Source organism: Apium graveolens, chromosome 10 (genome assembly GCF_009905375.1).
Source record: "Apium graveolens cultivar Ventura chromosome 10, ASM990537v1, whole genome shotgun sequence".
Taxonomy (NCBI): domain Eukaryota; kingdom Viridiplantae; phylum Streptophyta; class Magnoliopsida; order Apiales; family Apiaceae; genus Apium; species Apium graveolens.
The window spans coordinates 194,783,205-194,855,293 of record NC_133656.1 but is presented as its reverse complement, the minus strand read 5'-3'; the positions used below and the strand labels follow the sequence as shown (position 1 = coordinate 194,855,293).

The 72,089-nt window shown below is 35.5% G+C and overlaps 2 protein-coding genes and 2 long non-coding RNA genes across 7 annotated transcripts; 3 read left to right on the top strand and 1 right to left on the bottom strand.

The window, feature by feature from the left end:
- Positions 1-27,143: 27,143 nt before the first annotated feature.
- On the top strand, positions 27,144-30,715 carry LOC141693222 (ubiquitin-conjugating enzyme E2 variant 1C-like). Its single transcript, XM_074498239.1, has 4 exons — positions 27,144-27,321; positions 29,455-29,594; positions 29,794-29,919; positions 30,433-30,715. The coding sequence occupies exons 1-4, from the start codon at positions 27,288-27,290 to the stop codon at positions 30,574-30,576; spliced, it is 444 nt and encodes a 147-aa protein (XP_074354340.1). The 5' UTR covers positions 27,144-27,287; the 3' UTR covers positions 30,577-30,715.
- Positions 30,716-32,182: 1,467 nt separating this feature from the next.
- Positions 32,183-34,539, bottom strand: LOC141692740 (cytochrome P450 CYP736A12-like). Its single transcript, XM_074497673.1, has 2 exons — positions 33,864-34,539; positions 32,183-33,202 (listed from the first exon to the last, which is right to left on the bottom strand). The coding sequence occupies exons 1-2, from the start codon at positions 34,530-34,532 to the stop codon at positions 32,375-32,377; spliced, it is 1,497 nt and encodes a 498-aa protein (XP_074353774.1). The 5' UTR covers positions 34,533-34,539; the 3' UTR covers positions 32,183-32,374.
- A 1,180-nt stretch (positions 34,540-35,719) lies between these two features.
- LOC141693710 (uncharacterized) lies at positions 35,720-37,906 on the top strand. 2 transcript variants are annotated; one of them, XR_012563221.1, is made up of 3 exons: positions 35,757-36,382; positions 36,747-37,280; positions 37,607-37,906. It is a non-coding gene; the product is annotated as an uncharacterized LOC141693710 (long non-coding RNA). The 2 variants fall into 2 exon arrangements; XR_012563220.1 differs by having other exon boundaries at positions 35,720-37,280.
- A 4,321-nt stretch (positions 37,907-42,227) lies between these two features.
- Positions 42,228-45,292, top strand: LOC141693592 (uncharacterized). 3 transcript variants are annotated; one of them, XR_012563152.1, is made up of 6 exons: positions 42,228-42,529; positions 42,644-42,762; positions 42,898-43,056; positions 43,137-43,208; positions 44,469-44,557; positions 44,994-45,292. It is a non-coding gene; the product is annotated as an uncharacterized LOC141693592 (long non-coding RNA). The 3 variants fall into 3 exon arrangements; XR_012563153.1 differs by lacking the exon at positions 44,994-45,292 and having other exon boundaries at positions 42,228-42,521; positions 44,469-44,756; XR_012563151.1 differs by lacking the exon at positions 44,994-45,292 and having other exon boundaries at positions 44,469-44,756.
- The last annotated feature ends 26,797 nt before the right edge of the window (positions 45,293-72,089 follow it).

The following is a 72,089-nucleotide window of genomic DNA, read 5'->3' as shown; positions in this document are numbered from 1 at the left end:
TTTCTACCTATAACCATTCAATTTTCCTTACGTCTCTTGGCATTCTATTGGCTATATAAACCAATACCTCATTCCAGCCAACACATCTCTCATTTTCTCTCAAACTCTCAAACTCATTTCTTTCTCACTCATCACAACCATGGTTCATTACAACTTAGTTCTGAACTATGACACCTTCACTATCAATATAAGGTGTACAGAATGGCAGCAGGAATGGCATGTCACTGCCGTTCCTGATGAAATTTGGGACTCAGTTCCCCAAGAGGTCCTCACAGACCTCTTATTCTTCTACATGGACTACCATCACCATCTTGAGCGTCTGGAAGAGGAACGGCTAGAAGCTCTCCGACAGCAGGAGCGTATTATTCATCTTGCTGTTCTTTTTGTTGAGAGTAGGAAGAAGAAATAATTTCTGCTCCCTGTTTCTCTTCACCGCCAGCTTTGTCTGGCTTCTTAGCTTAGGAAAAAAGCTGTTGATGTTAGGATTTGTAGCTTAGGACAATCTTGTACTTTTAAGCATGTAATTTAAATTTCATGAAATGTATTTGCTCAATATATTAATGAAATTTTATATTTATGCAAGATTTTGTCTCTGAGTCGTTTGAAATTCTGATAACATTTTAAATCCCGAAACTAACCATATTCTGATGACCTTTTTAGCTCTGATACAAATCAAGTTCTGATTATGACGTGGAAGTTTTTGTTTACTTGGTTTATTAATGGTCATTCTCTCATTGGTCATTTTTTTTAGAATATTGGTCATGCAGTGATAAAAATTTATTAAGTGGGAACAGTTTTAAATTTTAAAATAAAACTGAACTATCTTGATTAATGGGATTACTTGGTAAGTGGAACGGTTTTTTTTCCTAGAAAAATGCATGTGATAAGTAATGATTACTGAATACCCGTGCCCATTAAATATCTTTTACTGCTGCATGTCTGGAAGGTGTCTCAACGGTTACTTTTTCTATCGTGTATAAGTAAAAGAGAGAAAAGATTGTAAAATCTTTTATTTACTTTCATATTTTATCTCTCTCTCTTTACTTCTATTCTCTCTCATCTACTGACGATTTTTCATACAGACATTTTCTCAAACACCTTACAGGCAATTTTCTTTCTCACGAATTCTCATGGCACCCAAGGACATAATCTTCGATGGAGCAACGTTTGTTCCTAATAACTTCTCTGATATTCTTAGCAAGTCAGAAGCACCCTCTGAACTTCACTTCATTCAGGATTTTCTTGCTAGTTCTGATATTGGGTATGCTCTGACAGAACCCGAAGCAGTTTCTGGTACTCAAGTACTTGAGTTCTGGAGAAGTGGTGTGTATGATGATGGTGGTGCTCATGGGTCTCCAAGTATTATTTTTTCATCTGGGGAGGATGAGTATGTTGTGACATTGTCTACGGTTCGATAAACACTGCAGCTACCTGAGAACTGTGTCTATTCTACTGTTGACGAGCCAGTTCTTCAAAACATGATGGTCAGTCTGGGATATGAAAGAACATTGGGAAAGCTGGGTCAGTTGAAGAGATCTTTCATAAGAAGGGAATGGAGTTTCTTCTTTGATTGCATAACTAAAGCTTTTGCAAACAAATGTTCCAATTTTGATGCAATTCCCATATTCAGCCAACAAATCGGGTATGCTCTTATAAATCGAACTGATTTTGACTATGCACGTGCTGTTCTAGGTTTTATTGGGGACAAAATGAATGAAGATAGATCTACTATTTATTTTGCTAGATTCTGTCAGCTTATTTATAGTTTCTGTTGTGATAATAAGCCCCAAGGTTATGATGAATTAATTTCATCATTCAGAATAGCTAAAAGAGCTTTTACTGACTTATTATCTACTGATAATAATAAGGCTGTGTTAAGTCCCCTCTTAATTCCTTTATCTATCAAACAAGCCTTAATGGCCTATGATCCTGTTAAGTACACTGCATTATATCCTGATGTTCAACCATCTGAACCTCATCCATCAGCACCTACCACCTCTACTCAACCACCACAAACTTCTCAACCTCAACCATTAGAACCTACAGTGCAACCTTCATCTTCCAAACCTAAGAGAACTAAGAAAGTACCTCAGACACAACAGAAGAGAAGGAGATTCATTCTGCGAGATTAATCAGATGCTGAGGAACAGGTTCCTGTATCAGAACCTGTTGTTAAAGAAGCTGAGAAGGTCTCTTCTCAGAAGGATGATGATATTGGGAGTTCTAGGCCTCTAAAAAGGCTTAGAAAGCATAATACTGATGATACAGCTCCTAAAGTCACCTTAAAAGCTAAAAGATTCAAATCATTAGGAAAAAGGCCTGAAGATTCTGGTAAAGGAATGGAAGCAGCAGCTAAGGAAAGGGATTAGGAATCTCTGATCTCACAAGACCCTGTTGAAGCTCACAATTCTCCTGGTGCTGATCCAGACCCTCATGCAACTCATCACTCTCCACTACATAAGCCAAAAACTACTCACATTCCTACACCTCCAGTACCTCCAGTACATGCTGATAACCAGGGGCCAAGTGATGAAATTGACATACATAACTTGGAAGTGCCTTAGCTTTTGTATCTAGAAGCTCCATCAACTCAAGTTACTCCACCAACAACACCAATTCCTGATGCTGATTTTAATCGAGAATTATCTACAACACCTTCTCTGCATCTAGATACTGAAGATCAGATTTTATGTGAGCATCATAATATGGATGTTGATCAGAGCTTAATTGGAGATCAGCCCTTAGAGGATGATGTTGAAGCCTCGATAGCTTCTCATACTGTTCTTTTATCATAGGATGCTGAAGATATTGACTCTGTAAGTTCTGATGCTGCAAATGTTGATGCTACTGGTAATGCTGCTACAAATGTAGATACTGATGCAGCTGGTCCTTCTGGACATGCACCTCTACAAGCTCCTTCAAAATCTGAGATAGTCAAAAAGTTTGTTACAGGGGAAGCACCAGTACCTTAGAGTGAAACTCCTAGAGGACAAGAGTGGACTAAGGAGTGGAACACAATTACCTTTATTCCTTCTGAAAAGATTCTTGCTGATCACTTGGCAAAAGCTGATGAGATGCTAGTTAATGATGATTTCAAAATTCAGCTAAGAGTTACTACACTTGGTACAAGGCACCTTCAAGGTCATCACTCTGTAACTCAGGCCAAGGTGGACAAGATTCAAGAAACCTTAAATCAGTAAGATACAGTTGTCAAGTCTGACAAGAAAAGGTTTTTCCAACCTTCCTTTGACAAAATTACCAACATTGAGAAAACCCAAGAGAAGTAACAGTCTCAGATTGATGAAATTTTGAAAAATCAAGCTTCTCAGAAATCTCAACTCAATGAGATCCAATCCTCAGTGGAATTGCTTCTCTCTCTTTATTTACCTGCTGATGCCAAAAAGGGGGAGAAAGTAATTAAGTCCAAATGCAAACCTGATAAGACACTGAAGAAAAAGGATGATGGTAATGACATGGGAAACTCTGGAATGGGTAGAGGTCGTGGTCAAGGTGGAGGTCTCTCATCAAGTAGAACTGGAACTACAAGACATATAACAAGTTCTGATAATGGGAGAAGAATAACTTCTGATACTGGTAAAAGGATAAGTTCTGATGAACTTTTGGAACTTGATGAAGAAATTTCAAGACAGTTATTTCAGAAAGAAAATCCAGGAATGGACTTTGAGAGTTTAATGGAAGAAGAAGCTAGACTTAAGTTAGAAAAAGTCAACTCCAAATCTGAAGCTTCTGTTGTTAAAAATAAACTTCCTACGGCTAAAGGCATTCTGATAAAAGAAAGGACAAATCCTGTAGCAACTAAAGCCAAATCGCAATTGCAGATAGATCCAAGGTCCAAGGGCAAAGAAAAAGTTGGTGAACCTGTAAAGGTTTATGTGCCTCCTATGGATGAAGAAATCTCTGATGAAGATGCTAATCTTACTCTGACTTCAAGAAAGATTTCTAAGACAACCTCTGACATGGCTCAAGTTGTTCAGAGTCAAGATATAGTTAGTTCTTATATAACAATAAAGCAAGCAACCTCTGACATAGCTCAAGTTGGCTTGATATTAGAAGATAAGTCAAAGGAAACCTCTGACATTGCTCATGTTAAATCCTCAAAGTTACTCCTACCAGGATTCACTAAAGCCAAACAGACTCAACCTTTGAAGACTGCAGCAAGTGGATTTGAAGCAAGAGTGGAAATTGGAAAGGAAGCAAGAGATAAATCTGGATTGGGTAGTGCTGATGAAAGAAGAGTGCAGAACACAACCAATGATCCAACTTCCTTAAGTGAACCAGGTATTGGAGCAACTCCTGAAAGATTGAATCAACTTGAATCTGTACAGATGGTCTACCATACCTTCTTGAAAGAACACATCTTGTTATATTTCATGACAGATGGAAGGGTTTACCATATAAGGGAAAATGCTATACCACTGAAGTATTTTGAGGAACTAGAACATGTTTTATTCTTACTTCAAGTGAAGGACAGATTAACAGAAAGTGCTGCAAATTATTTAAAGATTCAAATTCAGAGACAGAAGAAGCTTTATTCTGCAAAGTCTGACAGCACATACTGTCCCAAGTACAGAGATCACAAGGGTGATATTGTTGAAATGAAGCCTAATACTGCAAAGATTAGAACATATCTTGGTATTAAGGGACTTGAATTCAATCTAGAGTCTGACAAAGCCTATGTCATAAGACTAGATCAGGAGTTGAGAAAAGTAAAAATTAATGATCTCAGATATGCTATCTTCCAAACTGGTGAAGATACTGCGGAGCTTAAAGATGCTAAAAGGAGGATGATTGATGAACTCAGATATGCTGAGAGATGTTTGTTAAAGAACTATCTCAGAACAACTCGTGATATCGAAGAGATCAGAAAATGAAGCCAAGTCAAGATCTACAACTGCTCAAATTTTGATGTGTATACAGACTGAAGTTGTTATCAGAAGTTAAAGTTGGTAAAGCTTTAAGGACTGTAAGTTGTAGTTATCTAGTCAAATTCTCATGCATTTGCACTTAATGTTTTTGACATCATCAAATATCTGTTAAACTTGTATATTATGCTAATTTACAAGTTGGGGGAGATTGTTAGATATATTTGATAATGTCATGTCTAATATAATTTGTGTTTAGTTTTCAGATCTTACTTAAACAGGACAAATCAGTACTTAACTGAATATCAACACTTATACTGAAGACATAACTTAAGTTATCAGTATTTAACATTCAAGAGATATTTATCAGGAGATAATATCAGGACTTAAAGGAAACTTTCAGATAAGGAAGGCGGCTGATTGAAATGAAAGAAGATCAAGACAAACGCAAGAAGAGATATGCATGAAGAAGGAATTCTGTGAAAAATGGAATACTTGGAAGAAAAGATAACTGGTTGATATATTTTAGGAAGCAGAATTATATTCCATATCAATTAGTGATTATCTTGTAACTATGTAGTATATAAACACAGACATAGGGTTTACACTATAAGTGTTATCATTATCGAGAATATTATTCATTGTAACCCTAGCAGCTCTCGTGATATTTTGTTCATCACTGAGAGAGGACAGTTCTACATTATAACAGAGTTTAATAAAGTTAGTTTTCTGTTACTTGTGTTCTTTGAATTCGATTTGATTGTGCTATACACTGTATTCAACCCCCTTACACAGTGTGTGTGACCTAGCATCCATGCAAACTCTCCACCCCGTAACTGTTCGTGTAGGAATAAGCTCATTCTTCTCATTTGCTACCACAGTGATATCACCTTTCTTTGGCACACACTGAACTGGGCTCACCCATGAACTGTCAGAAATAGGATATATGATCCCTGCATCTAGCCACTTGAGGATTTCCTTCTTCACCACCTCTTTCATGATCAGATTTAGCCTTCTCTGTTGCTCAACAGTAGGCTTGCTTCCTTCCTCTAGCATAATTTTGTGCATACAATAAGAAGGGCTGATTTTCTTGATATCTGCTATAGTCCAACCAATTGCCGATTTGAACTCTCTAAGAATTCTTAAAAGCTTCTCCTCATCGGTACCTGAAAGGTCAGATGCAATAATAACAGGCAAAGTAGATGCATCACCTAAGAATGCATACCTCAAATGTTCAGGTAAAGGTTTAAGCTCAAGAGTAGGAGCTTCCTCAATAGATGGCTTGAGGCGCTTCGGAGAACTTTTTAACTCCTCCAATGCAAGAGATTCAAAAGGCATATCCATCTTTCTCTTCCAGGGAGAAGCATTCAAATATTGCAAGTGCTCATCACCTTCGTCCTCACAAGACCCTGTTGTAGCTCACAATTCTCCTAGTGCTGATTCAGACCCTCATGCCACTCATTACTCACCACTACATGAGCCATAATCTACTCACATTCCTACACCTCCAGTATCTCCAGTAAATGCTGATACCCAGGGGCCAAGTGATGAAATTGACATTCATAACTTGGAAGTGCCTCAAGTTTTGCATCTAGAAGCTCCAACAACTCAAGTCACTCCACCAGCAACACCAATTCCTGATGCTGATTTTAATCCAGAATTGCCTACAACACCTTCTCTGCATCTTGATACTGAAGATCAGATTTTAGGTGAGCATCAGAATATGGATGTTGATCAGAATTTAGTTCGAGATCAGCCCTTAGAGGATGATGTTGAAGCTTCCATAGCTTCTCATACTGTTCTTTTATCAGAAGATGCTGAAGCTGTTGACTCTGTAAGTTCTGATGCTGCAAATGTTGATGTTACTGGTAATGCTGCTACAAATTTAGATGCTGATGTAGCTGGTCCTTCTGGACATGCACCTCTGCAAGCTCCTTTAAAGGCTGAGATAGTCAAAAAGTTTGTTACAGGGGAAACACCAATACCTTGGAGTGAAACTCCTAGAGGACAGGAGTGGACTAAGGAATGGAACTCAGTTACCTTTGTTCCTACTGAAAAGATTCTTACTGATCACTTGGCAAAAGCTGATGAGTTGTTAGTCAATGAAGATTTCAAGACATAGCTAAGAGTTACTGCACTTACTACAAGGCACCTTCAAGGTCAACAGTCTGTAACTCAAACCAAGGTGGACAAGATTCATGAAACCTTAATGCAGCAAGATACAGTTGTCAAGCTGGACAAGGAAAGGTTTTTCAAACCTTCCTTTGAGCAAATTACCAACATTGAGAAAACCCAAGAGAAGCAACAGTCTCAGATTGATGAAATTTTGAAAAATCAAGCTTCTCAGCAATCTCAACTCAATGAGATCCAATCCTCAGTGGAATTGCTTCTCTCTCTTCTTTTACCTGCTGATGCCAAAAAGGGGGAGAAAGTAATTAAGTCCAAATGCAAACCTGATAAGACACTGAAGAAAAAGGATGATGGTAATGACATGGGAAACTCTGGAATGGGTAGAGGTCGTGGTCAAGATGGAGGTCTCTCATCAAGTAGACCTGGAACTACAAGACATATAACAAGTTCTGATAATGGGAGAAGAATAACTTCTGATACTGGTAAAAGGATAAGTTCTGATGAACTTTTGGAACTTGATGAAGAAATTTCAAGACAATTATTTCTGAAAGAAAATCCAGGAATGGACTTTGAGATTCAAATGGAAGAAGAAGCTAGACTTAAGTTAGAAAAGGTCAACTCCAAATCTGAAGCTTTTATTGTTAAAAAGAAACTTCCTACGGCTAAAGGCATTGTGATAAAAGAAAGGACAAATCATGTGGCAACCAAGGCCAAATCACAATTGCAGATAGATCCAAGGTCCAAGGGCAAAGAAAAAGTTGGTGAACCTGTAAAGGTTTATGTGCCTCCTATCGATGAAGAAATTTCTGTTGAAGATGCTGATCTTACTCTGAGTTCAAGGAAGATTTCTAAAACAACCTCTGCCATGACTCAAGTTGTTCAGAGTCAAGATATAGTTAGTTCTGATATAACAATGAAGCAAACAACCTCTGACATAGCTCAAGTTGACTTGATATCAGAAGATAAGTCAAAGGAAACCTCTAACATTGCTCATGTTAAATCCTCAAAGTTACTCCTACCAGGATTCACTAAAGCCAAACAAACTCAACCTTTGAAGACTGCAGCAAGTGGTTTTGAAGCAAGAGTGGTTACTAGAAAGGAAGCAAGAGATAAATCTGGATTGGGTAGTGCTGATGAAAGAAGAGTGCAAAACACAACCAATGATCCAACTTCCTTAAGTGAACCAGGTATTGGAGCAACTCATGAAAGATTGAATCAACTAGAATATGTACAGATGTTCTACCATACCTTCTTGAAAGAACACATCTTGTTATATTTCATGACAGATGGAAGCGTTTACCATATAAGGGAAAATGCTATACCACTGAAATATTTTGAGGAACTAGAACATGTTTTATTCTTACTTCAAGTGAATGACAGAATAACAGAAAGTGCTGCAAATTATTTGAAGACTCAAATTCAGAGACAGGAAAGGCTTTATTCTGTAAAATCTGACAGCACATACTGTCCCAAGTACAGAGATCACAAGGGTGATATTGTTGATATGAAGCCTAATACTGCAAATATCAGAACATATCTTGGTATTAAGGGACTTGAATTCAATCTAGAGTCTGACAAAGCCTATGTCATAAGACTAGATCAGGAGTTGAGAAAAGCAAAAATTAATGATCTCAGATATGCTATCTTCCAAACTGGTGAAGATACTACAGAACTCAAAGATGCTAAAAGGAGGATGATTGATGAACTCAGATATGCTGAGAGATGTTTGTTAAAGAACTATCTCAGAACAACTCCTGACATTGAAGAGATCAGAAAGTGAAGCCAAGTCAAGATCTACAACTGCTCAAATTCTGATGTGTATACAGACTGAAGTTGTTATCAGAAGTTAAAGTTGGTAAAGCTTTAAGGACTGTAAGTTATAGTTATCTAGTCAAATTCTCATGCATTTGTACTTAATGTTTTTGACATCATCAAATATCTGTTAAACTTGTATATTATGCTAATTTACAAGTTGGGGGAGATTGTTAGATATATTTGATAATGTCATGTCTAGTATGATTTGTGTTTAGTTTTCAGATCTTACTTAAACAGGACAAATCAGTACTTAACTAAAATCAACACTTATACTGAAGTCAGATTTTAAGTTATCAGTACTTAAGGTTCAGGAGATATTTATCAGGAGATAATATCAGGACTTAAAGGAAACTTTCAGATAAGGAAGGCGGTTGATTGAAAGGAAAGAAGATCAAGATAAACGTAAGAAGAGATATGCATGAAGAAGGAATTCTGTGAAGAATGGAATACTTGGAAGAAAAGAAAACTGATTGATATATTTTAGGAAGCAGAATTATATTCCATATCAATTAGTGATTATCTTGTAACTGTGTAGTATAGAAATACAAACATAGGGTTTACACTATATGTGTTATCATTATCGAGAATATTATTCAATGTAACCCTAGCAGCTCTCATGATATTTGTTCATCACTGAGAGATGACAGTTCTACATTGTAACAGAATTTAATAAAGTTTATTTTCTAGTTACTTGTGTTCTTTGATTTCGATTTGATTGTGCGATACACTGTATTCAACCCCCTTCTACAGTGTGTGTGACCTAACAATAGTCTTTATAAACGAATAATAAATAAAGTATAACACAAGAATATAGGTTCAAGAATAAGAAAACTAGCATCCAACGTTACAACTTAAACAAAGAATCAGAAGTTAAAACTAGGTCTTCTTCGCCTTGGTTGAATTGTGCTAAAATGACCTTCTTTACTCCTTCTCCTTGCGCTCTGATGTATCTCTCTTGAAAAACGAACTTAATTATGTATATATAGCAGCCCCATGCAGATTAGAAGTCTTCTGGATCAAAATCAGAGTAGAAACAGGATTTTTCGAATTCGACCTGGCGCGGGCGCACTGAGTTTCTGGACTTCGGGCGCGGGCGCGCTATCATAGCGCGGACGCGCTGACCTCCTGCATAAAATCTGACTTCTTTTTTTTCTTGCTGATTTGAGTCGGCTTTCCAAGAGCTTTTATTTCAACACCACCTTAACACCAATTTAGCACCAAAATAATGCTAATTCACCTGATTACCAAGATAATACCTGAAAATGCAAAAACACTAGAAAACACATTAAAACACCAACAACTTGAGTACAATTACACCAATTTAAAGCTTTACGGAGCGTAATAAAGTGTCATAAATGTTACTCAACAAATATACCACCAAATTTATATATGTCTGAGTTAACTAAATCTAATAAGTCTGAATCCCTAACAACATTAAGAAAAGGCTTCCTTGTTTGTTTAACAGTTATACACACTTGACACTTAGATTTCTTATCAACTCTAAATTCATCATATTCTTTAGAGAACCAAAATTTAAATGAACAAGTCGTAAGTGCCACAAATCAGATGATTTTACACAATTAACAGAAGGTGCAACAGTATCATTAATAAAATCACCCAAAATGGGTTCAACATTTATTAAAAACAAACCATCAGGCAAGTAACCTTTGCTAAAAAATGTACCAATATGCGTAATACCTACTTTATTACATTTCAAAGAAAGTTCAAACCCATTCTTAACTAAACAACTTCCACTTATTATATTTCTACGAATAGAGGGAACATGATGCACTCTAGTAAGAGACAGAATACGCCCAAAAGCAAACTTCAAGTCCACGTTCCCTACTCCAAGCACTTGTGCAACACTAACATTCCCCATCATCACTGTCACTCCATGACTTTGCTTATAAGATACAAAAGGACTAATATCAACACAAATATGCATATTAGCTCCAGTATCAATCAACCACTCATGTGACAGATAAGTGAAAAGTAGTATAGGGTCGTAAGTAACATATCCGTTATCGGTTTCATAGGAAACAACCTCACCAACAACCATGTTAGCTACAGGCCCACTCGTGGTTACAATTCCAAGAACAATATTTGCTTGAGCTACCACTCCAGCTTTCTTAGCTTTCTTACTTTGACAGTCCTTACTCCAATGACCAACCTGTCCACAAGACCACCATGGTTTATTTGCCTTTGGTTTCTTAGCCTTGTTCTTGTCAAGTTTAGTGTTGGCCATTTTAGTGACTTCCTTTCTTTTCTGTCATACAGTCACTACATTCACCTTCGAGCTTCCATGTTCAGCAGGCATCACATGTCCTTGTTTGGACTTGTGTTGCTCCTGCACAGAGATGTCCAACATCAAGTTAGTCCATGTGATATCTCCTTTTTGTCTTTTCAGGGAGATAGCAAACTCTTCCCAAGACTTAGAGAGTTTTTCAATCACTGACATAACCTGAAACTTCTCAAGCAAGACCATACCGGACTCACCCAAAACATGAAACAATATCTCAAACTCATAAACTTGTTCAGTCATGGATTTTCCATCCACCAGCTTGAAGTCAAGAAACCTAGCCACAGAATACTTCTCAAGTTCTTGAGAATCAGTATTGTAGGTTTGGTCCAGCTTATCCCATAAGACTTTAGCAGTATAGGCATATGATGAGTAAACATCGAACAAGGTGTTCGCCACGGCTGCCAATATGGTTGTCCTAGCCACCCCATCATTCTCCGCCCATAAAGCATAAGCCTTAACTAATTCAGCTTTCTCTTGATTCAACACAAGAGGATCATACTGCACCACTGGCCATAGAACCTTAACCGTTAACCAGAGCTTCATCTTTTTCTTCCAACGAGAAAAAGAAGCTCCACCACTGAATTTATCAGGCATACCCGATAAATCAATAGCTGGGGAAAATGATACGTAGTCCAATCAATGGTAGCAGTACCACCAGAACCAGGACCAGTCTCAACAGTCTTAAGAACATCACCGGTTTCGTTAATCATCTTGTTAATTATAATATAACATAAATAATCTCTTCAAGATTGTTGGGAATATTACTATACGCACAACAATGAGACAGTTATATATCACAAATTAACAAGAACATGCAAATTCAACCAAGTAACAAAACAAACACGAAGGCACAAATAATATATAATTAGAGACTGAATTGACAAGAAATTAGAGAAAATCACTTAACTCTATGAAGCTTTATCAGAATTAGAGAATCAGCTGAGTCGCCATACTCTCGAGAAGACTTGACTGTTCTTGAAGAGATTATTGTCCCACTTACGTTGTGATGGGTTGCTGTTAGGTCCCAATTTGTTTGTAGAAGGGGGGGTTGAATGCAAACAATACCGTTTAATCGAATAAAATGCGGAATAAAAATGTGAAACAAAATTCAAGTTAAATAAAACTTTTATTAAACTTGAAAGGTGTTACAACTACGGTATCGGTTACAAGGGATTAATCTCAAATCAATTATTACAAATCTAGAATAAATTCGACATGAACTTTTTCTATTTTTGCAATTAAAAGATCAAATGCTAAATGCGATTTGAGATTAAGTTCTAGGGATTTTAATCCGCTAGATTGATACACAAGAACAAGATAAATAATTCTAGTGGATTGGATTTAACTTTTCAATCTAGAATTTTGATCTTGAATAAAGCAGATGAAAAATAAAATGTTGTGCCTTTGTTTTCTGCTGTGTTCTTGACTTGTGTTTTCTGTTGAATTATTGCATGAATGTCTTCTGCTGTGTTATTGTTATTTAAGTAAACAGAACAATCCAGTTTACTCAGCAAGACTTTCGGCAAGACAATCAAATGAACTGGTATGACAATCCATTTGAACTGGTAGGACTTTCGGTGAGACTATCATCTTGAACTAGCAAGACAATCCCAATAGCTAGCAAGACAATCAGAATGAACTAGCAAGACTTTCGGTATGACTATCAATTGTCATACCGATTGTCATAGTAGTTCAAATCACATTGTCTTACTGAATTATTAATAGATTTTAATCTAATAATAATTCTGAAAATCCTTAATTTTAATTCTGAATTAATTAATCAATTAATTCAATTAATCAATTAATTCAATTAATCAATAAATTAATCTTTGCAGATATAATTTATTTTCTTAATTAAATTATTTGACTTAATTAATTAATAGAGAATTAATACTAATCTTGAGCAGCAACCATTCTTCTGAAAATCTTCTGAAAATTACTGTCAATTATGAATCAATTACACCACTTTAATGTTGACACTCGATGTACTGTCTGGTTCATGAGTGACTAACTTCCGTGACGTTTCTTCAAGCCTTGACCTTGATACTCTTGATTTTCTTCAGATTAAATCCTTGTAATTAATTGATACCCTGACGAGATCTCTGTCACTTGATTAAATCCACAATCTTGATTTATATCACTGAGGCTTGATCAATTTCTTGAGCTTCTTCCAGTGAATTAAGTCTTCAAGTCTGTAGATGAATAATGTTTCTTAACGCTTTGACAGATGTTACTTTGTGAGATCTCTCTGACGATAGATCCACTATTTACTTATTATATTCTTATTTAAGTTGAGTTATATCCTCGAATATACAAATAGGCTATGCCATATGCCTTTCAATCTCCCCCTATTTGCTTGTTAGACAATAACAATAAATACCTAGAGGATAACTCAACTAACAAATAAGAAAAAGATATAAACAGTAATGCAAAGTAAATAGCAGAAAAGTTCTGGATTATATTTAACATTTTCCAGATTCCAAAAGAAATTTACAAGTGAATACAAGATAGATGTTCCTCTTGCCTGAACATATAACTACATTAGACTATCTTGATTCATAAAGCTCTAATCATATTACATTGAGTTTTGAGCTAATTGACTTTAGTTGTCTTCTCTTCTGACTTCACCTTCTTCTAAATCTTGAAGCAACTCTTTGTCAAAGACACGATCCTTTTCTGAAGTGAAGCTTGCTGGTCTGACTGGTTGAACTCCAACTGACTTCAGCTTATTCTTGATCTGATTGTACCTTTTAATATTCTTTTCAAAATAAGCTTGAATCAAATCAGCAGCTTGAGTCTTCAACATGGATGAGTATCCAGCAGTTCTTAAATGATGTTCCATCCAGACCAGATGCTTAGCTGAGTAGTCTTTAAGAGATTGTACATCTAGCTGACAGATTTGAAGACAATCAGACTTAAAGAATCTCACCTGATGAGGATTGTTGACCACTTGAGGACTAGCCCTGCTAGCAAACTCTTTAAGCCTTTCTCGAAGAACTTCATTCAATTCTGAGCTTCTTTTTACCTTGTTGAGAAGAACCCAAATCTCTGACAAAGAACGATTCTCAAACAGATGAAGTGACACCTTGAAAGATCCTTCACTCTGACAATATACAAAAATGCTCATTTCATTTAGGGATCTATCAAAAGCAGCTGTGATCCTTGAGACTTCAGTCTTGATAGCATTCATGTACATGTCATTGTTAGGATTTGAGATTTCCAGCTTGTCAAGAAGATGTAGGAACTGTCTATCATTGTTAGTGCTCAGCTGAGGCATATCAAGTACTCTCCTAGCTTCATCCCATTTTTCACCAATCTTCAGTCTGACATCTCTTCTCCTTTCTTGAGCCTTAATGTCATGAAGACGTTGTTTTTGAAGAGTTTCTGTTCTTTGTATGTCTTTCCTCATGTCAATGATCTGGGAGACCTTTTTGAGTTCAGCTTCTTTTCTTTTCATCTCTGACTGCTGCTGCTGAAACTCTTTCTCAAATATAGGATCCACTGTAGCTTTCTCTTCCCATTCTCCAAAATCACTTTCCTCTTCAGCTTCAAATAAACCATCTTTATCTTCCAAGACTGGTTCAGTGGGAATGTCAAAAATATCAAAGTCATCCTGTTCTCCACTGTAATAGACATCATCAGCCTTTCCTTTGTCCCCAGCAGAGGTATCTTTTTCTTTCCCCTTTCCACTACTCCCTTTCTTCTCCCCCTTAGTTGAGGGATCCTCTACTGACTTTCCCTTAGATCCTCCATGACCTCCATCACCTCCCGAGCCTGAGCCTCCACCAGACGGCCCTTCAAAGTAAGTCCTTTGTTCTTCATTGGGACAGTGAGAATTTTTGATCATGTAGTACAGGTGCTTCATCCCTTCATTCAGATGTTCCATACCTGTCTCTATCTTCAGAAATCTAGAGGAATCCAGTGAATGATTCATTTCAACCAAATCTTCAAGAGAAGTCATCCTTGTATGTAGAGAGCAGAAGTCAGAAATGTCATCAGCTGATAAAGTTGGAGTTTCCTGAATGGAATTGAGCTTTGGTGTGACAGTGTTCTTGAGATCTGAGATATCATTCCTTATGAGTGCCAGCTGATTGTTGACAGAGGTGGAAGAAGAAGACCGTTCAACCACTTGTGCTTTGAATGCTTGAGCTTCAGCTTGGCTTTTAGCAAGTTCTTCTTTTAGAGCAGCAATTTGAGCTAACAGGTTTACAGTATCAGTGTATGTGTGTGCTCTCACCTGAATTTCACTCGTGTTTGGTTCACTCACCTCACGTGCTTGTGTTTCTCTCAATATAATTGCTCGTGAGGAGTCTTCCTGTTGCTGTTCTTCTGTACCTGCAGTTAAAATCACCCTAGCCTCTTCAAGAGAGGTCAGTGGTGGTGCAATGGGAATTCGCGAGTCCCGATCCTCAGTCAAACCTATCATTTCATGTGAAATAGATGTCTGAATTGCTTCAGGGATAGATTGACCGAGTTGCCCTCCACTTTCTCCAGATAAATCTGCGAGTGGAGAATCCTGTGAGGGAGCCAGAGGTGTTGGATCTGGGAGGGTAGAAAATGACTCTATTAAGGGTGGCTGAGAGTCAAATTTTCCCTCAGAAGCATGTGACTGCTCTTCTGCCGTAACTATGGCAGGCACTGTAACAGACTCTATGTGCACTCCTCGCTCTGTGTCCTGAGTATCATCTGTGGGTATGTATGGTTCCATTGTGAGTAATGGAATTGTGCTTGACTCAGTACAAGATGCCATGGCCCTATGGCGAATTTCAATAGATTCATCCTGTTGAGAGAATGTCTCTAGTAACTGTTCATTGGCCATTTCAAAGTCCATGTCCTGTTGGGAGGACAAAGATGGGCTTTCAGATGCCTCAGAATAAGTTCTTCTTTTCTTTGGAGGAGGCAGAGCTGAGGGTTCACTCACATTTAACAATGCACTACTTCCTATTAACCTTCTGGGTAACATTTTAGACAGTGGGGGAGAGGTTGAGATAGAAGTGGCCATAAAAGTAGATACAAGTACTGGAACTTGCATGAATTTAAAGGTTGTGTCTTGGCGGGTATAAATCTTTTTGCTTACTGGAGGGGGTTCGGTTACTGCAGAGTTAGCAAAAAGGGCTTTGTGTTCAGGTGTGAGAAGATGATCTGCTATAAGCATGAGAAAACGAGCATAGTAACATGATACCCTACGATTTGTAGAATGATCACGTAAAGCAGTAGTGAGACGTCTCAAGAGAATGGGAAAAAGTAGTTTGCCAAAATTGATCCTTTGATTGAAAACAACCGCAAGACCAATATACTGCAGAGTGGAAGTGATGTTGTGAAAGTTGGATTTAGTGCAGTTGGCAAACACTTTAGAAAGTGTATCGAAGAAAATATCCCATTCAGAAACCAAATTGGATTTTGAAAGTTTGGTTAAATTGATCACCCCCTGATAGTGAATAGCATGGAAAAAGTTTGTGATATCATTTTCAGAGGGTAAATTACAGAAATTGTCCAATGGAAAATTTAACGCCTGATTGATGACTGATTCATCAACTACATACTGTGTGTTTGCCACGGTGAATGAAAAAGATTTTGAATCATCGGCCACAGTAGAGGTTGTGCAAATTAGTCTTAGCAGATCGACATTTAAAATCACATTTGATTTAATAGCAGAGCTAACAATCGAATGGTCATTTAAAAATCTAATCCACGTCTTAAATTTTTCCACATCACATTTTTCTGGATTAAAATAACCAACCTGATTATGCGCGACAATTTGGAAATTGAGAGCCATTTAAAATAATAATAAGACACACACTTTCAGAATTTTAAGAATACTATTAAGAAAATTTGAATTAATTAAATTAATTTAATAATTCGAATCAAATTAATTATAATCGAAAAATTTAGACAGAAATGTATCTCGTTAAAATTTTTAACTCACAAACGCAGATTTGACAAGCCAAAAGACACAAATCAGAAATTAAAAATAAAATAAAATAAAATAAAATACCCAAAATCAACAAACAGAAACTGATTTTTTTTATAACAAAAATCCAACAGCACTTCTGTATGTATATACTTGTATGTATATATCACAGGAGTGATGATTTTTGTATGCTAAGTAAAAACTCGAGCAAGGAAGATCAAATGGCGAATTGGGAGTAGTTGTTCGAAGAGAGAGAGAGAGAGAGAGAGAAAGAAGGAGACTATTGAAATTTTGAAAGAAAATGAACTGATGAAGATTAAAACAGCCACAAAAATGATTAAGTAGTATAACTGGTATGACAATCCGGGATTGTCATACCGATTGTCATACCAGCTTAAAAACAGAAAAAGAAAAAAATAAAAGCAATAAAAGTAATAAACACTAAATAAATATAACTGGTATGACAATCTGATAGTCATACCGATTGTCATACCAGTATAAAATAAAAGAAAATATATATATATATATATATATAATGTTTATAACTGGCAAGACAATTGATAGTCATACCGATTGTCTTGCCAGTATAAAACTATACTGAAAAACACTAAAATGACAATTATATACTGAAATGACTTTCAGCAAGACAATTTCAATTGTCTTGCCGATTGTCATTCTGGAAATAAAACGTTTACAAACAAAATTAATATGTATATATGTGTATATATATAAAAACTGAAATGATTTTCAGCAAGACAATTTTAATTGTCTTGCCGATTGTCATTTCAGTAGAAAGACAATCAAATATGTACAGAAAATATGGAAACCTGAAATAAAGTCTTATATAAATAGTAGAAATTCAGAAAATATTTACAAAATTAAAATAATTAAAATATTTCAGAGATAATAATATTTTCAATCCAAAAATAGATTTCTTTTGAATTTTAACAAATTAAATTCATAGAAAAATATTTTTAGAGAAAATAAAATATTCTGAGACATTAAAATTAACAATTTGAGTAAATAAATAAGATAAGATAATAAAAAATTCCATAGAAATAAGCAAGACATATGATAAAATGATAAAATAAATTTGCAAATGAATTTTTCATTTATGAAAAATTCATTTGTAAATTCATTCAAGAACAGATCTCAGATATTAACTAAATTAATCACTAAAACTATTCAACATGCCCAATTTACCAACTAATCTGGTAAATATGGATTCATCAAGTGGTTTAGTGAAAATATATGCTATTTGTTCTTCTGTTGGAACAAAAAATAGTTCAACAGTACCACTCATGATGTGCTCTCTAATAAAATGATACCTGATGTCAATGTGCTTTGTCCTCGAGTGCTGCACAGGGTTGTTGGTGATGGCTATTGCACTTGTATTGTCACATAAAATAGGAATTTTGTTTAATACAGAGCCATAGTCTCATAGCTGGTTCCTAATCCACAAGATCTGAGCACAGCAGCTTCCAGCAGCAATATATTCAGCCTCGGCCGTTGAGTTGGAAACTGTTTGCTGTTTCTTGCTGTACCATGAGACTAGCCTGCTTCCTAGGAATTGACAACTCCCTGAGGTGCTTTTCCTTTCAACAACACTTCCTATGTAATCTGAATCTGTATATCCAACAAAGTTAAAACCAGATTCTTTAGGGTACCAAATACCTAGATTTGGTGTTCCCTTAAGATATCTTAAGATTCGTTTAATAGCAACGAGATGAATATCTCTAGGATCCGCTTGGAACCTAGCACATAAGCATGTAGCATACATAATATCTGGTCTACTTGCAGTAAGATAGAGTAACGAGCCAATCATACCTCTGTAGCTTGTGACATCTACCTTAATGGAGTTTTCACATGGTCCAAGCTTGACAGCTGTAGTTGATGGAGTCCTTGCTGATGCAGAATCCTCTAGATTGTACTTTTTGAGGAGTTCCTTGAGATACTTGGATTGACAAATAAATATTCCATCTAGCCTTTGATTTACTTGTAATCCAAGAAAGAACTTCAGCTCTCCCATCATGCTCATTTCAAACTTGCTGTGCATTAACTTAGCAAATCTCTTATAGAGATTATCATTAGTAGACCCAAATAATATATCATCCACATAGACTTGGACTAATATAGTATCATTCTTATGTTTTTTAGAAAAGAGAGTTTTATCTATGACACCTCTAATAAAGCTATTTTTAATAAGAAATTCAGAGAGAGTGTCATACCATTTTCTTGGAGACTGTTTGAGCCCATAGATAGCCTTGAAAAGAAAGAAGACAAAATCCAAATGATCTGGATCTTCAAAACCAGGAGGTTGCTCTACATATACCTCTTCATCCAACTTTCCATTCAGAAAGGCGCTCTTGACATCCATTTGATAAACTTTAAAGTTTGAGAATGCTGCGAATGCCAGAAATATCCTGATGGCCTCAAGTCTAGCCACTGGAGCATAGGTTTCATCATAATCAATGCCTTCAGCTTGAGAATACCCTTTTGCTACCAGTCTTGCCTTGTTTCTTGTAACTACACCATCTTCTTCTAGTTTATTCCTGAATACCCACCTAGTACCAACAGCTTTCTTGTGTGTAGGTCTAGGTACAAGTTTCCAGACTTGTTGACTTTCAAACTGATTAAGTTCATCTTGCATAGCAATCACCCAATCTGGATCAGTTAGTGCTTCTTCAATCTTCTTAGGTTCCATCTCAGAAAGAAATCCTGAGAACAGACACTCATTTTGAGTAGCACGTCTAGTTCTGACTCCAACATCTGGATCACCAATAATCAACTCAAAAGGATGAGCTTTATTCCAGACATTCTGTCTTGGAAGATTTGATCTTGATGATTCGCCTTGAAACTCATTTGGATGTTGTGTCCTACTAGATGATCCTTCAGCATCTCCCCCAGAGTTGTTGCCATGTTGACTTGAAGATTCTCCATCAGTAGCAGTGGTATCTCCATTGTTGCCAAAGTTTCCAACACTATTACCTTGAGTATCATCATGATTAACAGGTTCTTTACCAGCAACAACCTCAGGTTCTTGACCATGTTCTGATTCTGAATCTGACATATCATCAAACTTCAGTTTCTCAGAAGGATCTTCAGTTTGGATACTAGGGAGTTTAGTGTCATCAAATGTAATATTGACACTTTCAGTTACTTTGTGTTGATCAATGATATACACTCTGTATGATCTTCTTCCATATCCAACAAAAATACCCTCATATGCCTTTGCCTCGAATTTACCACGACGCTCATCTCCATCCTTGAGCACGAAGCATCTGGCACCAAATACATGAAAGTATTTGATAGAAGGTTTCTGTTCATTCAAAATCTCATAAGGAGTTTTCATGAAGTCTTTGTTGATTAGAGTTCGATTCTGAGTATAACATGCAGTATTGACAGCTTCAGCCCAAAAGTATATTGGAAGACCTGATTCACTTAACATCGTTCTTGCAGCTTCAATCAATGTACGATTCTTCCTTTCTACCACTCCATTTTGCTGAGGGGTTCTAGGAGCTGAAAATTGTCTGGTAATCCCTTTGTCTGTACAGAATCCATTGAGAAGTGAATTCTTGAATTCTGTTTCATTATCTGACCTTATTGCTCTAACAGGGACGTTAGAATCTAACTCAATCATCTTGATATGATCAATCACAACTTGTGGTGTTTCATCCTTAGAGTGAAGAAATAAAACCCACGTATACTTGGAATAGTCATCAACTATCACAAGACAGTAACACTTCTTTGACATCGAAAGGACATTAACTGGTCCAAAAAAATCCATGTGCAATAATTGCAGAACACCAGTTATGGAAGATGTGTCAGTGCCTCTGTGACTTGCTTTCTTTGACTTTCCTTTCTGGAAAGCCTTACATAGTCCTTCTGGAGAGAATTCCAGCTGAGGCAGACCTCTTACCAATTCTCTTTTTACAAGAGAATTCATTGTTTTGAAATTGAGATGAGAAAGTCTCTTGTGCCATAGCCAACTCTCATCTGACGATGCCTGCATAGAAGCAATTGACTTCAGGATTGCTTCCAAAGTTCATGTCAGCTACGAACAGATTTCCTTTCCGGATTCCCATTAAGGAGGGTTTTTCACTTTTCTTGTGCAGAATCTGACACTTCAGCTTGTCGAATAAAACATTGTAGCCGTTGTCACAGAACTGACTAATGCTAAGCAGATTGTGTTCAAGTCCTTGCACAACATACACATTTTCAATGATAACATTTCCAGCTAGAAAACAGCCATATCCCTCCGTTAAACCTTTGTTGTTATCTCCAAAGGTAACCACTGGGCCAGCTTTCTCAACCACATTTGATAGCAGGGCTCTATCTCCGGTCATATGTCTTGACGATCCGCTGTCAAGAATCCACACTACCGGTTGTACCTGTTTAATGCCCTGCAATACAAATGGATTAGACCTTCTTCGGAACCCAAGCTTGGCTGGGTCCGGCATACTTGTAAAATTGGCCTTTATCAGGCAAAACAACATTCTTAATTTTAATATTCTCAACGTTCTCAATGACTGAACATTTGACCTTGTGAACAGCCTTGACAAATTTCTGTTTAGGCTTAGGCACAAATGTCTCCTTTCTAGCTTTAGGAGGACTAGCAGTCTTAGACCTATCATGCTTGCTATTATTCACATGCTGACGAGGAGTAGTCTTATCATTAGAAACATGCTTACCATTAAAATAAGCAAACATCAGATTAAAAGCACAAGACATACAATCAGGAACACCACATGCTTTATGAGAGGGATTAACAATAGGCAACTTATGCATGGTAGACATGGCATTTGTGTTATCCAACTCATGTGTGTCTGAGTTAGTCTCAGTTGCTTTCACAATCTTGACTGGAACTTTTGACACACTTGACTTGGAGACAGCTTTCTCATTAGCATTATCTTCAGCACGGATTTCTTCTTGAATAATAAAAGAGGTCTCATCAAATGGTTCAGCAATTGATTCTTTATAGAGGGGTTCATCAACACCCTTAAGCACATGTGGTACTTCCCTGCCTTTAGCACAGACATGAGGAGGGGAGTTTATGCCTAATTTTCCAATAGCAGCATTGTAATCATAACCTATACCAGATGTTTGATTAACAGCTTGCTTATTGTAAAACTCTTTGGACTTCGAACAAGAATTAAAGTAAGCTTTAACCTTAGCCTCAAGACCGGTGATCTTGTCTTTGAGAATAGTTTTAAGTTATCTATAACAGTCAACTCTATTCTCTAGAAAAGATACTTGTTCTTTTAATTTATCTTGATTAATGTGCACACGTCTTAATTCATTGACCTCTTTCTCAAGGTCTTTGATTTGTTGATTTAACAATTCATTATCATGACGAGCACAATCTAAGGAACCTCCTATATGATAAACTAATTCAGCATCAGTAAATTTTACCTCTTTTCTTGACGATGAGGTGTTTGCATCACTAGCCATGAGAGCAAGATTCCCAACTTCTTCATCTTCACTGTCAGTATCATCCCAGCTTCTTCCCTTTGCCAGGTAAACCCTTTCAGATTTACTCTTTTGATTAGAATCGTAAGAGTTCTTCCTTGCTTGTTTTGGCTTCCTGCATTCTGTGGCAAAGTGTCCCAACTCATTGCAGTTGAAGCATCGAATGGTGCTTCGATCAACCATCCCTGTTTTATACCCACCACTGCTGGTGTTAGAGGATGAAGATCCACCTTTCTGGAATCTGTTGTAGTTGGACTTGTACTTGAACTTGGGATTCCTTTTGAATCTGACATTTGAGAATCTCTTGACAATCAGGGCCATTGACTCATCCTCCAATTGCTCCAGTTCTTCCAAGGAATAATAATCATCTCCTGATTGATTTGTAGTAGGAGGATCAAATTCTGCTACTATCACATTATCTTCAACCTTGGAAGACTGTACCATTCTTTCTGACTGTTGAGATTGTTGTTGATATTGTGGTTGTTGTTGTTGTTCATCAGCTACTAGAGCAGTAGACGTGCTGACCACTCTTCCTTTCCCGTAAACTTCCTTCTGCTGAATCTGCTCCAACTCATAAGTCTTTAACACACCATAGAGCCTTTCCAAAGAAATCTCACTCAGATCTCTTGCTTCTCTTATGGAAGTGATTCTATGTTCGAGATGAGTTGGCAGTGTTAAAAGGAACTTTTTGTTGACCTCCCTGATGGAATAGTATTTACCATTAATGTTCAGGTTGTTGATCAATGCATTGTACCTCTCAAACACTTCAGTGATTCCTTCTCCTGGATTGGATTTAAAGTATTCATACTCAGAGGTTAGGATTTCTAGCTTGTTCTCCCTAACTTCCTCTGTGCTTTCATTAATAATCTCAATAGTTTCCCAGATATGTTTGGAATCTTTACAATTCATCACATGTCTATTCATCAAGGGATTAAGGGAATCTACTAAAATTAATTGAAGGCTAGCATCCAGGGAGGCTTCTTCTATTTCAGCAGGAGAGAAATCTTCAGGATCTTTCACATAAGTTCTCGCTTTGGTGATTACCACATCATTTTCTATTACCTCTGGTTCAATAACCATAGGAATTTTTGGACCCTTCTTTAACACTTGCAAATATTTGGGATTAGCAACTTGTAAAAACAGTAGCATCTTCTTCTTCCACATAACATAATTTTCTTTATCGAAAAGTGGAATTTTAACGGTTCCAACTTTTTGTGTAGTCATTATGAATTTTTTGAGTGAATAAAAAATTCAAGAAGTGAAAGAAACACAAAAGTCTAGGATCTAGATTTGTACGTTAATCAGAAGGCTCTGATACCAATTGTTAGGTCCCAATTTGTTTGTAGAAGGGGGGGTTGAATGCAAACAATACCGTTTAATCGAATAAAATGCGGAATAAAAATGTGAAATAAAATTTAAGTTAAATAAAACTTTTATTAAACTTGAAAGGTGTTACAACTACGGTATCGGTTACAAGGGATTAATCTCAAATCAATTATTATTATCTAGAATAAATTCGACATGAACTTTTTCTATTTTTGCAATTAAAAGATCAAATGCTAAATGCGATTTGAGATTAAGTTCTAGGGATTTTAATCCGCTAGATTGATACACAAGAACAAGATAAATAATTCTAGTGGATTGGATTTAACTTTTCAATCTAGAATTTTGATCTTGAATAAAGCAGATGAAAAATAAAATGTTGTGCCTTTGTTTTCTGCTGTGTTCTTGACTTGTGTTTTCTGTTGAATTATTGCATGAATGTCTTCTGCTGTGTTATTGTTGTTTAAGTAAACAGAACAATCCAGTTTACTCAGCAAGACTTTCGGCAAGACAATCAAATGAACTGGTATGACAATCCATTTAAACTGGTAGGTCTTTCGGTGAGACTATCCTCTTGAACTAGCAAGACAATCCCAATAGCTAGCAAGACAATCAGAATGAACTAGCAAGACTTTCGGTATGACTATCAATTGTCATACTGATTGTCATAGTAGTTCAAATCACATTGTCTTACTGAATTATTAATAGATTTTAATCTAATAATAATTCTGAAAATCCTTAATATTAATTCTGAATTAATTAATCAATTATTTCAATTAATCAATTAATTCAATTAATCAATAAATTAATCTTTGCAGATATAATTTATTTTCTTAATTAAATTATTTGACTTAATTAATTAATAGAGAATTAATACTAATCTTGAGCAGCAACCATTCTTCTGAAAATCTTCTGAAAATTACTGTCAATTATGAATCAATTCCACCACTTCAATGTTGACACTCTATGTACTGTCTGGTTCATGAGTGACTAACTTCCGTGACGTTTCTTCAAGCCTTGACCTTGATACTCTTGATTTTCTTCAGATTAAATCCTTGTAATTAATTGATACCCTGACGAGATCTCTGTCACTTGATTAAATCCACAATCTTGATTTATATCACTGAGGCTTGATCAATTTCTTGAGCTTCTTCCAGTGAATTAAGTCTTCAAGTCTGTAGATGAATATTGTTTCTTAACCCTTTGACAGATGTTACTTTGTGAGATCTCTCTGACGATAGATCCACTATTTACTTATTACATTCTTATTTGAGTTGAGTTATATCCTCGAATATACAAATAGGCTATGCCATATGCCTTTCAGTTGCCATAATATCACTTTCAGGATAAAACAGCTCAGAGTGATCCGTTCACAGATACGAGAAGGCTCAAAAACGACCAACACCTCAATTTACCAAGAAAATCAATGAATATATGTATGTATATGTGGGAGAGAGCCAGAGAGATGATGTTCTAGGGTTTCTATCTTTTTTCCCAATCGATCTCCCTCTCATATTTTTTACACGCTTCAACTTTTGCTCTTCTCTACTCAAAGTAACGTATCTATTATATATTGTATAAGAGTCTAATTATTATTATTATTAAAATAATAATAATCATCACTCAAATATTAATATATAATATACTTATTTATACAAAACATGCTTATATAGTTTTAGCAATTGGCTTTACAGTTCAGGCCCTGACAATCAGCCTCGGACCCTAAATAACACAAAAACTTTTAAGCAACTTAGGACCTGAACCTCTCGCCTCAGTCCCTGAGCATTCCAGAAACATTTTCAGCATACCATCAGGTCCTGAGTTTCCAACCTCATGCCCTGAACATTGCAGAAACTTATTTCAGCACATCATCAGTCCCTGAACCTCTACCCTCAGACCCTGAATATTGCATAAATTTCACAATATGCTTCTTAGCTAAAACCGAAACAACCCTTATACAAATAAGCAATCTTACTCTTATTTCTACATGTATTTCACTAATAATGTCTTAGATCCAAATATGAAAGTTTAAGTACTTATAGCAAGGAACGACCTCCACTTGTTATTATCCAGAAATTACATCAAGAATACATATTACATGTGTTCTAAAATTTCCATTTTCTAACAAAAATACAGTCTAATTTTTTCCCCTCCACTTCATTAGCTATACCTAGAACTTGATGGCCTGTTGTACATTTGAACCCATACAAGAGAGCTCTAATAAATTAATGTGTACTTCGAACTCATATAACACATAAGAAATAAGGTTATTAATCTTTTTTTTACTAAATTAAGTTATTAACTTTTTTAACTCCTTTAAAAGTAATTTGGATCAAATATTTGGATCACGCTGTTGGATTTGGTCAGAAATTTGGATCAGTATTTGGATCAATTGGTGATCCAAATTTGGATTTTTGGATCACAACTGTTGGAGATAGCCTGAGTAGGTAATGTTAATGATTGCTTTTAGTAATTTTTAAATTAAGGCGTGTAATTACAGATCTACTTTAGCGCTGAGCCCCAGAGATTTTTTAGGAGAGAAGAGAAGTGATGAGAGGAGAAGAGAAAAGAAGAGAAATAATAGAAGAAAATAAATCAATCGTGTACTGCCGAGTTTGTGTAAAAAAGGAGAGAAATTGACCAATAAAAAAAGATAATGTGAGAGGATCTTTCCAAATCTTTCCATTTTTGGGAAGAAAATTTTGGGGGGAAATTAGAGGAAATTTCCAGTCCCGATCATTTCTCTTCTCTCGCCAAAAAACTCGGGAGCACGAAAGAAAAATTTTAAATTATCTATTATCTTCTCTTCTCTTCATTTTCAAACTCTGGAGTATCTATTTTATAAAATTTTGTACTTTAAGTACATAGTTGGTACCATGTTACCACCTTATTATTAATATTTAATTGTAATTCTAAATCTAACTTAAGAACATAAATAAAATCAAAGTTTAATTGACCGAACTCAAATGGATCCAACACAATCCAATTTAATTCAACCCAATAGAACTAATTATTATTTCAAATGGGCCCAACAAAGAAAGTTTCAAAAGAAATTTGCTATATCTTTTTGGTCAAGATCCTCAGATATACAAAATATACAAACAATAATTGCAATATCATATTTTTCAAAGGAAAAAAGGCCAGTTTGTTAAAAAAACATCCCTTGGGTATACAAAATATTCAAAACAAATTTGTAACATCATTCTTTTCAGAAAAAAAAATAGAACAAAAAGGTAAAGTTGTACTCTTATCATTGGTCTACCTTAAAAATATTAGGTATAGATATTCCCAGAAAGAATAAAAGATTCTCTGAATTTCTGAAAAAGAAAGAATAGAACAACACAAAAGATTCTGGTGGCCAAAAATCATTTATACCCACAATCCAACTTAAATATTATAACTTCTCCTTATATCAGAAAACACACACACACAATTCAAAGCTTGTGAAAGAGAGATGGCGATGGGTTCAGGAGGATCAAGCATCATTGGTACGTCAATAATTCTCTCTTGATTTTTTTTACAGTTTTTATGAATAAATTTATGTATGTATGTGTTTTTTCTTACTTGTCAATTTTGGGTTTTTTATTAGTTGAATCTTTTGTGTTTTTGATTTGTTTTCATTGATTTTTTGAGATTTAATTGTTATTGCATGTTGATCTTTACATGGGTGTTTATCAAGTGTTTTCTTCTTTTTTGGGTTTTTTTGATAAATTTTATATCTGCTTGTAGAGTAAGTGGTGTGTTCTTGTGAGTGAGACTGGGTTTGATTTTGGTTTATTCTGAGATTTGTCACGTATACTCATTTTTAAGATGTATTAGGTTAATTGTTTTTTTTTAAAAGTGGTTGTTCTTGTTTGGAAACTTTTCTGCTTTTATAAAAAGTCCATGTTCAGTAATGTAAGATAGCATAAATTTGAACTACCTTGGCATCTGATTTTAGCTCTCCCTCCCAAATGGCAAAGGTTTGACAAAAGCTTTTGACTAGTTGGGACGCTTGGTGCCTGGTTTGACATTTCTTTCACACGGAACTTAAAAGTAGCTTTTCTGATTGTAAAGAAGTGTGCTCGATAATTGCACTTTTTAAAAATCCGGAAAGCTGCTTTATAAAAAGTTTTTTGAGGAAAACATGTTTAGTTATGAACAAAGTAATCTTAAACTTGATTGAAAAAGGAAAAAAACATTTTTTTTCATTTTTAAATTTAATATAGCAAAAAAAACTCAATTTAGAAATTATATAACATGTTTAAATGACACTTATCAGATTACTGGATGGCACTTTTCCCCAAAACCTAATAGGTTGGCCATAACAGTGTCAAACTGACTCTTAGTAGTATACCTAAAGCTAGGGTGCAACACTAGAAAACTGAAACAGAGGAATAAAAATATCAACCTATTAATAGAGAAAAACATGGAGTAATGAGTTAGTGTAGGTAATCTCATATGCAACATTTTGTAAACAGACATGTAATTGATGTACCTTCTTGTATAGTAGTGATGGTTTATATATACAGGACCTGTAGGATTGAAATGCCTAAATCTTCTACTTTGTTTTTTTTGTACATGTTACTTTGTTAAAGAAAATTGTTTCAACTTAAGGTCATACATGTTCTGTTTCTGTAATATGATTTTATGCTAAGTTGTTTTTGTATATATGGAAGTAGAGGATTTCCATTTTTCAGGTCTGTTGATGGGAATTGAGCAATGGTAGGTGAGGAATTGGGATTTTGGATGGATTTATGAAAAGTCTGTTGCAAACTAAAAACAGTTCAACAATATTGCACATCTACATTCAAGTAAAATCCGATAAGATAACTAGAAAGCGTAAACTATTATTGTTATAGACTAAGTGGACGACAATATCACATATTGTTGTTGTCGACCATTTAATCTGTTCCTGTCGATATCATAGCCTAAGGCAGTTCATTCATCTCTAGTTTTTTCATAACTGGAGGGTCTCTATTTGTTAGGTGGGTGATTGAGTCATTTGTGTTTGTGCACACAAATTATTTCAAAGATTTCTGTGCACGGTTTCAAATTTCTCTTTACTTTTAGTAACACGAGAGAATGGCAATTTCTTAGTTTTACAAGAATCAAATGACTCCCTGTACATCAGACAGAGTTTTGTAAATAATATTCCATATTTGAGGACTAGTCGAAGTTCACTTGTGCTAGTCATCTTGTATATACAAGTTAAGTGTGAGTTAAGATATATAACCCTAGCAAATTTATAGCGGCGACCCTAGAACATGCATGTTTTTTTAGTTTTCGTTTGTGTATCATGATTTAACCTATTGATGCAATGACTTTTATGTTCATAATATTGAATGCTGAAACAGATTTAGAGAAGAAACAACGTGATTCTAATTTTCTGTACTTGGGACCAAATGTTCCTTTTAGAAAATATGTAAAAAATATACTACTTCTTTGCCTTTGTTCTTTTAGTAGGGGTTGAAGGGAGTATTTAGTAAATTCTCTTACAAAGTAATGTAGAAATATATACTTCTTCAACAAATGCATCTGATTCGGAATGGACCAACAAGGAATGTGATTGTTTGTACATACTTGATACTTTTGCTATCATCATATTTGATCTTATTCATGTTTTGCATCTATATTTGCAGTACCAAGGAACTTTAGATTGCTGGAAGAACTTGAACATGGAGAGAAAGGTATCGGTGATGGTTTTGTCAGCTACGGGATGGATGATGCTGATGACATATATATGCGCTCGTGGACAGGCACCATAATTGGTCCTCATAATGTAAGTTGATTCTGCACTGACATTTATTACAAGAACTTTATATTGCACTTGAAATCCAGTCACTTAATGTTCTTTCCTTTTGATGCTTGGAACTCTGTTGTGATCATCTTGGCAATTTTTGATGCATCTTGGTCAAAATATCCATAAATAGCTTATATTCCTATATATTGTAATTTAATACATGTGTATACTATTTCAGACTGTACATGACGGTCGCATTTATACGTTGAAGCTGTTTTGCGACAAAGATTATCCAGACAAGCCTCCGACTGTTCGTTTCCATTCTCACATCAATATGACTTGTGTGAATCCTGATACTGGCTTGGTAAGGTTCTTATATGTTGTTCTTTTTACTTAGTTGACATGCTTGTAATAATTTGCTATGGTCTCTAAGTGATGTAATATCATGCTTTCCACATTATTAAAATAAAAAGTGCATGCATTCAGGCATCGAGAGAAAATTAATCGTAACTTAATCATTTTCTTAAATGACAGTGTTTGATATTATTCAGTGATTTGGTACCATGATTATGAATTATACTCAATCTTTTGATTGACTGCCCATGGCTAGAAAATTTCAAATACCATTGTTTGACTTCAAAATCATTTTTTTAAAAAAAATTATATGAAAGGGGTGTCTTTCTCTCTATATATAACTTGTCTCCATAAGGACAAACTCAAGGTCACATGACTGTACTACATGTACTTCGTCTAATAGAGTAGAACCATCTGTTATGCAATGTATCTAATCTTCCGAGAAAGATAATGACGGACATCTGCGGCCTCTTTTTTATTTCTTAAACTCATTATAACTGATCAAGAATTATTTTGGTAACAGGTTGATGCAAGGAAGTTTGGGGTGCTAGCCAATTGGCAACGAGAATACACCATGAAGCACATATTGACTCAGCTGAGGAAAGAAATGATCACCTCTCAGAACCGAAAGCTTCCCCAACCTCCAGAGGGAACCTACTTCTACTGATAGCCTAATTGCTGGATGTGCCTATTGTAGTGCAAGCCAGAACCTCCTCTGTATTGGTCATTTATAGAGGTCTTGCGTTTTTATTGTTAAAACTATATCTGTTTTTTGGAATTTTGGATATGATATCTTCAGGGTTATATTTTGGACATGAATGTCTTTGGTTTCTTGTGTTTGATTGTTTTTTCTCTCTCTTTAAAATGAAGGCTGATAACTAAAAACCTTACCAGGCAATGTCTTTAAACACATGAATTATAGATGAGATGGCGGCTACCAAAGGAAACTAAACTTCACTTGAACTTAGTCATCATTATATGTTGATAGTTGATCAAACCTTCTGTTCTAACAATCTTGATTGGAGAATCTCCTATCAAAACCAACCATTTTGGTCTGTCAGATTAAATCTCAACTCGCTTGATTCAGTCTGCCAATTCTAGTTGATATGCAAATTAATTTGCAAGTACTTCTAGATATTTTTTTTGTCAGGATAGATTTGAATCTGAACGGAGTTGGACATTTTTCGTTCTGTTTATTCTTATGGTTTTACATGCGTGAGGCACGAATAACTAAATACTAGCAAATTAAAACATTACCTCAAAATGCATGATAAAAATATACCGGTTAAATATTGAACATGCGTGAATTGATAGGGTTCATAAATGAAATGACTTTTGTCTATAACTACTCATTTGTGTCATAAACGTAGTTATTATTAATTTTTATATTTTTTTCACCATTAATTGTATAATTTAACGGAATTCAATAAGTAATCTAAGGAGATATGGAGAAAAAATATGAATGTACATTATTTATCCATTCTAGCCTTGCGCAGATATAAATGTATGCATATGTAAATGAATTTATTTATTTATAAATGAATTCAGTTCATTGCAATATATAAATGTTTTGCAGAGATTGCTTAAAGAAAATTATGATTGTGTTTCTTTTCTTGATAGCATTAGTACAGGGCATGTATTTTTGACTAATGTATTCTTACATAAATATTGATTGTGAATTTTAAAATTATTTTTTTCTTGTGTGATAATAATCACAGATAATAATAGAGTCTGTTTTTCTATCTTCTACAAGTTTTTTTCCTCATTGAGATCCTGCGTTTTATTGTTAAAGTATGACTGTTTTTTAAGAACCTTTGGGTTTGAAAGTTCAAAATGAATTTCTTGTATTGGTGTTAAAATATACTGGTCCCTTCTGGCTTATTACCATTTGAAATCTCGGCAGGTATCTTAAGACTGTTAAACATGAAACTTATATCCGACCATGATCAACCATTTTGGTCTGTCAAAATATTACATCTTGTTCAGTTGATCTGCGAATTTGTTGGACATAGTATTTTTGAAGTTGAATATTAATGTTGGCCAGAGTTTCTTCTCTTTCTTCTGTGGTTTTATGTGTATGAAAGTAGTCTAGCAAATTAAAACATTACTGCAATATTGAAATTGCATGATTTAAGGAGTGCAACAATATTGCATGACACTTGACCATTAGAAAACCTAATTGATATAGGAGAGCACATATTCTCCTACTCCACATCACAAGACATTAAAAGACCAACATGGCACCTTAAGAAAATGACATAAACGAAAATGAATTCATTCTTTTTTGATAGTTAACACACACCCATGCGGCGAATACTTGACCTCCCTCGAGAAACCAATACCTCAACCACCACAACAACATAAAAAAAACATAAAAAAGATAAAAACTTAGAATGCACTAGTATAACTATATATCGTTATTCATAAGTCTCAGAAACTTGTAACAACAATGCAGTTCAGCCGTATCATGGGACGCGAATACAAGGTATAGCGCAAAGATGCTTTGCTCTTGGCATTGTGAGACCAAATGTTTCACTCATATCCATTTCAGTTGGTGACATGCCACCAGGTAACTCCCAATTAAAACTGTGTATCAACTGAGCAACCACCAGTTTAATGTTTACCAGACCTAGTTGCATCCCGGGACAACCTCTTCGGCCGGAACCAAAAGGGGTAAATTGGAAATCTTGTCCTCGGAAATCTATATTAGTACCCATGAATCTCTCTGGTATAAATTCATCAACGTTTTCGGACCAGATTTGTGGATCTCGGCCTACTGCCCAAATATTGGTGAGAATGCGGGACTTTTTCGGTATGAGATATCCATTTATCTCAATATCTTTCGTGGACTCGCGAGGAATTAAGAAGGGTCCAATAGGATGTAATCGCATACTTTCTTTAATGATCATGTCCAAATAATTAAAATTCGGCAAATGTTCTTCTTCGATAGTCTGACTGTCCCCTACAACACTTTCAATTTCGGCTTGAAGTTTCTTCACGACTCTTTGATTTCTTACAAGCTCGGTCATGATCCAGTCAATGGAATTCTGGGATGTATCCAACGCTCCCATAATCATGTCCAATATGAGTGCTTTAACATTTGATCGATATATTGATTTTGATAATTGCTCGTATCCAACAATAGTATTATTTTGTAGAGACAGAAGTACATCAACAAAATCACGGTCAGGTTTTTCATTGCTATTCCTAGCATCTTGCTCATGATCATCAATGATACTTTCTAAGATTTTATCGATTGTCTTGAAAGCTACCTTAAATCGACGACCCAACCCCTGTTAGAAATAAAATTACAAGGTAAGATATATTTAATTAATTATTAGGCTTATATATTGTATTTAGTCTCAGAAATCTCTGGATCAAGGATAATTGATAACAGTGAGTTATATGCTCTACATGATAAGATATTATTTAATACTCTCTCCGTTCCTTCCAATTATTTACATTTCTAAGGAAGTGTCCGACACACATTTTAAAGGTGCATAAAAGTGTAGTTATGTAACTTATTTTTACAATTTTCTTTTTCTGAATAAAAGTTGAATGTTTTAATTTTTATTCAGAAAAACAAAATTGTAAAAAAAATTTACAGAACTATACTTTATATGCACCTTAAAATGCGTGTCGGACACTTTCAAAAAAATGTAAACAATTGAAAGGGACGGAGGGAGTATGATATAAGAAATAAAGAACACGACATTACCATTGTACTATATATAGGGATGGGATTTGTGTCGGGTCTGGTAAAATACAAATTTAAATGCAATTATTTGATGTTTATCAATAAATTGAAATTCAAAAATTTATCTCATCTTAATTGGTGTAATTTTTGTAATTCATCATTATTAAGACATAGAAATCAAATAAAAAGAGTTAAAATTATAAAATTTAGCATCTAGCGTGGGTCAAAGAAAAATCAATAAAATTTATGAGGCATACCTGGAGGTCAAAAGGCCCTAAAATTGGGAGGTAATCTGTCACATTAAACAGTCCATGTAAACAAAGCAACTCAGGTATAACTTTACTCATATCATTGTCTCTACTCTTCCCGAACAACATTCCACATGTCATGTCCTCGATCAAACCCGCCAATTTCTCACTAACGTTCACCACCTCACGTGTTGCTGCTGCCTCTCGTAGCGACTCGACCATAAAGCCGAGCTCCTCCTTCCTCTGCCACGCCATGGACTCGATCTTGTTGGTGCTAAGAAGCTGAGAAATGCAAAACTTCCTGACGTTCCTCCAATATGGTCCATACTCGGTGAAAGCGATGGCTGTGTTGTCATACGATAAGATTTTGCTTGCTTGCGTTTTCGGACGGCTAGCAAAAATTGTATCGTGGGTCTTTAGGAAGAGTTCGATGAGGGGCGGAGATGAGATGACAATGGTCGGGATAGAGCCTAGACGTAGGTACATTATAGGACCATATTTTTGCGATAATTTTGTTATGTCTCGGTGTGGAAGTTTTCCAAGCATGTGGAGGTGACCAATAAATGGTATTCCCCATGGACCTGGTGGTAATTTGCTTCTCCGCGAGCGGAGATGGATGATGAACCAGCACAGCGCTCCAATCACAGGTAACAGAATGATATAAACGGAGGTAGACATTTTTATGTTTGTCTCAATTTTTCTTTCAATATGACCTTAGCTGTATTTATTTATAGGAATATTAACACAAAGGAGCACGACTAGGAGTGGCAATTCGGATAATCGGTTTGATTTCGGATCAGATCAATTTCGGATCAGATGTATTTTCGGTTTATGATATATTTGAAGACCATTCGGATCGGATCGGATGTGATTCGGTTTGGGTCTAATTCGGATTAAAATCGGATAAAATTCGGATTAAGATCGGAAAAAATTTTCGGATAAATTTTCGGTTCGGGTATTTTTCGGATCGTTTTAAATCGGTTTTCGGATAATTATCGAATTGTATGATTCGGATTTCGGATCGAATCTCAATTTTATGCATTCCGATTCGGTTCTTCTAATCCCGACCCATTTTACGGGGCTAAGACCATCTTGGTCAAAAAATAACTGCTCCTTCATTTTGTGTCTAAGTGTAACAACCCTTTGTTTTGTTTGTATGTAGATCATTTTGTATTTGTAGCATAGGATTTTATATGCTGTTTACTAAATTGACAACATGGGTATTTTTAATTGGCTTGATTGCATATTTTCGCCGGCCACGTGCGAGTAAAATTTTATTTAAAAATTAGCGAAATCCTACGTAGTTGTTTATACAAATAAAATTAGAAGGTGTACTTAGTTTAATTAAAATGTTTACACCTAACATGTAAAGTTTTATTTGTTATATAAACACTTGAGGGTTGTTAGGCTTGTTAGACAGTTAAAAAATGCAGGTTAGCTTTAATTGATCATGACAATGAACAATTTTTAACAATAAATGAACTGAAGCTGCCATCCGTTTAATTAAAGTTAATTGAAAAATGAGTTTGTTAGAACACTAATTTCTCGAGTGCAGGAAAAGATACTTCTGTAATTGAGAATCGGTTGAGAAGTTAGAATAATACTTCCTCCATATCATACTATCATGTTTTAACTAGTTAACAGTCATATTTTTTAAATTTTGACCGCAAATTACGCATAATATATAATTAAATAATTTTTAAAACTAGTATCATTAGAAATATATCTAATACTCTTTCTAATGTATTTTTTATTTTTAAAAAATAATACATAAAATTATCGTAATTATCGGTCAAAACTTGGTTAATTTGATCATATATTAGACAAAACAAGACACATAATATGAGATGGAGGATGGAGGGAGTATTATTTAAAAATATTGTGTATCACATTGTTAACACAGATACACTCCGGCTCAAGAACTCAAGTCCAGCCCACTTAGTCAAGTCGGATAACCCAGACGTTAGTTAGAATAAGTGCTTAGACCATCACGCGGTAGTGTAGATTAATTCTGAAGTAATACATTTTTTCATTATTCAGAATCCCACTTCTTAATCAATGAGAGTTCATTTACTCTTCTTATCTGTTGTTTACATAAAATAGCTTAATAATTGACATGGTATCAGAGCTTTATGTTCACTGTTTTGCTTCCGTTTTATCGCTGTTTGTCTGCAATATCAGATATGTTCATTTCCTTGTTTTATCTTTGACATATGTTTATGTAGCTTAAATGTTTGTTCTAATGACTACTTAACCTTCATACTTAACAGTAGCCTCAGGCTCTTCTACCTCTACGTCTTCTGTTCCAGCCGTTAGATGTTAATCATCCTTATTATTTATATCCCTATGATACGCCAGGGATGACCTTAACCACAGTTGTTCTCACTGAACAGAACATCTCTCAGTGGAGTAGATCTATGATAATAGCTCTGTTCTCTAAACTGAAGCGGGGCTTTGTTGATGGCTCGTATGCTTTCCCTCCTGTAACCTCTCCGTTGTTGATGCGTTGGACTCGTTGTAACCATATGGTAATCTCATCGATCCTTAACTCTATTTCTAGTGAAATCAGGAATAGTGTTATTTTTCTTAATACTGCTACTACTATATGGAAAGATCTCGAAACTAGATATTCTCATAGTAATATACCAAAACTGTTTAACTTAAGACGTGAACTCTCTTATTTGACTCAAGGCACCATGACTGTTGTTGTTTATTATACTAAGTTTAAACCTCTTAGTGGTGAATTGGCTAGTCTAGTGTAACTGTACTAAATTTACCTGTAATATCAACATGAAATCTGAACTATATGATCATTTTATTTAAGTTTCTCGGTTTTTAATGGGTTTAAATGATCATTTTACTGCCATTCGGGGTCAAATTCTCTTAATGAAGCCTCCGCCCTCGCTAAGTCAGTGTTATGCCCTGGTTTTATAAGAGGAAAAATCAAAGAGAGGTATATCAATTTGTTCATGTATCTGGCAACATGGCCATGTCTGCTAAATCCTTTCCTAGTACTCCACATTTCCCTGTATCTCGATCTCCAACCTCAAGTTCTCTAAGGGAGCTAAAAAGACCAATGTGTCAGTTGTAAATTCTTCTCTCTATTGTGACTACTGTCACATGACTGGTCATATACAGGACAAATATTTCTGTTTACATGGGTATCCTACTTAGCACAAACTGTATAGAAAAACAAAGCCTAAGGTAAAATATTTGAGCTTTTCAACAACTAGCAGTGTGTTCAAAAGCACTATGCCAACAGTCTCAACCCCTATCTCTGCAACAAATCAAGATGATCAGTTCAAGACCTCTTGTCGAATTTCTGAAGATCAATATCAACATCTGATCAAAATGCTACAGAATAATATGAAGAGTGGGGAAAATCAGTCAAGTGAATTTCCCATGGCAAATATTATTCCTTTGCAGGTATTTTCCAACATGTTAGTTTAAATATTTAGAGTGATTAGTGTCATGATTACACATATCAGTGGATCCTTGATTCAGGAACCACAGATCATATTATCTTTACCCCTTCATTACTACATAATGTTCAACCTAGTATCATATCTATAGCTGCCTAATAGCCATTGTGCAGCTGTTACTCACATTGGAGATGTTTATATCACTCTAGAGCTTGTATTATCACAAATTCTATGTGTGCCTACCTTCACCACCAATCTAGTTTCTATTCCTAAGCTTCAGAAGAATACAATTGGATGTGTTCAGTATCTGCTTCTTCATGTTTTCTTCAGGACCCTGTTTGAAAGAAGGAAGTAGAGATTGGTAAAGCTAAAAAAGGGATGTATCTCCTTACTCAACGTACATCTGGTTCTGTCTCTAAAATCCCTCATCAAGTGTGTAATCTACTTATTAGCACTTCCTCTAGTAATAAATCTGTTGAAATATGGCATGCTAGAACGGGGCATGTCCCTCCAGCTGTCTTGAAATTACTTCCTTTCAACTGTAGTTCTCAGAAACTGCAAGATTGTGATATATGCCATTTATCTAAGCAGTTCAGACTTGTTTTTTATATTAGTAATTCTTAGAGTATTAGTCTTTTTGACTTCGTGCATATTGACTTATGAGGACCTTACAGATGTCCTACTCATGGTAATTGTAGACAATTTGTTACTATTGCTGGAGACAAGTCCAGAACTACATTGGTTTTTCTTATTTCTGAAAAAAATCAAGTGTTAACTGTAGCGAAACAGTTTCTTGATCATGTGAAAAATCAGTTTGGAGTTACTGTTAAATTGCTTAGGTCTGATAATGGATCTGAGTTCATCAAGGCATATCTCAAATATGTTCTTGACTCTTTAGGAATCATTCACCAAACCAGCTGTATGTATTCACCTCGAAAAAATGGGAAGGTAAAGATCAAGCATAGACAATTACTGAATGTCGTAAGAGCCCTTAGATTTCAAGAAAATCTTCTTATACACTTCTGGGGTGATTGCTTGTTGGCTGCCACTTAGCTGATAATAGGACACCAACTCCTCTTCTCTCTGGCCAGTCTCCCTTTGAGGTCCTTTTTCATAGACTTCCTTTCTACAGTCATCTAAAAATCTTTGGTTGTTTGTGCTATGAATTCATTATTCCTCATCAAAGGGACAAATTTGCTCCAAAAACTATCAAGGGAGTGTTCTTAGGCTATCCTTATGGCACAAATGGATATAAAATCCTTGATTTAGATTCTAAGAGGGTGTTTATTTTTATAAATGTTCACTTTGTTGAACACGTCTTTCCTTTTCAAAATATAGCTACTCCACCCATTTTTCAATTAGTTACTTCCACCTATGCGCTGTATGAGTATGATCCCTTGAGTGAAAATACTCAATTGACACCTTCCCTTCTTAGTAATAATGGTGCTGGACATAATACTAATGTTCCAGAGTCAGATTTTTCACCTGAGTCTATTCATCACAGTGATGACTTCAATCCCGAAGTATCAGCTTCTTCTCAGCCTAACGTTGAAACTGACGTCAGGGATCCTCCCATTATGTCTAATCCTTCCGACTAAGTATTCAGATTACACCAATCTCCCATTTTTATATAAAACTCATGTCAGCAATGCTGTCATGCATCAATATACCATCGTCAAGCCTTCTTACAACCACTTCATAGCAAATGTCACTAAAATTTCTGAACCATATTATTTCAATCAAGATATCTTTTATCCTGAATGGTGCACAACTATGGCAGAAGAAATCACTTCTCTAAAAGCCAACAACACATGGAAAGTAGTCCCTTCCCCACCTAATCACAAATTGGTGGGATGAAGATGGATATATAAGGTGAAGTATCTTCCAAATGGTAAAGTTAAAAGATATAAGACTAGATATGTAACCAAGGGATATACACATATTGGAGGGTGGATTACTTTGACAACTTTGCACCAGTTGCAAGAATGACGACCCTTAGAGTTATTTTAGCTCTTTCTTCAATCTACAACTGGGCCTCTCCCCAACTTGATGTTTTAAATGCCTTCTTAAATGGTGATTTGCATGAAGAGATTTACATGAATCTTCCTCCAGAATATCATCCCTCTCCAGAAATCCTAGCAGCTTATCCTAATCAAAATCTAGTGTGTCGATTAATTAAGTCTATTTATTGACTTAAGCAATCTCCCAAAGAGTGGGCTACAAAACTTGGCACAACTCTGATTGAGTTTGGCTTCACTAGAACTTATAGTGATCGCAATTTGTATGTTCTGAAAACTTGTTCATCTAAAACCATTATGTTGATTTATGTAGATGACATGGTGCTTTCTGGAAGTGACATGCAAGTCATCAATCAGGTCAAAACCTTTATTAACTCTAAGTTTCAGATTAAGGATCTAGGTCACCTAAAGTACTTTCTAGGTATTGAGATTTTCAAATCTCCTTCTGGTCTTTATTTGCATCAAAGTAAGTATACCAGTGATCTACTTCAAGATGTAGGTCTCTCTCTCTACAAAGAATCTTCTCTTCCCATAGAGAAAAACCATCAATTGACCAAACTTCAAGCAGAACCCGACATTCCTAATACTAATCTTTACAGAAGACTCATTGGCAGACTAATTTACTTAACCATTTCCAGACCTGACATATCTTACTATGTCCATATTATTTCTCAGTTTATGGCTCATCCAAAATCTCAACATCTTAAAGCATTCTTCAGACTCCTCAAATACTTAAAAGCCACATGGGGCCAAGGCATTCTCCTCTCTTCTATTAGTAAACTTACAATATCAGCTTACTGTAATGCTGATTTGGGAAGTTGTCCCATAACTAGAAGATCTGTAACTCATTTTTATGGTGAACTAGACAACTCTCTGATTGCTTGGAAAAGTAAAAAACAACCAACCATTTCTAGATTCTCAACTGAAGCTGAGTATAGGTCTATGGCTGACACCACTTGTGAGCTTACTTGGATCACCACTCTTCTCAAATAGTTATATGTGCCAGTACACACTCCTGCGACTCTATTTTGTGATAACCAATCATCCCTCTATATAGCTGCTAATCATTTATTCAATGAAAGAACCAAACATATAAAAATAGACTGCCATCTTGTCAGAGAAAAAATACTGCAGGGCCTTATTTCTACTGCTTATCTTCCCTCGCAACATCAACCAGCAGATTTATTTAGAAAGGCAATCTCAGCTGCTTAACTCAGGTAATTATTGTCCAAGTTAGGAATGTGTAATCTATTTTCCAGGGATGTTAACATATATATGGATAGTATGGCCCAGAGTGGTAGACTTCAGTCCAAGAACTCATGCCCAACCCACTTAATCAAGTCAGATAGCCCAGAGCTTGAAACATATGCTGAGCATAGAGATTCGAGAAATATGTTAACATGGTTTCTTCTAGTTTTTTCTTAAAAAAATTGTTACCAACCAAAAACCAATGTTACTCTCTTCATTATTAATAGCTCGTAATATTTTATCGTACAACTCTTCCTCTCACGAATATCTTAGTAAATTTTTCGCTTATTTTTTGACTTAAGATCGATCAAAGTGCATAACTTAATGCGGGGAATATCAACACTTCACTTATTTTTTCGACTTAAGATCGATCAGAGTGCATAACTTAATACGGAGAATATCAACACATAAGTTACTATATACAATATACATTACCAAATGTTATATGTGACCAATCTACTAAATTGATGAAGTTGCATGATTAGATTTTCATAGAAAATAAATGAATCATAGTATATGTACAAGGTATGTTGAGAGAACACCAAGGACATGCCATTTATGAATATATATGCAACTCATTTTCTCAAATTAATACCATTTGTATCTATGTAAGCTTATATTTATTAAATGTCTAATATAATTTAGTTATGAGACATTAGTAAAAAAAATATTGAAATTCTTCGACATTAGTACATCATTGAATACTTTGTCATAAATTTTGAAAAATAATTTGTCCCGAATGTTGTTGTATATGTTCATGTCATGTGATCTCATTGAATAGTATATCATAGATTTTGAGAAATAATTTATCTTGAATGTTGTTGTACATGATCTCAGTTAGTACAACTAGTTTGGGATATGAAACTGTTAAAAATAGAAAGAGAGAATTTAATAATATTTTACAAACTTTTAACTTATAGTTATTGTATACTACTATAATAATATATTATTTAAAGATACTGAAAAATATCTGCATTCAATAAATAATAAATTTAACAATGATTTTGGTAACATATTATTTGTTACATAATAATTAGTGCATATATATTTAGTGATAAAAAGGTTATAAAATATGATTGAATTAACCATCAAATTTGATTATAGATAAACCTAATTTGAATGGAGAGAGTATTATTTATAGGACCTTATATGAATCATCTAATTATTTACCTAAATTTAAATGTAATTAATAATGTGAAAAATGCACAAAAATGTCTACCACACCATTTCGACGATCTCGACAAAAATTTTGATAGTTAATGATTACACATCTAATGGGATGGTCACGTTGGATGCTTCTTAATATGACGACCACGGTTTTCATTATAAGACCAACACTGGGCTCTTTTGCGGTTCTATGTATTGTTTTTGAGTAAGTATAAAATTTGTTGGTTTCAAGATGATAATTCGATCACACTCACACTAAGTAATGAAGTATATATACACAATTGATATCACTACAAGAAAAATGTTAATATAAATCACACATTAGACATTCGCCACTCATGTCACCGATGTTAAAAGTTTTATTAATATCATCCGCATAAATATGATGTCTTTCTGTTTTTAAGACATCACTTTTGTTAAAACTGATGTCTAAAATTCACTTAAAAAAAATTGAATTCGCGCGGCTCCAATATTTCCCCCCCAGTCAAAATTTTCCCACTTACAACAAAATATTCTCCCTCCACGGTCCATTATTTGCTTCCCCCTCTTTCAACCAAGTCAGACAAAAATAATAAACTAAAAACTAATCTCACTTTCTTTCCACTCTCTCTGGACTAAATTCTCTCTCTCTCTCCCTCCCTCCCTCCCTCCCTCTCCCCAGGAACCCTAATCTCTTCACTCTCAAATTCTCTTGCACACAACAAAACTGGAATAAAACTCATCTCACAACATTTTTCACTCCCCTGCCCGATTTATATTTGATTTGTTCGACTTGTTAATTCGATTTGTTAGAAGCTGTAAACCTTGAAGTGGTATGTGGGTAAGCTAGAAAACTTCATCTATTAACTCGAATTATTAGTTTGATTAAGTTTTAAATTGGGGATTTTTAAACTCAAAACCCAAATTTTTTCAATTTCTTTTTTCTTACTTTTAGTCGGGGATTCATTTTCCGGTAAGAAGCTAGTGCCGTGGATAAGCTGGGACGATTGACGCTTCGTGAAAGACGGTCTATTCTATTCTTCTCCCAATTCAATCTCTTCATCTCTCCGTAGAGTAAGTCTTGACTATTTACTTTTAAAATCGAAAATGATGTTATTTTTTTTATTTATTTATTCAATTGTGTGAAAATTGATTGTGCTATTTGTTGATTGTTAAACTGATTGTGCTATTTGTTTCGTGTGGTTGTAGGTTTCTACGTGGAGAAGCAGGGGATGTATTCCTGTTATGGTTGAAGTTACAGCTTCGATTATCGAGATTCAGCAAAAGGATCCTTTACATTTTGATTTTCCTTTTCTACTTATGTAAACCTATAAATTTATCATCGAATAGTTACTTTTTAAACCTTAGGTAATGTATGAGATTTGAGGTATGTGTATATATGTGTAATTTATAGTGTATAATATATGGCGTGTTTGTGGCTTATGTAGGGATGATGTTTCTGAGAACTTGTTGCATTCAGAGGAGATGTTGGCGATGTTATATAGTATGGCAATAATGAGGTACTGGCTCTTTCAATTATTATTTTCAATATGTAAATGTATTTGGCTTGTACGAATTCGTGCTTTTGTTGCAAAGTGGGATACTTTATGGTTTGATTGCGTAGTTGACAAAGTATACGGTTAAAGATATGTAGTAGCATTGTTCGCGGTTGAAACTTTCTGACTTTTATTTAATGCTTTAAGGTTTATAAACAAAATGATGTAATTATTATGAATATATCTGGAGGCATGTATCTCCTTTTAAAAATTCATCATGGAATGCTATTAAATTAATAGATGACATTTTTTGCTAAAATTATTTTTGCAGTAGCTTTGTTACCTTATTCAATTTTTTTTATGTTTCTATTTATATTCAAACCTTTGCATCTCAATTGTGAAGACTTGTGAATGGTGTTGTGGAAAAGACGTGTAAGAAGACATGTCAATTGTACAATTTTTGTAGCCTTGTTTGTTACACACATCAACCCAAATATATGAAGTATAATTTTTAAATTTATGAATGAGGATAGGGATGGTAAAGCTCTAAAGGCTGAAGTATAATGGGAGAGAGAAGCAAGGTAAAGTTTTCAAATTGCTACAGTCTACTTAAATAAAATTATGTAGCCTGGTAAAAATAATTTTTGAAGAAAAAACTTATGAGAATAAGACATATTTAAAGATGGATGTGTTTTTATCTGATTCAATTCTTCAGTATCAACATTTAATACATGAGTATTAAATTTTGCTTATGTATCTTGATTGACTCTTTGGACCATTTGATCTGTCTGCTTTGTTTTGATATAAGGGTGTCAGTACACAGTTCGGTTCTTAATGCATGAATTGAAAAATAAAAAAATATATTATATTCTAAGCATTTTGGAGCTAGGTTCCTTAGGCATTTTAGAGCTAGGTTTCTTTGGGAAAAGGTATTGAACTGGAGCTAGGTATTTTCATTGTTTAGCCATTACGCTCTCTTAGAGTGCTAAATTTGTGCTTTAGGAGTACTAAACTAAAGTTTTAACACCGTTGCTACACTAGTGCTTAGTAACACTAAGTAGATGTTTAAACCAAAGGAAAATTATGTGAAGAGACTTTTATGTAAGTTGGTATTTGTTTAATGTTTGGTCTTGACTTTTCTTGTGTATCTGACTTTTGGCGGTTATTTTGTGTTTGGTTTTGTAGAAGCATGTACACTGGAATAGCATTTACGATAAACAATGAATGTACCTCAACTATTTTGTTTTACTTTTGTATAATTTATTTATTTCCTTGCATTTGTAGGTGTTTAATATTCTAAAAACCCTTTTGGACGTAACAAGATTCTCTCACTTAAGGCTCGCAAGATTTCTTTCAAGGCTGCAGGAAAGATTGTATATTTGATTTCCTTTATCTTTTATATTTTCAGTTTTTCCTTGTTCTTTTTTTTCTTTGCTCTTGTAATTTGTACCCCCCCAAAGCATGACTTTGGGTCTGAATTTGAATGAGAGATTCTAGTGGACAGACAATTTTTAAGCAATAATTTGTGGACAGTACCTGTTGTTAATTGTCTAAAAGCATGTCCTAAGTTTTAATTGGTTAATAAGATATTGATGCATAATAATTAATAGAAATCCATTCAAAGACTTATTTTATATATTATTGTTTGGAATAAGCCCTATTCAGTGAAAATTGTAATCATGTGAGGTTGTTTTTACATCTATATGCAATGTTTTATTGTGGAATTGCTAGTTTGAAACTTTATAGCATACTGGTAAATTGTAGACTACTTAAGCCGGTCACTAAACATTTATTACTAAAATACTTCAGGTCCTAAGAAGCGTATTAGCAGAATGTTGAAAAGTTCTTCGCGGTGGTACTCTTCCTTCTCCCCAGAAGTAGTATCTGTTCTGTTGAAGTTGCTGCTGAAGGCATCAGATTCTGCAGATTTGGTAGTGGTAAAAATTCTACTAGCCACTCTGCTAGCAGTTTGCAGACTGGGTTGAATGAATTGAAACCTGTCATTGTCAAATTATTAGACAGAGAACCAGAGTTTCTTGTGAACCTTTTCAGAGGAATTCTTGATATGATTGAGACTTTAGGGACGTTTTTGTTAATATTGAATTCATTTTTGGTTGTTATTTTGGTCTTAAAATAATTTGATTTTTGTATTGTGTAAGTAGTGTAATTACTAAATATACATCACTTTTATTGTGTAAAAATTGATGTCAACCAATAAAATGCAAATCAGTTTTTGTGAGATAAAATTGATATCTATGTGAAAATATAGACATCACTTTTAAAGAAGAAAAATTGATGTCAAAAAATTTAATGTACATCGCTTTTAGATAAACAACTAATGTCAAAGACCAACATGTTCAAGTCTAAATTGAACTTAGACATCACTTTGTTTGGGATAAAACTGATGTCTATATTGGCATATAAACATCACCTTTCACTAAATAAATTGATGTTTAATATATGATTTTACATCACCCAAATGAAAATATTTGATGTCTATGTGGAAAAAACATAACTCATTATATGTTTAATCTGTTGTAATAGGTGTAATTTATTTATTAAATTATTTATTTCTAACATTTTTTATAAAAAAACAATGCATGAACATCAGTTTTTTTGCCAGAAACGATGTCTAAGCCGGTAAAGACATCGGGTTATGACCGATGACTAGAATAGACATCACCGACATCAACATCGGTTGCTAAAAAGCATAGACAACGACCAAAAACCGATGTCTTTGAACATTTTTCTTGTAGTGTATATATTTAAAAAGTAAAAAAATAAATTATCTACTTATCTATTAAAAATGAACGAGTACAAGGGGATATATATTACTACCTATACATCAAAGCTAATACCTAAAAAATAGAAATTAACTTCCTACCATGACTCCACTTCTACCACCTCCCTAAAAATACTAAACTGAACTATGACATGGTCTAAAGCTATTACTGTGATGACAATTACAACGTTCACTAAGATAGGTTCAATTTATTCAAACAAATAAAATAATGAAGCATATTTAGATTAAATCCAATAATCACCCCGTCACTAAACTTGTTTTTGCATATTCCCGGGACCAATCAACTCGCACATTTTTCTAAACTTCACAGTGGACATGGCCTTGGTTAAAACATTTGCTCGTTGATCACATGTTCCTATATAGTTAATCACGATTGCACCCCTTTTTACACACACTCGGATGAAATGATAATGGATATCGATATGCTTGATCCGTCCGTGAAAAATTGAGATTTTGCCAAATCAATGCAGCCTTATTACCAATATAGAAAGTTATAGGACCCATGTTATCATCAGTAATATGACAAATTAATTTACGTAACCAAATACCTTGGCATGTCGCCGCGATCGCTGTCATAAACTCGGCTTCATAAGAGGACAATGCAACACACAACTATTTTTGGAGACCAATGTGATTAAACTCTCATTAAGATAAAAAACATTTCACCCGTACTTTTCCTATCAACAATGTGGGAAAGATCGATGTCTGAATAACCACACAACACGTCATTGTTTCTATCCTTTAAATAAATTAACCCAAAATCTAAAGTTCCATGTAAATAACGCAAAATGCGCTTCAAAGCATTGTAATGTTTCATTGTAGGTCGTTTCAAGTAATGACTTACAATACCAACAGAAAAAGCTATATTTGGCCTCGTATGCACCATATATCTCAATCCCCCGACTATACTTTTATACTCAGTTGAGTTGACTACATGTCTTCATTCGTCCTTGTCTAACTGTAAAGCTAGATTCATCGAGTATATAGTGGACTTAGAATCTTCCATACTACTATTTTCTAACATATTTATCGCGTATGATGTTTACTTCAACTCGATGCAATCCTTTTTTTATCTACCTCAATGCTAAGATAATGCAATAACTTTCCAAGGTCGCTTATGTCAAAATTTTTATTCATCTGAACTTTGAATTCATTTATGAGTGTCATGATAGACCATATGATTAATTAATCATCTACGTAAACCCCAACGATTAAAACTTTTGTTGCTTCATGCCTCACATATACTGCATGCTCGTAGGGACACTTGGTAAAACCTAAATTTTCCAAACACTTATTTAGCTTAGCATATGAGGCTTGAGGGGCCTGATATAGCCCATATAGTACTTTCACAAGCTTGTACACCATGTGCTCATTTCCTCTCACATGACTAATATCAGGTACTTTCTTACCAGAGCACACCTCGTATGGAGTATGTAATTAGTATGTCACAATGCTTCCCTCCAATATTGTGGTGGCATATGTTTTTCTTTTAAGATACTGTTAGCTATTGACACCACTGTTATGTTTCTGCTTTTAACCACCTCGTTCTGTTGCAGGTTGTAGGGGACATTGTAATGTCTGATAACACTAGCCTCTTCACAATAGGAAGAAAAATCTAGAGAACTGAATTCCCCACCCTTGTCTATGCGTAAAGTTTTGATCTCTTCTCTAACCCATTTTTTGCAAGTACTCAAAAAAAATTTAAACATCTCCAAAGCCTCATCTTTCGTTTTTAAAAAATACACCCACATCACACAAATAAAATCATCAACAATGAGTAAAAAGTACCTATTCCCAGCAGGAGCAGGTGGTGTAAAAGGTGAAGTAAGGTTTGGTGATGGTTACATCGTAAGCATTAAAATGAGAGCTTCGATATGGTTCAAGTAAAAAAATGGAAAAGAGTGGCTATTTAAGGATGTGTATTACTTACCAACTCTTTGTAATAACACAATTAATTTGGGGCAACTATTAGAGGAGGAAAATTGGATTATTTTATATGGAAAATTTCGGTGAGTATATGACACGAAGGGGAAATTGCTGATGAACGTTAAGTGATCAGCAAATATACTCTACAAATTACTTCTTGAAGAGAGTCACCATACTTTGCTTAAAAAAGCTGAGGAAACTCCAATATAATTTAGTATATGAGACATTGGTGAAAAGAAAACGAAAGTATTGAAATTTCTCAACATTACTCAACTTCCTTGGAGATTAGAGTATAGAATATAAATTTTATGAAATTATTCGGCTTGAATTTTAATATCTTATATTCCATATAATGGAACATACTAAGAAGTATGATAAATTTGGTACGTAAGTGTTAGGAATATGTTGTAGACTTGATGATAATTCACCAAAACACCTTTATAGATTTTATTAAGTATTTTTGTAACTATCAATGGATAACCACACTGTAATATCCAGGACATAGCGTGTAATTATTTTTATCAATAAATAATTATTATGTGATTTTTGGTGAATTATCTGATAATTGGTGTTGATATGTGGATGTTTATATGTGGTAAAGTATAGGTATGTTATTTTTATTATGTTCAGAATAAAATATAGATAATTTTGATATTTTTCTAGTAATTTTGGACTGTTATATGATTTTATAATGATTTATGAATTTATGAATTATTTTTTGAATAATTACAAAACTATTTTATAAAGCCGGGAATCGTCCAACTTCAACCGTTTTTATGTTCTTATAACCCGAAACTCTTCGGAAAACTCCTTCCTAACCTAATCTGATTATTCTGGACATTTTCCGTGTTAAGACTTTTTCAATCCGGATTACCGTTTGACCCATGCACGTCCCGATGCAAAATTTTCGATACGATAATTATTTTGATAGACCAACAAAACCCGTATTCTCAAAAGACGGGATATTATTACATTATCTTCATATAAAGTGTTTTATAAGAAGTCCGGTCTTGATAATTATCCAAAAGTTTTGATAATTATCCAAAATAGGTTGATAGTTATCCAAAACATTATCCACTCGGATCGTTTTTGCAGTTACTTAGCGGCGAAGTAACTTATTTTTTGATCCAATACGATCCAACGCGTATTAATATTTCATAAATATAAATAGCCTATTTCTTATTTCATTTTATTTATATACTCATAATCGATTAGTAAAAACATAGAAAATACAGAGAAAATCCCGAAAAATCGCCGCGTTCTTGAGAATCAAAACAAAAAACGAAGGCGTTACCGACTTCAGAATCAAGTGTGCCATATACCAATTTGAAGCTCTCGAAACGCTCTTTCATAATCAATCATCCATTTTAGTGCAAAAATCAAGGTAATTTTCTTATTTATTTATTTTAATTCAAATTATTTAATGATTAAAAGAGGAATTTTTGATGTTGATGTTGTTTGTGTGATTTGATGGCTTAACCTTGTAGATAATTTTATCCTGGTCATTTTGGTATTTAAATGATGAATTTGGAGTTCAATAATATATAAAAAATTGATTTTGATTCTCTAATTTAAAAATTAAGGTTGATAAGTAGTTTGAATGTTCTTAATTGAATTTAGGCGTTTTGTATACGAGGCTTATTAGTTGAATTGATTTATACCACTAGATAGATCGTGAAAAGAGGAGTTGAATGATACCAGTTTCAAGGCCAAAGGATTCCGGGAAAGCCTCGCCAGAAAACTCGAGTTCGTTTGTTTCCGGCAGCTTTTCTCGGCGATTGGCAGTGATTCGAGTAAAAATAACTGCGTAACTGTGTTCCTTGTTACATGCTGATTCTCGGTGATCAGGATGAGCTCAGGATATGACTGTTTTGTATGTCATCAGGAATTGATGTTATCAGGATTTGATGCATCATCTGTATCTGCTGAACATCAGCATCTGAAGACAACCTGTTATGAAGATTAAGTATGTTCCTTATTTTGAGGGATGGATATATGTTCGTTCTGAGTGATAGGATTTTGTGTATTCAGTTGAAGATATGTATCTTTTTCTATTAGTAATTGATAATGCATATCCTAGACTGATTTTTAGCAGCTGTGTATTATATAAACACAGTTCAGGTCATCACATAGTGATTAACTCGAGCATTGTACGACCTAGCAGCTCTCAAGAACATCAGTATTTCTTGAGAGAGTTTGTAACAGTTTTTATCAGAAATATAATGAATTGTTATATTTTTATACTTGTTAGAAATGTTTATACAATTGTATTGAACCCCCTTAAACAATTGTATCATTACTGGGCAACAATTGGTATCAGAGCAAACTGATAAATTTACAATCAGAAGCGATCTAAACATGTCTCTGAACAAGTATGAAAGAATTAAAAAACCCATTCTGAAAAAGGTTGAATATCCTACATGGAAGGTGAAGATGCTCATGCACCTGGAGGCACATGGAAGGTGAAGATGCTCATGCACCTGGAGGCTACAGATCTAGATTATCTGGACGTAATCAATGATGGACCCTATATTCCAACAAAACTGGTGTCTGCAACTCCTACTATTGCTGAACACTATCAGTTGAAGGAGAAGAGTGAGTGGACACCAGAAGAGAAAGTACTTATGCTGAAAGATGCAAAGGTAAGAAACATTTTGTATAACAGTCTTGATTCTGTGATGTTAAATAGGGTTATAGCCTACAAGACTTCCAAGGAGATCTGGGATGCTCTTGAAACTCAATGTCAAGGAACCATGGCCATCAAGAAGAACAGAAGGGTTGTTCTAATTCAAGAATATGAACATTTTGAGGCCAAACCTGATGAAAGCCTCACTGACATCTATGACGGGTTTCTTACCCTTCTCAACAACCTATCCTTGGTGGGAAAAGTGTATGATCGAGGATTCAGACACTAAGTTTCTGAGATCCTTGAATGAGGAATGGGAGACTCAGACTTCAATCATATGACATCAGTATGATTTGGAAATAATCACCCTGGATGAAGTCTATGACATGTTGAGAACTCATGATCTGGAAATTCAGCAAAGGAAAAAGAGGAAAAGCAACAAGGGAAAATTAGCTGCTTTGAAAGTGAATGCTAAAGCTCCAAAAGAAAGGTCAGTTGAAGCTGCAAGGAAAAAGAACAAACTGCCAGAATCAGATACTGATGATTCATCATCAAATCCTGATGATGATACTGATTCTGAAACTGATGAGAATATGACAAATTCTGATGTCATGTAAATGGTCAGGAAGTCTCAGAAGAATAGAAGCTTCAGGAAAAAGTTCACTGGAGGAGAAAGGAAGTCATCAGGAAGAAGAGAAGGGAAGGACTCTAAAGCTGGAAAAGTCGACAGGTCGAAAATCAAGTGCTACAACTGTGAAGAACCTAGTCACTTTGCTACAGAGTGCAAAAAGACAAAGCATGACAAAGGGAAGAACAAAGCCTTGATTACATCAAGTAAAGATTGGATGGAATCCACTGATTCTGAAAATGAAGAAACATGCTATGCACTGATGGCTAGCTTTGATGCTCCTGCTTCCTCTGATTCTAAGGTATCAACTTCTTTCTTCTCTTTTAATACTGAAGATATATCTGAACTGAAATCTATTCTTAAGTCTCTACATGGTAATTTTAAAAATAAGACTTTGGAGAACAATAGGATGTTATCTGAAAATGAAATCTTAAATTCTAGGAATGATCAGTTGGAGTCTAACTTAGTAATTCAGATTGAAGTTCAGAAAGAATGCGAGAAAGCTAAACATACAGTAAAGGTACTAGAAGCAAAGTATAGTATGTTGGAGAATGAATTAGAGAATGAGAGGAAAACCCTTAAAGCCTGGACTAATTCAGGAAAAAAGGTTCATGAGATAATCTCTAAGAAAAACTGGAAATAATGTCTTGGTTATGTAGATGGAATTAAGGATGTTGATACTGAAAATAAAACTACTCTTAAGACTACTGTAAAGTTTATCTCTTTAGAAGCTGATGACCCAAATCTACCTTTGAAAAGGGTTCAACATCAGCATCCAAAGAAAAGTCAGTAAGTGATAAATCTCAAAGAAAGTAAAACAAGGAAATCATTAAGACTGTTAAGAAAGAAAAGAATATAGGACTTTTGTCTAAAAGGAAAATTGAAAAAGAAATTATCTGAGGTTACTCACAAACCTCAAGTTAAAAGTCCTAAAAGGAACAGAAATGGTAAGCAAGGTATTTCAAAGGATTCTAATTATAAGTTTGTTCCCAATGCTCGTAGAAAAACTTGTTTTAACTGTGGTAATACTAATCATCTTGCTATTGATTGCAGGAGGAGTAAGAAAATGAAAACTGTTATTCCTGAGTCTGATGTTAAGGGTAGATCAGTATTTTATAAACCACAAAATCCTTGTTTTCATTGTGGTACTAGTTGGCATTTAATTTACACCTGTAGTTCTTATCATAAGCTGTATCATAACTATTATGAACCTTTTCCAAAATTCAATAAAACTGCTTATGTACTCAATTCTTCTACTTCTACTAAATCTACTTCTGATAAGACAAATCCTAACAAAGGAAATACTGTAAGAAGTACTTCTGAATCACAAAGACTTAAGTTGTCCAAAAAGAGGGCCTAACAAGTGTGGGTCCGTAAAAATCCTTCTAATTAATTGCTCTTCTGACTGTAGGGTAACAGGAAAAACACTCTTGTCTTGGATAGTGGATGTTCAGGACATATGACTGGAAATAAATCCCTAATGTCTGAGTTTGAGAAGAAGGCTGACCTAGATGTATCTTATGGAGATGGAAATGTAGAACACACTCTGGGATATGGCAACTTGATAATTGGAAAGGTAATAATAGAGAATGTAGCTCTGGTGGAAGGACTGAAGCATAATCTTCTAAGCATCATTCAAATCACTGACAGAGGTTATCATGTGGTGTTCTATGACTCTCACTGTGAAGTGGTTCACAACAAGTCAAAGAAGATTATATTGATGGGATATAGACATGGCAATATGTATGAAGCAAGGCTACATGAAAGTCTTGAGCAAGAAGCTACTTGCCTTATCTCAAAGGCATCAGTAGATGAAAGCTGGAATTGGCATATAAAGCTCTCACATCTCAACTTCAATTCAATCAATGAACTTTCCAAGAAGGGGCTAGTAAGAGGATTACCAAATATGCTATGCTCATCTGATGGTCTTTGTGATGCTTGTCAAAAGTCTAAGCAAAGAAGAGTATCTTTCAAAAGCAAAACAGAATTCTCCATCACTGAACCATATCACATGTTACACTTGGATCTCTTTGGACCAGTGAACATAATGTCTATCAACAAGAAAAGGCACACACTTGTAATTGTTGATGATTTCACTAGATACACTTGGGTTTATTTTCTACACAGGAAGGATGAAACTCCAGAAATTCTTCTGGATCATATAAGGCAAATTGAGAATGGATCCACCCACAAAGTGAAAATTCTGAGAAGTGATAATGGAACTGAGTTCAAGAACTCAAAAATGGAGGAAGTTTGCAAGTACAAAGGCATACAACAACAATTCTCAGCTCCTGGTACACCTCAACAAAATGGTGTTGTTGAGAGAAAGGACAGAACCCTGATTGAAGCTGGCAGGACTCTACTGGAAGAAGCAAAACTACCCACTTACTTCTAGGCTGAAGCAGTAAACACAACATATTATACTCAAAATATCACACTGATAAACATACATGGTGTTACTCCTTCTCAGATGATAAAAGAAAAGAAGCCCAGTCTTAAACATCTTCATGTATTTGGATGTAAGTGCTTTGTTTTGAGAACTCATACTGATCAGCTAGGAAAGTTTGAATCAAAAGCTAATGAAGGAATCTTTGCTGGTTATTCACCATCAAGAGCATACAGGGTTTTCAATCTGAGAACAAATACTGTAGTTATCTCCATAAATATATCTTTTGATGATAAGAAGATTCCTAGTTTTGAAGAGGACTCTCATGAAAGTCTAATCTTTGTAAATGAAAATGCATTGTGGAATGTGGATCAAACTCTAATGAACTGTCAAATCCTGATGGTCCAAATCCTGATACTCCTTCAGATTCTCAAGATGATCATTGTACTAATGAACCTGCACATGTTGAGGGGGAGCAACAACAAGGTTCAGTTGATGGTACTAACAATGAAGAAACAACTCAAGGTTTTTCTCAATCTAGTCATTCAGAATCCAATGCTGATTCAATATCAGATGGACATGACTCAAGTCCCAAGACTTTATCAGGAGATAACAACACAGATTCAGGGGGAGCCTCAAATGTATATGATGAAGCATACAATTCAAGGGGAGCATCTAGCTCCAGAAGGATACTTCCTAGTGCCAGAAAATGGACTAAAGATTATACTCCTGATCTAATCATTGGAAATCCTGATGAAGGTGTAAAGATAAGGAGTGAAACTCAAAATGAATGTTTGTATCACAATCTACTTTCAAAAGAAGAGCCAAAGAAAGTAGAAGATGCACTCAAGGATACAGATTGGGTTATAGCTATGCCAGAAGAGTTAAATGAGTTCGAAAGAAATGAAGTTTGGAAGCTGGTGCCTAGACCTAAGAACATGTCAATTGTGGGCACAAAGTGGGTCTTCAAAAATAAGACTGATTCTGATGGAACAATAATCAGAAACAAGGCAAGATTGGTGGCTACAGGATATTCTCAACAGGAAGGCATTTACTATGATGAACCATTTGCTCCTGTTGCTAGGCTTGAAGCAATCAGAATTTTCTTGGCATATGCTGCACACAAGAAATTTAAAGTCTTTCAGATGGATGTCAAGAGTGCATTTCTCAATGGAGAACTTGAAAAGGAAGTCTATGTTGAACAGCCACCAGGTTTTGTAGATCCTAAACATCCTGATTATGTTTATAAACTTGACAAAGCACTTTATGGACTAAAGCAAACACCTAGGGCATGGTATGAGACCCTTGCTCAGTTTCTACGGGAAAGTGGATTCAAAAGAGGTACAATACATAAAACTTTATTTTATTTGAATCAAGGTAAAGATCTGCTTTTAGTTCAAATTTATGTGGATGATGTCATTTTAGGATCAACTAATCAAAAACTGTGTGATAAGTTCTCAAAGTTGATGCAATCAAGATATCAAATGAGCATGATGGGAGAGATGAGTTACTTCTTGGGATTGCAAGTTAAACAGACTGATAATGGTATTTACATTAATCAGTCAAAGTACACAAATAATCTGTTGAAAAGGTTTAATATGGAAGAGAGCACAACTGCATCTACTCCTATGGCAACTGCTACAAAGCTTGATCCTCATGAAGGTACAACAGTTGATGTCACAAACTACAGAGGTATGATTGGTTCTCTTTTGTACCTAACGGCTAGTAGGCCAGACATTATGTTTGCCACCTGTATGTGTACAAGATTTCAGGAAAATCTAAGGGAACCACATCTAATTGTAGTAAAGAGAATCTTCAGATACCTCAAAGGTACTGTATCACTTGGTCTCTGTTATACAAGGGAAGCTGACTTTGAATTATGTGGATATTCAAACGCTGACTTTGCTGGCTGCAAGATAGACGGGAAGAGTACATTTGGGAGCTGTCAGTTTCTGGGAGGCAGATTAGTCTCATGGTTCAGTAAGAAGCAGAAATCTATTTCTACTTCAACTCCTGAGGCTGAATATATTGCAGCTGGGAGTTGCTGTGCTCAGTTGTTATGGATGAGAAACCAGCTCATGAACTATGGATTATCATTGTTAGTCCCTTAATAATATAGCAAGAATTACAGAAGGGGGGTTGAATGGAATTCTTGAACCTTTTTCTCGAAATTAAAAATGTTCAACTCGAATAAAGATATAAGTGTTTTGATTAGCACAATGCGGAATAGAAACTTAATTGAATCAAAACATAAGTAATTAAAAACAAGAGTCTTTAAAAACTTTCTGGTGGATTTAAACAATTCCACCAGAGATATATATTATATATCGAGAGGACTCTGTGTGCAAGAATGCTCACAGCTGCTTACAAATTGAACTACTGAGAGTATAGAGAAATGCTAAGGATTTTACTTACAAAGATTTCTCTCTTTTTGTATCTCACCTTTTTTTCTTATTTGCTACGTTCTTGGTTTATATATTACCAAGATTACAAAGTCAAAAAGACTAAATATATATAAAAACTATCAGTCTTAAGCTTTGCTACTTTTCGTCCTCTATTACCCAGTTAATGGGCTTCCATAGTAGATTTGTATACATCTCGACGGCTGTGCTCAGTTTACACTGTTGAACTGCTGTTTGAATTCTTTATATGATCATCCGTTGGACTTTATGAATATCCGTTGGATATATGATCATCCGTCGACTTTCTGAACATCCGTTGATGGCTTCATTGATCATCCGTCGACTGCTATATTAAACATCCGTTGATAGTCATTTGATCATCCGTCGATGGCTTTGTTAATTATCCGTCGGTAGCTATTTTGGCACTTGACTTCATTTCACTTATGCAGAATTACAAGACATCATTTATATACAATTAATCAACCTATTCTGCATATCTAGTTAATAGTCAACAAGACTTATAGGCTACTACAGAATCTATAGAAAGATGTATACAGGACTGTGCTACAGACTTATTATTACATAAGCTACTCACTCGATGGATAATAAGTTAACATCCGTCGGGACTATAATGAGTTATCCGTCGTGACTATAATTCTTATCCGTCGAGTGCTACATTATTTCACTAAGTAAAATCTACTTTGATGTTTTATTTATGAAATCATCAAGTACACAACATATGCACAACAATCTCCTCCAATTTATGTCTACTGGAATTGTAGCCATAAATTAAGAGATACTTGATGATAACAAAACATCCTAAACATACAGCTTTAAAGATAAGTAGATAATACAGAAAGTGCTTCAAATAAACAAAATGTACAAGGTTTGGCTCACAGTCATTTTCAAGACGCTCCTCTTAGCCTGAGCAGATTTTTCTAGTTTCTTAAAGGTCTGGATCTTCTTCCAAACATCTGTTGTTTTCATCAATCTGATTTTGGAGCTGCCTGTGGAATTCCAGTTCATCAGATTCTGAGAGATCTAGCTTTTCTTGCATTTCCAAGAGAGTCTCATTGCTAGAGATACTCAATTGGTCTTCTAACCTGAAGAATCTTCTCACACCTTTGTCATCTATGAACTCCATCAACCAGTAGGGCCTTAGATGCACTCTTCTCCCTGTGTATGGGATGATTAGAGTCTTTGGGAGTGCATCTTTAGCTCTAATACTCCTTAGTTCTTCAATCTTCTTCAATACTAGTCTTCTTGCAGTTACATTGAACCCAAAGTTCTTCTTGAAGGATGAATAAACTTTAATCAGTACAGCTTGGCTTTCTTGAAGAATCCTGTGAAGAGGCCACACAATCTCCTTTCCTCCTTTGTACTTGAACATTAACCTTTCAGGTTGGTTCCTGTATGCATCAATTCCCCTCACTTCATCCAGTTCATCCAGATAGAGGTTTAGATCTAAAAATTCTTTGATGTCACACAAGTACAAGTAGTCTCCCTTGTTGACTTTGGGTTGAGCTTTAACTACTGACTTGGATTTGAGTGGTGACAACTTAACTTTCTTGACTGCCCTTGACTTTGTTCTTTTTAGCTTGCTAAGGATTGGTAAACTGAAGTCAGTAATTGGTATTTTATCCCACTCTATTGGCTCATCCTTGGGCACAATAGGTTCACCATGAATATTCCTGTAGGGATCCACCATCCTTATATCTTCAAATACCACAGAGAGCTTTGATGCTTGAGTTGTAACTGGTGTGGGTACCTTCGGAAATTGATCTTCCAATCCTTTGTCAACAATATCCAGTTTCCTTTTTGTTCTTCTAGCCAATTCTTTATTTCTTGGAGATTTATTCCGTTCTTCAATTTTCTTCTTTGATTCAGCAGCTTCAGATTGTTGAGAGGGAATTTGTTGAGATGAATTCACAGCATGTAGCTTGGCCAAGATAGTAATCTGCTCTTTCTTTTGTTTAGTCTTCTTTGCATCTAGAGCAGCTTGCTTCTTTTCTTATTTTAATCTGGCTTTTTCTTCTGTCTTTGTTTGAGCAAATTGTGGATGTCCAGCTACCAAACAAATTTCCTTTCCATTTCTGAATATCTTAGCAATTCTCCTTTTTGAGGCTGAATCAGTTGGATCTTTGTAGAAGACAATTGATCTTGACAGAAGCTTCTTCTCATCAGGCTTGGGTGTCTCATACACCGTGTCCAAGGGGTTCTTCAAAGATGATTTTGGATAGTTTGCCCTTGGTTTAAGAATTATTTCAGCCTTTGTAGACTTGATGCAGGAAGATTGTCCTCTTTCCAGATAATTCATGCTCATCTCATTCACACTGATTTGCTTGAGTTGAGAGTGATGGATGGATGACTTAACTGGCTCCTTGACAAGTTCAAACTTTTTCTGTATCTCCTCATCAATCTTATCCCAGTTGATCAAACTCAACTTTCCTTTCTCAGCAACTTTCAAATTGTTGCTGCTGTTTTAATTAGATCTATACCATCTGCAACTGGTGGCTTGGAGACAGTAATTGAAGGTACAATTACTTTGCTGATTTGAACTTGAAGTTTCTCCCCCTCACTTGGTTCTCTGTCCCCCTTTTTGTTATCATCAAGTTGAGGAGTTAGGCCTTGTGCTTTAGCCAGTTGCATGAGAAGATTTGTCTGAGTCTATTAATTTTGAAGAAGGATAGCCACTGAATTCTCAATAACTTGAACTCTATCTTCCAGCTTGGCCAGCTTCTTTTCAGAATCTGATTCTCTCCTCAGTCTCAGTAATAGATCTTGCATGATACCATATGGCATGACTGAATCCAGCTTCTCAGAATTGTAGGTCTTCAAGTCAGCTATATCCTTTTTGAGTTCATCCAAACTCAGATTCTGTCTTAATTGCTGGATCTTCATGAGATGTAGAGAGTTTAGGTGAGCTTGAAGAATAGCCTTGGTACCAGCATCTGAAGTTTCCTGAAGGGCCTTTTGAATAGCCATGACCTGTTTAACCAAAGATACACCAAATTGTCCTGGTGTAGATTCCTTTGTCCATGCCCATTCAGGTAAATCTGGAACAGAACTTGGGCCTTCATCTCCCCCTAAGTTCATGCTTCCATCCAAAGAAATAGAGTCATCATCATTAGAATTTACTCCAAATTCTTCAGATGGCTCATCAGCTATAGGAGGCATTAAATTGACAGCAGTTTTATCCCTTTTCAGAGATTCTGAAGTATGCACCAAATTTAATGTCTTTTCTGCCTCCTCATTGCCCTGAGCAGCCAAAAATTGATAGGCTGACACAGGATGAGTAAAAGTGTCAGCATCCAAGGAAATGTTATCAATTACAACCTTGTAATGTTGTTGAAATTGTCTTTCCTTTTCAGCATCATCCACAATCATTGACTCACTAGCAATGGTTGGATCTACCCTTATAGCTTTTGTACCTACTTTTCTCTCATAATCTCTCTTTTGTTGTATCAGGGTCTCATCCTGGCTCCCCACCCTCACACCCTCACCTTCACCTACTAAGGTGGGACTCCTCTCACTCACTTTTGTCAATCCTGAATAAATGGATTGCTGATTTTCACTCTTTTCCTCTCCTTTTGCCTGGGAGCAACCCAGCCTCTCACTCAATACACTCTTCTCTCTCAGTCCTAAGAGTGATTATACAACCACTAAATCTTCTGCACTTGAAATAATTGAAGTTTGAAGTTGTGCAGAGATACTCGACGGATAAGTGATATTCGTCGAGTGAGTGGTAATGCTATCCGACGGATAACTGCTGTTAGACTTATCCGTCGGGATACAATAACTACTCGACGGATGAGCAATATCCATCGAGAGAGTAGAAATGAATGAGGTGGGAAGAGAAACTATTGTTGACTCTGTGTTGATTGAAGATATTTGGGGCACAGATGTCACAATAGAATCTGAAAGAATTGGCAAGTGAGCCAACAATCATCTAAAAGATGATGCTCACTTGCACTAGATTTTGGCTTCCCCAACAGAGTTAAAGAAGGGGAATCAGGAATTGAAGTGTTTATCATATCCACTTCCAGAGAGTTTGTTGGTGAGTATGGTATTTCAGATGCTTCTATAAATAGAGATTTTGGCTGTGACTCCACATTTATTGGAGCCACATCAAACTGAATTTGAGAGAGTGCAGGGACTGTGTCTTTAGCACCAGTTTGCACTGTGTGTGTGCCCTGTGCATCCCCAGAGGTTTTAGATTTTTTCTTTCTTGTGTAAGTTTGGGGTGAGATTATGTCCCTAACCCTTTTGGAATGTGCTCTTGGCTGAGAGCTTTGTTCAATAACTGCATCCTTTTGGGAGGATGTAGCTAGAAGTGAGCTTTTATCCTTTTTAAGCACTGCAGTTTGTTGGGAAACTGCAGTGTGGCTAGGCTGGGATTCACTCTCAACTCTCCATCCTTATTCTTGGGGTTTCTTTGATGTTCACCCTTTCCCTCCTTCACACTCCCCTCTTTTGCTTTTATAAATTTTACAACTGGTATCTTTTGAGAGATACCAGAGGGGGTTTTCTTTAATTTAGATTTGGAAATTGTAGAGGGTTTGGAGGCTTTGGTAGGCAACTGTTTGGTCATTGGCACAGTTGCCATAGCTACTCCTGAAGTCAAAGAAATAGTGGAGGTTGGAATAGTTGTAGGGATGGATGAACTTACCTCACTTACCTGAGGTGCCTGCATTACAGGAAAATAGAACATTGGCACATCCCTGTGATGGTTGGCTATATTCAAATCTGCAATGAGTCTTCTCTCTTGAACCCAACAAGCCAATTTGTTGTTTGGGTTCTCAAGCACAATTTCTTGACATAGGTGGTTAGCCAATAACATAAAAAATCTAGCATAATACACATTCTTACCTCTTTTAGCTAACTCACCTAGTTTAAAACCTAACTCAAACAAGACAAGGTCACTAAAATTATAAAATTTATCTGTAACTAGCATGTATAGCATGTTAAGCATGGACATATTCACTGAATCAAAAGTACTGACTTTTCCAGAGAAAACTTTAGTAACCACATCACACAAGAAACTCCACTCCTTCCTAAGACCCAATCTCCTAATATCACTTAGTTTAGTAGTAGGAAGTGCATAATGCATGGAATTGAGCATATTGATAATATCAGTGTCATTGTGTGGTGAAGTCACATTATTATCAGGAATTTTGAAACATGTTTTTATTACATCACTATTGATACAGAACTCATTACCTTTGATGGTTAGAGTGATGGTCTTGTCAGCAGAGTTGTAGATAGCAGTGGTCCACATTTCTTCAACAACTTCACAGAAGATTGTGGGTGACTCCAACATGGCGTAATTTAGCTTGTAATTCTTCACAAAGTCCATCATCTTGTGATAGTCCTCTGATTGCTGAATACCCTTATTGACCAAAGCAGTGAAGTTGTTCTTCTCATAAATAAACCCAGTTTGAGACATAATCTTTACTACAGGTGCCATTGTTAGAGAATGAAAGCTTGAAGAGAAAGAGAATATTTGCTTGAGAGAGAATGAAATAAAAGCAGTTGAATTTGAGAATGATAAAAGAAAACAATTGCAATGAAATAAGCCTTTATACTATCTCAAAAATAACTGATAAAAATAATAAATTAAAGTAAATTAACCAATAGAAATCGCCTAAAATAGCCGTTTAAAAATAAACTGTAAAAATTCCACCCATTATCCGTCGTGTAATGCTTACAAACTGTAAGTATACTCGATGGATAATGTTCAGGGAATTAATGGCTGAGAGTTAGACAATTCGACGGATGAGGATAAACTGATATCCGTCGAGACATAAAGTATTCCAGAAAAATAATTGACTTTTATTAGCAAGTAGTATATCGACGGATGACTAAACTCGATGGATAAGGGTCATCCGTCGAGATGCAAATTTTGACTTAGCCAAAATTTCATCCAAGATTTAAAGATCAATTAAATTTCTGGCTGCATTCCAATTTGCAAAATAACTCAGATAAATTTAAGAGTAATTAAGCATACCTAGCTCACTTACCAACCTTGAAAAGGTGGATTCATCCAGTGGCTTGGTAAAGATATCTGCAAGTTGCTTCTCACTTGGAACAAAATGTAATTCCACAGTACCATTCATCACATGTTCCCTTATGAAATGGTACTTGATGTCTATGTGCTTTGTCCGTGAATGTTGCACTGGATTTTCAGTGATGGCAATTGCACTTGTGTTATCACAGAAAATAGGAATCCTTTCAACTTGCAAACCATAGTCCAGCAATTGATTTTTCATCCATAAAATATGTGCACATCAACTGCCAACAGCAATATATTCAGCTTCAGCTGTAGAAGTAGAAACTGAATTTTGCTTTTTACTGAACCAGGACACAAGCTTGTTTCCTAGAAATTGACAGGTTCCTGTTGTGCGCTTTCAATCAATTCTACAACCTGCATAATCTGCATCTGAATAACCAGTTAGATCAAAGCCAGAATCTCTAGGGTACCAAATGCCAAATTTTGGTGTTCCCTTGAGATATCTGAAAATTCTTTTAATAGCTATCAAGTGAGATTCTCTAGGATCAACCTGAAATCTAGCACATAAACATGTAGCAAACATTATATCTGGCCTACTAGCTGTTAAGTACAGAAGTGAGCCAACCATGCCCCTATAACTTGAAATATCCACAGACTTTTTAATAGTGTTTAATTCAAGCTTAGTTGATGTGGCCATGGGAGTTTTTACAGATGCGCAATCCATTAGATCAAACTTCTTTAAAAGATTAAAAATATATTTAGTTTGACTAATGAATATTCCATCACTAACTTGCTTAACTTGCAAACCAAGAAAGTAAGTTAGTTTTCCCATCATACTCATTTCATTCTTACTCTGCATCAATTTGGCAATCTTTTTGCAAAGTTTCTCATCTGTAGAGCCAAAAATAATATCATCTACATAAATTTGAACAAGTATACTAGAGCCATTAACATTTCTGAAAAATAAAGTTTTATCTACAGTACCTCTTGTGAAATGATTTTCCAAAAGAAACTTTGATAAAGTGTCATACCAGGCTCTAGGTGCTTGCTTCAGTCCATAAAGTGCTTTCAGAAGATAATAGACATATTCTAGAAAATTTGGATCTTCAAAACCAGGAGGTTGACTAACATACACTTCTTCCTCCAAATCTCCATTTAGAAAGGCACTTTTGACATCCATTTGATAGACCTTGAAATTGGCATGGGCTGCATAGGCTAAGAAGATTCTGATGGCTTCAAGTCTTGCAACAGGAGCAAAAGTTTCATCAAAATCTATTCCTTCTTACTGACAATAACCCCTAACAACCAATCTAGCTTTATTCCTAATTACTATGCCATTTTCATCCATCTTGTTTCTGAATACCCACTTGGTGTCTATTGGATTCTTTCATTTAGGCTTGGGTACCAGCTTCCATACATTATTCCTTTCAAATTGGTTTAGCTCCTCCTGCATAGCTAAAATCCAATCAGGATCCAACAAAGCTTCTTTTACCTTCTTTGGTTCTTCCTTTGACAGAAAGCTGTTGTATAGACATTCTTCCTGAGTTGCTCTTCTTGTTTGAACTCTAGAAGAAACATCACCAATGATAAGCTCAAAGGGGTGATCTTTTGTCCATTTCCTTTGTTGAGGTAGATTAGCTCTAGATGAAGAGGCCTCATGATTGTCTTGATGTGTGATTGAGTTTTGATGGCTAGAAACTCCCCCTGAGTTTGTGGATCTTTGATTTGAGAAAGGAGAATTTTCTGTAGGTGATCTCTCTTGACCTCCTGCTCCTTTTGATAACCCGACGGATGGTGAATTTTGAGTACCGACGGATGAGGCAGGTTGTCTTCCGACGGATAACACAGATTGCCTTCCGACGGATGAAGCATTATTCAACTCGACGAATTTTGAGTTTTGTGCTTCATTGGTGGTAGATTTGTCTGCATTATCCTTAGACACTGTTTCTTGATCACTCTCATCATCATTGTCATCACTAACCATCTCAACATTGTCGAATTTGAGGCTCTCATGGTAATCTCCATCTTCCAGTCCTTCAATCTTTTTATCATCAAACACAACATGTATAGATTCCACAATAATGTTGGTTCTTAGATTGTAGACTCTATATGCTTTACCAAAGCATATCCAACAAAAATTCCTTCATCTGCTTTAGCATCAAACTTCCCATTTTGATCAGTTTGATTTCTCAGGATATAGCATTTGCAGCCAAAGACATGAAGAAAGTTTAGAGTTGGCTTCTTGTTCTTGAACAATTGATAGGGAGTCATGCATCTTGCTTGATTAATCAGAGAAATGTTCTGAGTGTAGCATGCAATATTTACAGCTTCAGCCCAGAAATATGTTGATAGTGTAGATTCTTCAAGCATTGTCCTTGCAGCTTCAATAAGTGATCTATTCTTCCTTTCCACTACTCCATTCTGTTGTGGAGTCCTTGCTGCTGAAAACTCATGCAGTATCCCATTTTCTTCACAAAATGCTCTCATGACAGAATTCTTAAACTCAGTTCCATTGTCACTCCTGATTCTTCTAACTTTGAAATCAGGATGATTGTTGACTTGCCTTATGTGATTGATGATGATTTCACTAGCCTCATCTTTAGACTTTAGAAAATATGTCCAAGAGAACTTTGAGAAATCATCTACAATTACTAGGCAAAATCTTTTCCTTGAGATTGACAATACATTGACTGGTCCAAACAATTCCATGTGAAGCAGTTGCAAAGGCTCTTCAATTGTTGAAACAAGTTTCTTCCTAAATGATGCTTTTATTTGCTTCCCTTTTTGGCAGGCATCACACAGTCCATCCTTTGAAAATTCCACTAGAGGAATACCTCTTACCAATTCTTTCTTTACCAGCTCATTCATGGTCTTGAAGTTTAAATGAGATAGCTTCTTGTGCCATAGCCAACTTTCATCCTGACTTGCTTTACTGAGAAGACAAGTTACAGATTCTGCTTTAGTTGAGTTGAAATCAGCTAGGTACACATTTCCTCTTCTCACACCAGTGAGAACCACTTTGTTGCTTTGATTATTAGTCACAACACAGGCTTCTTTGTTTAAGGTTATTGAATTGCCTTTGTCACAAAGCTGGCTGATACTCAACAGATTGTGTTTGAGACCATTCACTAAGGCAACCTCCTCAATGATGACATTGTCCTTTGAAATCAAGCCATATCCCACAGTATAACCCTTGCTGTCATCTCCAAAAGTAATACTTGGGCCAGCTCTCTCCTTAAACTCTGTGAGCAGGGTAGAATCACCAGTCATATGTCTTGAACAACCACTGTCCAAGTACCAAAGATTCCTTCTGTTTCCCTGCACACATCAAAATCAAATCAAGTTGATTTTGGTACCCAAGTTTCCTTGGGTCCTGCCTTGTTAGCTTTCTTCTTCTGTTTCTTAGGTCTTAACTCATTTGACTTAGGAGTTTCAGATTCTTCCTTAGTCATTTGGGTTGGGCCTTTGAAACCATTTAATGCAACAGAAATATCATGCATATTATGGCTAACAGGAAATGGCATGCTTGGTGTAAACATGTTATTCCAGTAAGGCATGCTAAATGGCATTTGAGGCATACTGTATGCAGCATAATAAGGATTAGGTGCAAATGGCATATTAGCAAACTGTGCATTCATGTTCTGTGTGGGTATAGCATTAACAGGCATGGGAGGCATTGCATTCATGTTAGGAAATTGAGACTGAACAGACATGGGAGTAGGCATGGAAGATTTGCAAGTAACAGACAAATGATTTACACTACCACACTTGACACAGATTTTTCTAGGAGCATATTTATCAGGTGTGTAGTTATTGTGTTTGTTAATCCCTACTTTACCATTCCTGTTGTTTTTCCTTTTAGTCTCTGTTTTTATCTCAATTTTCTCTAGTCTGTCACTTAGCTGTTTAACAGTCATGTGACCAACATTAGCCCATTTTCCTTTTTTAACTTGACTTGACTCTCCTGAAACAAAGTTCTTGGAAACAGACCCATACTTCTCATTTAGCTTGATTAGTTTGGCTTTGCTAATGGGCTTGCTCACAGCCGACGGATGAGGATTTTCATCTTTCGACGGATAACAATTTTTGTTATCCGACGGATAGTCCTCATCATCCGTCGAGTCTACATCTGTCAGCAAACCATCTACCAAATTAGGTTCTAGTTTCTCTTTGCTCTTTTTCCAGGCTTCATCACAAAAAGACTCAATTCCTTGAACTTTGGTGATTTGAGCATGGACATCCCTGGATGTTTTCCATGCTTTAATCACCTCTTGTTCACGCTCGAGCTGCTTCTTTAAAATCTCTTCCTTTTTCAAGGACTCAGTTAATTCCTCCTTGGCAATCTTACACTCAATTCTTAGTTTCTCAAAATTAACAAACTGAGACTCGAGCACATTATTCCTCTCACTTAAAAACAAGTTGTTTTATTTGATTTTAGCATTTTCTTTAGTAAGAGACTTAAGTGTAACACGCAAATGATATAATTCTGTAGACATATCATTTATGGCATCATTATACTCAGCTTTAAATAAATGTGCAAGGTTTGTAGTAATTACCTGATTGCTTGAAGAACTTGTCTCTGTTTCATCAGACTTGGCCATTAGGGCTAGATTGACATAGCTGACATCTTCATCTTCATCCAAACCATCTGCTGCCCAGTCATTCTCTTGTGTAATAAAAGCCCTTTCCTTTTGTTTGAGTAGATCAAAGTATTTTTGCTTATAATCCACAGACTCAAACCTTTTCTTACTGGAATCTGACTTTCTACACTCATTTGCAAAATGCCCTGCCAAGCCACATTTGAAATATTTGAATTTTGACATATCAACCATGTTTCTATTTGGCTTGGCTGCTCCAAAGTTCTTCTTAAACTTGAGCTTGGCAAATCTTCTGGAAAGAAATGCTAGGTGCTCATCAATGTCCTCCATGTCATCTTGACTCAATGAATCTTCATTTTCTACTGCAATCCCCTTGCCCTTGCTTTCACAGACCTTAGAAGTTGACTCAACAACTTCCATCTTCACTTCCTTCTCCTTTTCCAAATCAGCAACTAGTGCAATGGATCCTCCTTTCTTCTTTCCTCTCTCCATCCTTTCATCCTGCTCTATCTCAAGCTCATAGGTCTTCAGGATGCAATACAGTCTCTCCAAAGTAAACTCTTTATAATCTTGTGAGTTTCTTAATGAGACTGTCATTGGTTTCCATTCCTTTGGAAGAGATATAAGGAATTTCATATTAGAGTCTTTAGTCTGATAGACTCTTCCATACAACTTAAGAGCATTTAGTAGTTTTTGAAATCTACTAAAAATGTCAGTGAGTGACTCACTTTCTTCATTGTAAAAATGCTCATATTGCTGAATCAAGAGCTGCATCTTGTTTTCTCTAACTTGCTCAGTGCCATCACAGATTATCTGTATAGTATCCCAGACTTCCTTGGCAGTTTTGCAGTTGATAATGTTGTCAAACATGTCTGCATCAACTCCATTGAACAAAATGTTCATGGCCTTTTTATCCTTCCTGACTTGTTCAATGTCAGGATCAGACCATTTGTGCCTTGGCTTGGGAACTGATGGCTCGTTTCCTATTGCAGCTCTCATTGGAACGTGAGGGCCTCTTTCTATGCAGTCCACATAGGCCTCATCTTGAGAAAGCATATGAAGATGCATCTTTACCTTCCAATGATGGTAATTATCTTTATCTAGAAAAGGAATCTTGACTCCAACGTCTTTCTTGTTCATCTTGCTGAAATGTTTTGATCTTTAAACTCTTTGTAGATTAAGAGCTTGCTCTAATACCAATTGTTAGTCCCTTAACAATATAGCAAGAATTACAGAAGGGGGGTTGAATGGAATTCTTGAACCTTTTTCTCGAAATTAAAAATGTTCAACTCGAATAAAGATATAAGTGTTTTGATTAGCACAATGCGGAATAGAAACTTAATTGAATCAAAACATAAGTAATTAAAAACAAGAGTCTTTAAAAACTTTCTGGTGGATTTAAACAATTCCACCAGAGATATATATTATATATCGAGAGGACTCTGTGTGCAAGAATGCTCACAGCTGCTTATAAATCGAACTACTGAGAGTACGGATAAATGCTAAGGATTTTGCTTACAAAGATTTTTCTCTTTTTGTATCTCACCTTTTTTTCTTATTTGCTACGTTCTTGGTTTATATATTACCAATATCACAAAGTCAAAAAGACTAAATAAATATAAAAACTATCAGTCTTAAGCTTTGCTACTTTTCGTCCTCTATTACCCAGTTAATGGGCTTCCACAGTAGATTTGTATACATCTCGACGGCTGTGCTCAGTTTACACTGTTCAACTGCTGTTTGAATTCTTTATATGATCATCCGTTGGACTTTATGAATATCCATTGGATATATGATCATCCGTTGATGGCTTCATTGATCATCCGTCGACTGCCATATTAAACATCCGTTGATAGTCATTTGATCATCCGTCGATGGCTTTGTTAATCATCCGTCGGTAGCTATTTTGGCACTTGACTTCATTTCACTTATGCAGAATTACAAGACATCATTTATATACAATTAATCAACCTATTCTGCATATCTAGTTAATAGTCAACATGACTTATAGGCTACTACAGAATCTATACAAAGATGTATACAAGACTGTGCTACAGACTTATTATTACATAAGCTACTCACTCGATGGATAATAAGTTAACATCCGTCGGGACTATAATGAGTTATCCGTCTGGACTATAATTCTTATCCGTCGAGTGCTACACTATTTCACTAAGTAAAATCTACTTAGATGTTTTGTTTATGAAATCATCAAGTACACAACATATGCACAACAATTATTTTCTAATATTCCTATTTATTATAATAATCAAAGTGCTATTGCTATGACAGGAAACTGTTGAGTGGCATTTATGACACTTTATTATGCTCTAATAAGCTTTGAATTGATGTATTTGTACTCAAGTTATTACGTGTTTTAATGTGTTTTCTAGTGTTTTTGCATTTCAGGCACTATTCAAGTAATCAGGTGAATTAGCATTGTTTTGGTGCTAATTTGGTGTCCAGGTGGTGTTGGAATAAAAGCTCTTGGAAAGCCGGCTCAAAGCAGCAAGATTTAAGAAGAAATCTGAGTTTTCCCCAAAAGAACGGCGCGCCCCCACTTTGATAGCGTGCGGCCGCGCCGTGGTTCCAGAAATACAGCGCGCCCGCGTTATGATATGCGCGCCCGCGCCGATGCCGAATTCAAGAATCCTGTTTCTAATACAATTCTAAAAGGGAAGGCTTCCAGATTATTGAGGGCTGCTATATATATTCATATTAGGTCGTTTTAATAAAGAGACGGACTAGAGCGCAAGGAGAAGACAACAAGTGACCTTTAGCACAATTCAACAAAGGCGAAGACGATCTAGTTTATTCTTGTGAATATTTGTTTTGAGTTGTAATTTGAATGCTTGTTTCTTGTTTTGCTGAACCTATACTCTTGTTTGTACTTGGTTTTATTTATTCGTATAGACTACGTTTTCTATATCATGTTTTCATCGGAACCCACGTTGATGATGAGTCCGATTATGGGCTAATTGTTATCGTGGGGTTCTAGCGGATTTATTTATGGATTTTTTTAGTTAAATTGTTTGATGCGTTAGTATGTGGTGATTGTATGATATCCTAGTATTGGTTGTGCGTATTCTTCTTATGAGCGTCGCGAACTTATAAGATAGTGTGTTAATTCTTAATGAAGCGAAAGTGAATTTAAGGATTTAGAACTTGCCATGCTAGCATAGGTTCATGTATGTGTCATGCATGATTCGTAGGTAATTTTAACCATCTTACTTGCCCTATGTAATCAAGATAGATAACTTGTACTTAACCGTTATATTGTCAAATTCTATAGACATATAGGGTCTCAGTATATTTAGTGCATATTCAGCTTCTATCTCTTTTGATGTCTAGTAGAATGGTACTCGTGCAACGAAAGTTGGCGTTTATCAGTTTTGTGTTATCTGATTAGTGTCATCACCATTGCATGCTAAGGTTAAGAATAATAAGACTATTGAATGAAGTATTTATTGAAGTTGGAATCACATGCTTGTCATATATATCAATTCAGTCAATCTTATTCTTGTAAGTTATAATTGTTAGCGTAATTCTTAGTTATAAACAATCTCAATTTGTTATAATCTTAGCATTGGATAATAACCATACATTGTTGCTTAGGTGCGTAAATTAATTAGTTAGCCAATACAGTCTCTGTGGGAATGAACTAGAAAAGATTCTATACTACTTGTGAACTCGTAGACTTGCGTGTATTATTAGCGCGTGTTTAGCGACTAACAAGTTTTTGGCACCGCTGTCGGGGACTGCAGTGTTGATTTATAGTTTATGTGCTTTCCATCAGTGATTGTTAAAGTTCATTGACTTGGACATTGTTACTTATTTGTTCCTTGTCTGGTTTCAGGTACTCTAGCGAGGGTGTATGCATACGCGTTCGCGTACTCGTAAGAGAACACTGGATAAAGCCGAGGAAGAACTTGTGGTAGTTTGTAGGGAAGTTTTTGAGGATAAAGAGAAGTTGGAGGAAAAAGAAAAAGTTGAAGAGCCAATTGTAGTAGCTATGGGTGATCAAGCAGAAAATACGAAGGCTTTAATGGACTATTATAAGCCTAAGATTAATGACATTCAGTCTAGCATCATCAGACCAGCTATCAGGGCTAACACTTTTGAGATCAAGTCAAGCACGATCCTCACTTTGATTTGACTACTCCATCTGTTTCTTCTCAATCTCTGTGCGTCTCCTCGTTTTCGAGATACACTCCACCTTTCTATTTCTATCTCACTTCTAACTCTTCATATTTTTATCTTGTTCTATTTAATCTCAACTTCTTTTTCTTTTCCTCTTTCCAAACGTTTCTTTTCCTCTTCAACAATGTCGACCCCTAATACTCGATCCAAATCTAAACCCGCTAAAATCCCTAACCCATCATCTTCTTCTCTTAAATGACAAAAGACTATTTCTGAAACTTCCACTCAAATGTCACCCGAGAAATCCTCTCAGCCCAGTTCGTCTAAAATCTTGTCCAAACCTATTCTCAAGGAACGTATTTGTGATCTTGTTTTGCTTCAACGAGTGGGTGTTATTGATTTGTTCTCCGCTCTCGGTTTTGAATCCCTCTTATCTCCACCAGATGTTATTTACCCTTCTTTGGTCCGAGAATTTTATTCTAATTTCTCGATGATGAAGGAGGATATGGTTTATTCTGAGGTTCAAGAGGTTCCGATTGTTTTTAATGCTAATCTGTTGTCTCGAGTTTGTGGCGTCGCTTGCTCCGGTGTCTGTCCGTATACCACGCATGCAGCTTTCATGGAGATTCCGGGACTACAGTATGAAGAACAGCTGAAAGTGATTCTTGGTGAAAACTTTGTTGGTACCTCTCTTAAGCCCATAGTACATGATCTTACTCCACTTGCTTTATTGCTTTTTAAATTGTTTCACACCAATCATTTGCCTCGAAAAGTGGTCGTGACCGCGTCACTTATCAGGGTGTTGTCTTAATTTCTGTTTTCATGACTAAAACCCCCTGTGATATTGCTTCGTTGATTATCAAGTACATGAGTCATTGTGCGTCTCATGAGTCTATGAATTTGTCCTTTCCTGCTTTGTTGACGAAGATATTTAGACATTTTTCTATTGTCTCTGATGATGATGACACTGAGCCAGTGTCTAACATGTTTGATCTGTCTGTCTTGTCTGCTAATAATATTGAGGTTATTGAGTCAGGTGTTCTTATTTTTAGTGAGGGTCATAAATCTTTTGGTTCGTTTCCTGAGTCTCCTCACTATATGTCTGATCCTGATCAAGAGGATTCTGTTTTGTTGAATTCGTTGTTGTCAAAAGTTTCTGAAAACAATAAACTTTTAGAGTCTCTTAAAACACAGTTTGCTTCTATTGAGTCCCTGGCATCCTTGACTTCTCAAGTCAGTATGATGCGTGCCTCCTATGAGATGTTTAATAAGTCTGTCACTGCTTCTCTTGAATCAATTAATGCCAAGTTGGAGATTTTACATGTCTATGATAAGAAGGTGAGTAGGGCTATAGATTTTGAGTTTGGTGCGCTTCATGAGGGAATG

Bases quoted from the DNA above. Each gene is read 5' to 3' on its own strand.
- LOC141693222 (XM_074498239.1), top strand. From the start codon at position 27,288: ATGGCGATGGGTTCAGGAGGATCAAGCATCATTG. The intron at 27,322-29,454 runs GTACGTCAATAA...CTATATTTGCAG, and splicing joins AGGAGGATCAAGCATCATTG to TACCAAGGAACTTTAGATTG. The intron at 29,920-30,432 runs GTAAGGTTCTTA...TTTTGGTAACAG, and splicing joins TGAATCCTGATACTGGCTTG to GTTGATGCAAGGAAGTTTGG.
- LOC141692740 (XM_074497673.1), bottom strand. From the start codon at position 34,532: ATGTCTACCTCCGTTTATATCATTCTGTTACCTGTGATTGGAGCGCTG. The intron at 33,203-33,863 runs GTATGCCTCATA...TATTTCTAACAG, and splicing joins TAGGGCCTTTTGACCTCCAG to GGGTTGGGTCGTCGATTTAA.